Consider the following 60,568-nt stretch of genomic DNA (forward strand, 5'->3'; position numbering starts at 1 on the left):
AACTTTTACATACTAGTTATAGCAGTTTCTACTACGTTATGATGTTTTTTTATAAGCTATTTCAAGTAGCTATTATCATAATTGATAACGCTAAACATTAATTAAAAATATTTTTTATGACATTTCATATTTATCAACTAATTCAACCGTTAATTTTGTCAAATATTATAACTTATATCTGCTAATTTTTCTGCTATTAGTCAACTTATTAACAAGTTCAACCAATAATTATCAAACATTATTTATTACCTATCAACTAATTTATAGAATTTAGAAGTAGAATATCATTAATAATCTAAGGAAAAAAAAAGGTGAAGAAAGAACAAAAGAAAACTGGATAACAAGAGAGATAGAGAATATCATAGTGTGGGATACATTTGTTTATAGAGTACACATAAACCAATTTGACTTGGTGGTATTGTCTCGCCAGTATGACTATAGCTTCACGTGTTTGAGCTTGCGAGGCTGATTTTTTTTCCTTTGGGATAAAGTAAAAAAACTTGAAGAGGAAACAATGGGGAGTGTAGGATTTTACTTCTTGATATTTCTATGTAGTCTAATTCTACAGATCAGTGGCTGTGGAAGCTTGATCCTAACGGAGGTTATTTTGTTCGGGGTGTATAAGTTTCTCACTGGCCAGGAGTTTCACAGTTTTGATGCTATTAGAGATTTAATTTGGCACAAACAGGTTTCCTTGAAGGTTTTTATTTTTGCTTGGAGAGTTCTTCGGAATAGGTTGCTGACGAAGGATAACTTGGTGGCGCGCGACATCATCACTCACGATGCACAATTATGCGTGACTGGTTGTGGAGGCATAGAGACAACTCAACATATGTTCCTATCTTGTCCTAATCTCGCAACTTATTTGGCTCTATTTCGTTTGAGTATTGTGGAATGAGAGAAACAATAGATTATTCAAGAACAAGGAAAGTTTCATACACCAACTGTTAGATAAAATCAAATTACATTCATTTTGGTGGATGAAGGCAACTCACATTAACATTGGTTTAAGCTTTCAAATGTGGTTGTCGAGTCCGTTTGTTTGTCTGAGAATAAGCTAATTTGTTTTTTGTATGCTTTGTTTGTGACTTGTTTGGTTGTAAACTTTTGGTACCTTTTTTGACCCACCTTATGCTAATGAAGACTCTCCTTTGATGTTAATATATTCCATTTTTTATTGTTAAAAAAATATATATACATTGACTTGCCATATGGATCACATGTGTAAACATTTTTATTAGATGAAGAAGAAATTGATGCTCCTTAAAAAATAAAAGTGACAAGTGTACGTTAATTTTTTTCAAGGCTTTTGTTTATATTTGCAATGCTTTTGTTTATTATAGAGATTTACATCATCAATATAGAATACCGAAACTGTTTAAGATAAGTAGTTGAATCTTCTTTAAAAAAACAGATAAGTAGTTGAATCCGACAAACCCAGCCTGAGTATTCCTCCAATTTATTCTAAACTTTTTATCAAAAGAAATACGTGGCATCCAAATTCAAACCCACTCTCTCGTCCCTATTCTAGCGTCGGTTCGTTAAAAATAAAGCAAAAGGCAATTCTTCGGGTACCAGTCCCTCATAATACCCACAAACTTTTTACTCCATCTGTTTCAAAATTAGTGTCGTTTTAGGTGTTTACACACATATTAAGAAATACAATGATTAAATGAAAAAGAATGGTTATTTTACCAAATTATCCTTATTGACTATTAGTTATTTTTAAAAGTAATACTTTGGAAGTAGGGTGCAGAGTATTAATTAGAGGGTATAATTGAAAAGAAAAATTTATTATTGCATTGGAAACTGAAAGTGACATTCATTTTAAAACAATTTTTTTTGCTAAAGCGACACTCATTTTAAAACGGAGGGAGTACAAAATTTAAAAATAATAATAATTTATACTGTATATAAAGAAAATATCATGTTTTGTCTCTTATGGACTTGTTTTTTCTCTTTTCAAAATTACTCTTAATTTTCAATACAAATAACGCATATAACAAATGGATAATAGTAAATTCAAATATTAAAATAAAAGTGTAACAAACACGATATGCGTTTTTTTTTTTTTTTGCTAAGCAGGAGCAAGGATAGACAAGAAGAAACACCGACATCCCAACTAGGTTGGCACCCCGGAAACCTTCATTCTATGCCGCCAAACTCTAAAATTTTATTTTAAAAAAAAAGAAAAAAATATACAAGAAGAGGGGGGATTAAGCCAAAACCCTCAAAGAAAAAATAAACAGAAAAATGCGAGAGCAAACACCAACAAACTAAGGGAATATGTAATTAGGCAAACCACTAAAAACTAACAATGACTTATGTGACAACAATAAAGATTTTAACGCAATTCTTGTATCTGAATTGCTTATACCTCTGTCATTCCAATATAATAAATTCATTGAGCATATGAAGGAGGAGCACCCCTTGCACGAGTTTTGTAATGTGACTTTTCCAAGATTTGTTTTTTCACTATTTGCTTATGTTTCTTGGTTAAGAGTTGTGTAAATCCCTCCACAGTCCTTTGATCATATTCTCGAATTCTTGCCCATAATTCGAAATCATGATGGATGTTCTTGTTACTGTGAACCTCTTGATGCTGACCAAGTGTTGAACTAATATGAACTTGCTGAATATGTTGGTCCTTCGCAATCAGCACCTCCGCATCATCATGGACAGATGTTGTTGCGGTTTGTACTTATGAGTTGTCGATTTGCACCGCTGTTTGGGTAGCTGTCAGCTGGGGCAGTGCTGATGGACTTCTCTCCCTATCCGTAACGATAATATCAGTATCAGAAATATCATGCACATCATCGTGCTCTACAAAAGACGGGTGCAGAACAAGCACCAGTGAAATCTCGTGAGCTTGAGATTCCAATTGCAATTGCTCCACTCCATGAAAATGCATGTCATCGTGCGCTACCTCGGAAACCAATTCCAACACAGTTCTTGATGTATGTTTCTTAGTTGTTGCAGTCTTCTACGCCTTTGTTGATGACACTTGAGCTGAGGCACTTTTCAATAGTAAATCTTGCACGAAATCCATTTCTTTTTGTAACACCGGATCCATCGGATCATCCGGACCAGCCATGATTTTACAAACATCTGGAAAATCTGAGACCAAAGAGAGAACTGATTGCACATCATTATTCGAAAGTAGGGGGCCTGACAATTTCATCAAAAACATTCTGCAATGCCATGTGAAAGCTAGTACCGGACTTCACACCATGGTTCGGGAAAAACTGATGAGTCAATAATTAGTTAGTTTTAGTATAATATTTGGTTTCGTTTTAATTAGATTTAAGTTTATTTTATTTTAATATTATTTCCTTTTTGGGCTATTTTACTTCAATTGCATAATATTATATTTCAGGAATAAATATTTGATGGGTTGAGTCTTGGAGCAAAAGAAAGGAGTCTGGAGCTGATTCGGAGCAAAAATACGAAGATTTGGAGACAAAAATATGTTTCCCCAAAGTCAGAAGCTTGGCACGGCCCGTGCTAAGGTTGGCACGGCCATGCCACCCTCCAGGAGTGCCTTTTGCTGCTTTTGCTTAGGATTTAAGCTACTCTATTTAGTTTTGACCAAAAAGCCCACAGTTGCTTGTGGAACATTCTAGTGATGTAATTGCTTAGATTTTAAGTCAAATGTATCCTATAAATAGAGTAGCTAGCCATCACAAACAAATCATATTTTGTTCTTGGAATAAAAGTTCACCTTTATTTTATTGTTATTTACTTTTATGTTCTTCTTCTTCTTCTTCTTCTCTTCTATGTCTACAATGAACGTGGGTGAGTAGACTCTTCTTGTCTTGGGATTGTTGGATAAGTCTAATGACGTAATCCTAATCAAACCAAACCACAAACCCTAATTTTATATAAATCTACTTTCTAATCTAATTTCATCGTTTTTATAATGAATTAACAATTACCGAACTAAGAAGCGAACACGGAGGGTTTTGTAATTGTTAATTCATCATCTCAAATATCAATTCATAAAGCGAACGCGGAGCTTTGATATTGGAACAAGTGAAATTAGACAAGGGTTTCGAAACATGTGAATAGTCTAGAAAACCTTGAGATACATAAAGTTTCGTTCTTCAAGGATTCTAATAACAATCAACCATGGGAATAAGCTTGATTGTTAAAGGAACACACTCATTGACTTCGAGAGAAGCTTTGATACACCAAAGAGAAACTTGTCTTTAGAAAGTAGATCAAATATAAAGTTAGAGGTTTAGGGTTTGTTTGTGAAGGTTTCGTTGTTATGATGAACCAATAATCCCAAGACTCTTTTATTTTATTATTGTTATTTTCTGTTAATTAAACAAAAATACAACATTCTACCTTTTAAACTTTCAATCTAATCATTGTTAAAAGTTAATTGAATTCATAACTCCCTGTCAGAACGATATCTTTTTATTACTACATCGGTAAACCGTGCACTTGCGGTTTTATCCCATCAAGTTTTTGGCGCCGTTGCCGGGGAGTTATTGCAATTTGATTAATTTTTTTTAACGATTAGACTGCAAAAAAATCTTTTTTTTTTCTTTCTTTCTTTTTCTATTTCTTTTTTTGCTTTTAATTTCTTGGGAAGCATGAAATAATAACGATATGGCTGAGGAACACACTCTCAAAGAGTATGCAATCCCATCTTCGGATGAGTCATATGATGCTATTGTGTACCCAACAGTTGAGGACAATTTTGAAATAGAACCTGCACTTATTTACTTAGTGCAGCAAAATCAATTTTTTGGATCACCCACTGAGGATCCGAATTTTCATATTTCAACTTTTTTAAGACTCAGTGGAACCTTGAATGCAAACCAAGAGGCCGTAAGACTGCACCTCTTTCCTTTTTCCTTAGGGGATAGAGCTAGTGCTTGGTTTCATTCATTGGAAATCGGTTCTATCACTTCATGGCACCAAATGAGGCAAGCTTTTCTTTCCCGATTCTTTCCCCATTCTAAAACTGTTCAATTAAGAAATCAAATCACACAATTCACTCAAAAAGATGGAGAATCTCTTTACGATGCTTGGGAGCGTTTCAAAGAAATGCTTAGACTTTGTCCCCATCATGGTTTAGAGAAATGACTTATTATTCATACTTTTTATAATGATCTTTTGTGTACTACAAAAATTTATGTTGATGCAGCTGCAGGTGGAGCTTTGATGAATAAAACTTACACAGCAGCATATGCTTTGATCGAGGACATGGCACAAAACCACTATCAGTGGACAAGTGAGAGAGCCATCACTGCTTCTTCACCCTCTAAAAAAGAGGCAGGTATGTATGAAATTTCTTCCCTTGATCATCTAGCTGCTAAGGTTGACGCACTCACAAAAAAATTTGATAAAATGAATACTAGTGCTGTCACACCTGCCCCTGTATCACCTCCTTGTGAAGTTTGTGGTGTATTTGGCCATATTGGCATTGATTTCCAACTAGGTAGTGTTGTTAGAAGTCCTGAGCAAGTAAACTATGCTCAATATAATCAAGGGTTTAGAAACGGTCAATTTTTTTTTCAAAACGCTCAAAATCTTTTTGGACAACAAACAACACCACCTAGTTATGCAAACAATCAAAGAGTCTCTCAAAAATCCAACTTGGAACTTTTTTTAGAAAATTATTGTATAAATCAATCCGTGCAGCTCCAAGAGCTTAAAAATCAAACAGAATTTTTGAAGGACTCTCTTGCCAAACTTACATCGAAAGTAGACTCCATAGTTACTCACAGTAAGATGCTAGAGACTCAGACTTGTCAAGTGCCCCAACAGATGGCTACTTCCTCTCAACCCTCCGAAGTCCTTCTAGGCCAAACCAAAACCAACCCCAAAGACCATATAAGTGTTATTACTCTTAGGGATGATAAACAATTAGAGGACCCCGTTGTGAAAGTTAAGAACAATGAAGGAGAGATAGGGAGTGATGAGCCTCAAGGTGAGAAAGCCATAGAAGAGAATGATAAGTCATTTGTTTCAACATCTCATGAGAATAAAATTCCATTAACACAAGGTTTTGTTAAATCTATGATAGATGACCAGTTTAGGAATTTTATTGAAATAATTCAAGACAAATTGCCACCTAAACTTAAGGATCTATGGAGTTTTTCCATACCATGTGTCATAGGATCCGAGACTATTGAAAGAGCCATGTGTGATTTGGGGGAGAATGTTAGTTTGATGCCATTATCCCTTAGTGAGAGATTGGGTATCGGATAGATAAACCACTTTCTAACCGTCAAACTAATGACTCTAAACGAGCGTTTCGTGGGAGGCAACCCATGAGTTTTATTGCTTTTATTTTGTTTGTTTTGTGTTATTTTAATTTGTTTTGCAGGTATTTGTCCAAACATGATTCGAAAAAAAAATAAAAAAATTTTGGAAGCCATAACCAGAAGCTTGGCACGGGCAGTGCCAACCCATCAGCACACAAAAACCAAATTTTTTTCCATCATTCAAACAACACAACCTCTTTCATCTTCAAACTTGTCTCTCTAAACTTCCATAACCTAAACCTTCATAACCTCCCCAAAACTGCACCAAACTCAACAATTTCTAACCCAAATCATTTCCAAACATACACCAACAATCAAAACCAACTTTCATCCACCCCGACCACAAATTCACCAAATTCGTAATCCCTAAAAACCTAACCCAAAAGCCACAATTTCTTCACCAATCTTCATCACTAAACTCAAAAACCTTACTTAAACCCCAACCACATCACTAAACTAACCTTTTCCTTCCAAAACCCTAACCCTCCCCAAGACCGAAATCAAGTCAACTAGTTCAATGGCATCCATGAGGAAGGGAGAAGAAATTGAAGGCTCCGGAAGTGAAACAGGTAAAAAGCAATCAACAGTCCGCAACCATGGCATCCATTTTAAAGATGACAAGCAAAGAAGTATGTATAAATCTATTATCTCTAAACCTATTTATGCTTGTAGATACCCTGATGCTAATGCTATGGATAGACTAGGAAAGAGATAGGAATGATGAGGACTGATGAGTTGTTCATATTTTGGGCTATGCTTTATAACCACCCTGTTAACATTTGCTATTATTTGCTTGATTATCTTGTTTCAATTGCTAAAAAGAAATCGGATCATAAGGGTGATATAATGGTAGGTGGAATCATCGCTTTTATTGCTAGGAAGTTTGGGGTGAGTGTGAATCAAGGGATCAAGAGGATAGAGGGGAACTATTACCTAGACTTATATACTCTCACTACTTTGTCCTTCCTTAGAACCCATGACCCTACTCACAATTACCAATATGAATGGAGAATTATTAGAGCTAAATGTTTGATTACTCTAACTAATCCGGACATAACTAATCCGGAGGTGGTGGAAAATTTGTTTTAAGTTGGTACTAACCCACAGGTACAAGATGATGGTGATGACAGTGGTGATGAAGAGGAGGTACGTGCACAACACCATGAACAAAAAGCCGGTGGAAGCTATAAGGATGAACGGTGGGCATGGATGCAAATCAAGGTTCAAAGAATAATCATGGTTAGTTTGATTTTTTTTTACAAAGATTAGTTTGGTTTGTTATAATTTGAAAGCACAAATATTTGTATCTTTAGTTTTAATCAAAATTTCATAAAAACACACCGTTAATAATTTTCAAACGTTAGTGTAATAAAAAGAGCGGAACACATGAATGTCTTTCTTTTCCCTAGTAGTTGTAGTAGTATTAGTAGTAGTATTAGTAGTAGTAGTAGTAGTAGTAGTAGTAGTAGTAGTAGTAGTAGTAGTAGTAGTAGTAGTAGTAGTAGTAGTAATAATAATAATAATAATAATAATAATAATAATAATAATAATAATAATAATAATAATAATAATAATAATAATAATAATAATAATAATCTATACTATATATAGATAAAATAACATGTTTTGATCTTTTAGGCGGACTTTCTCTTTCCAAAATTACGCTTAACATGCAATACAAATAACTCATATAACAAATAGATAAGAGCAAATTTAAATATTAAAATAAAAGTGTAATAAATAGGATGTGAGTATATATATGTCTAGTTTTTTTTTTTCTCTTTATCTTTTAAAAAGTGTAACAAATTAGATGATTATATCTTTACTTACTTTTTTGTTATCCCAATTATACCCATAAACAATTTTTTCTATAATAAAGATCATTGTTGGTGTCATTAAAAAAAAGAATTTAAATTATATTTTTTTTGTTATTTTATTGGTGACATTGAAATATATAATCATGGTTAGTTTGGTTTGTTATAATTTGAAAGCAACAAACATTTATATTTTTAGTTTTAATCAAAATCAAAATTTCATAAAAAGAGTGGAAAGTCGGACACGTGAGTGTCCGTTTTTGTTTGTAATTTACATGCGAAATTCTATAAAATATTGTTGATAATCTAGACGTGTTAGCGCAATAAAAGGGACAAAAATATTGTTGATCTAGTTTTGTTTTTGAAAATTGCTCTTATCCCATCAAGATTTGCTCACTCTCAACTGAACTTCCTAAAATACTTCCCATGTGACTTAAGTCATGCAAGTATTAAACCCAACGTGACTTAAGTCACACCGAAATACAACCTACGTGACTTAAGTCACGTTCGGTACATCCAACGTCAGTTAAGTCACATGGCATCCCTTTATAGATTAGACATCACCTTATCTCTTCATTCTTCCTCATTTCTCATCTCAACTCTCTAAAAACACTCAAATCATCCAAATTCCTAATTTCTTCAAGTTCAAATCAAACAACACTTCAATAACAATTAAGTTTTCATAATCAAACATCATTAACATTTTATGTCTATATGTTAGATTTTTTCTCTTAAATTAGAAATTGTTTAGTTTAAGGATTTATTTAAATTTTGATTTTTTTGGCAAGAAAAGATACAATGTTATGGTCGGATTTTAAAAATGGCTCCATTATCACGGAAATGGCTGTGACATAAAAGTATACCATTTTTCACCGTTTTGACATGGTCAATAAAGATCAAGGAAACAGACGTAACAAAATGCCGTTACGGTGGCAAATGGTAGAAAACAAATTTATTGTATTAGTTGGTTTTTTTTTTTTTTTTTCAGGATTAAGAATGCAAAATAATTCGAACTCGTCATCAATTGTATTAGTTGGTTTTTTTATGCTCTTGTATCTTTTAAAAATATCAAAACCTAAATTTATTAGCGATTAATTCAATTTTTAGAAGAAACAAATTCATTACAAAATTATGAAAATAATACATTATGATAAATCATTGAGAAATTTAGTCATTAACAAGACTTGTGTGAAGTTGCAATTGATTGACACCGCAAATAAATCCATAATGGGACGGGTTTAAACTGTGTTTTAGTTTCTTTTAATATACTTTTATTTAATTTAAAAGAATTTCGATTGATAAAACAATGGATCCCTATTTCGTTAGAATACAAAGTCGCGTAAAAATTGCAAAGAGAGGATATGAAAATGAAAGGTTAATGGGAAGAAAATCGACAAAAACAAATTTTATACTAATTTACTATAAACCTGATAGTTAGTCCAATTTCTTTAATGGAAAAGAGAATCGACAAAAAGAAATTATATACTAATTTACATCATCATCAATATTGAATACCTAAACTGTTTAAGATAAGTAGTTGAATCTTTTTTTTAAAAAAAGATACGTAGTTGAATCCGACAAACCCAGCCAAAATAGTATTCCTCCAATTTATTTTAAACATTTAATCAAAAGAAATGCGTGGCATCCAAATTCAAGGCTACCTACAAGATGTTGGCCTACACTCCGGTTTGTAAGAAATTAAGCAAAAGTCAATTCGGGTACCTGTCCCTAAGAATACCCACAATTTTTTTTACAAATAATAATAATTTTTTGAAGGGTACAAATAATAATAATAATAATAATAATAATAATAATAATAATAATAATAATAATGATGATGATAATAATGTATCCAATGATGAAAAGAAAATTATAATTGTAACAAACGATGATTATTAACTTTTTATGGTATGTAGTTGAGGAGTCAAACACAACATTGACACTTGAGTTAGTTCTTTAAGAAATATATGACTATTATTTTTTTTTAAAAAAAAAACTATTAATTAGTCTACCAAAATTGACACCGAGGAAAATTAAATTTAAAATCTTAACCTCGGAGAAGCACGCTCCTAGGTCCCAAACCAATATCATCAGATCAATTCAAGTGAGTTCAAAATCTGTCAAGTTATTCATTTTTAGCGGCCAATATATTGGCATGTGTGGCTAAAGCCACACATCCATTCTCTAATTTTATTTTATTTTCATAAAATAGCACAAACAATTGTATCAAAAAACACTTCTCTCTCTTTCTACAAAAAAAAAAAAAACTTCTCTGAAATTGGTTTTGCTCTTGCGGATAGCAACTACAAGTGTTGAACATGATTTTTCAGCTGTGAAAGTTGTGGAGTCAACTATGTAAGAAAATGAGTGATCAATGACTTAATGACTGTTTTATAACTTATATAAAAAGTTCTTTTAAGAGTTAACAATGATGTTATTTTACCTCATTTTTAACAAATGGATATGAGACAATTTTCGTTATAATTGTATTACATCAAACAATGTTATTTGTTATTTTTAATATGGTATACGTTATTGTTTCTTCTTTGAAAATTTAGCCACACATATACTGAAATGTCTAGATCCACCCCATCGATATGTCGAAGTTTTTTTTTTTTTTTTTATATCTACTCATCATCTAATCATAATGTTATGTCATATTTTTATATTTAATTATTCTAAAATAAGTTTAAATTTTAAATTAGGTTTTTTTAAAATGTATGGGTACCTAATAAAATTTCAGTGTACATATTAGTTCTCGTTATAATATTATAATGAGAAAGTCTAAATTGGTCACAAACACAAATAAAATGACTTAGGTATATACACACAGATAAGAAAAATTTAAAGATAAAATAAAAAATGATGTGACTAATATATTTTTCTTTTAATTCTCTCCATTTATGTATGTGTTCCCAAATATTTTTAATTTGAGGTTGTAACTAGGTAAGAATTGCTCTGTTATAACAGTAGTACTTTTGATTATTCAATATTCATTGCACATATGCACACTACTTTTTTTACCATTGAAAATTCCAAACTGTCCGTGATTCCAAATATGTATCAAAACTCAACATGACAACAAATTTGTGACTATAAATATGCTACTATAGTATCACTCTTCTTATTATCCTTTTGACTAGCACGCTTTCTAGTCTCTTCTACATTTTATGGACTTTATAGTTTGCCAATAAAACAAAAAAAAAAAATAACAAAGCCTTCAGTTTCTTATATACTGCTTTTGTTAATTGTTGAAAATGGAAGGAGGAGTCCCTGAAGCTGATGTCTCTGCTTTCAGAGAATGTTTGTCTCTATCATGGAAAAATCCTTATGTTCTTCGTCTTGCTTTCTCTGCTGGAATTGGTGGTTTTCTCTTTGGCTATGATACTGGTAAATAATATAAAAAAATAATTCATATCTATATAACTAGTTTTTTTTTTTTTTAATATAATATCCATATTACTAACTAAAGCTTAAATAACCTATTTCTCTGTTTAACTTTTATTTATTTTAATAAATTCTCTTCTAAACAATAATTTATTTTAATAAATTCTCTTCTAAACAATAAAAAGTGTTAGAGCTGGTGATTAATTAATGATGGGTATTTGGGTATATGCAGGAGTCATATCTGGGGCTCTTTTGTATATAAGAGATGATTTCAAGGCTGTGGATAGACAAACTTGGCTGCAGGTAATGTTCATAAAAAGTTAGTTATATATTTCCTTCGGTCTCATTCATAAAAAAAAAAATTGTTTCAGATTCGTTGAATATTTGATATATATTATAGACCAAATATATTTGGTATTCAATGAGTTTTTTCCCTATTAATGTGATTGGAGTTAGTATCTTTATCCATTTTAGTTGGACACACTATGTTTTTTCTTGTTTCTAGTCATTTTTTTTTTCAACAATTTAACCATTAGCTTTGATGGAATAGTTCGGATATATTATGGTTTAATAAAAGGTTCTAAGTTTGAGTCCAATCATGCTTCCTCCGATACAATATTATCCGAGTCGAGAGATTATTATATGTTACACGCCAAAAATACCTTTATTGCATCTAAAAAATTATTTGACAATACCCCTTTATAACCATTTTACCTTGCCATTGATACCAATAAAAAACTAACACAAGCACCTTGTGATAGTTTTCTCAATTTTAAGTTGTTTCTATAGGAAAACATAACCTGGTCAATTCAGTATATTATATATGGTCATGAAAAGCCAAGAAGAAAAAATATGGAAATAGTTTAACACATTTATCATTCATAATTTTCGTTATACCACTGATGTTTTTTATTACAATTTAAATTTAAATCACATACATAATTCAATAAGTTTGTGCAGATATAGTCCTTTATAAAAAAAGATTGATTAAACTTTTTCATCCACATCTTTGGTTTATAAAATGTTATGTCAAAATCTCAGCATTATTTATAGCACTTGTATAGTACATTAAAGTAAAACATAATGTATTGAAACGTCAAAACCATGAGTACATATATGTTGGCATCAGAAGTCACCTTGAAAATACAGACCAAAAAATAAAATAAAAAATAAAAAGAGTCTCCATGAAAATAATAATTTGTTAGGTTAATAAAATAAATTTAATGATAAATTCTTTTATTGTATTGAGACACAAAAAACTTGTCCCCATAAACTTAACTCAAATGATAAGAACAATGCATAATATATGAAAAATCCGGGGTTCGAATCTAGACACCACCAAAAAGAAACACAAAAAACGTATGATAGTATGCTTTTGTAAGGTTGGTGAATTTTATTCTCACTTACTCAATCAAATAAGGGTGTGGTCCCTTCCCGAACTGTCTAACACCTTGAATTTTTGGCCAATACTTGTGTGGTCATAGATAGTTCTGAATTCAATCCTTATTTCTCAAACCATTTTGCAGATTTTATTTTGTAGTTTTCAATCTCCTTTATATTTTTAATAATTACATAACATCAATTACATTTTTTTTCGTTCTTTTGTTTTTATTATTGAGGGTACAAGAGAAGCTTTAGCCTTCTAAATTCAGAACATCAAAAATCATAACCGTAGACCGTTAGACAATATTTATCCATTTTAAAATTGTTTTTTTTTTTTGGTACAATCCATTTTAAAATTGTTACCAACATAAATTATGTAGTGGCAAAGATGGGTACACAAATGCGACATAACATGAGCAAGAACATAATAACTTTTTTGATATGTTTTATTTTCAAAAGGGAGAAAAAAATATGAAGTTTATGTTACATAACTCACTTCTTCCTCTGCTGATCTTATGCAAAAGAAAAAATATACAAGTTTTGACACTATTTTATTTTATTTTGGTGTTAGTTTTGACACATTTATATTGGAGGAATAGGATTAATAAGGTGAAACAATAATCACTTCTAATTCTTTATTTTCCAATATATATTTTTTTTGGTGTATTTTTCCCTAACACATAATTAAATACAAATATTTATATATATACAAAAATTACACATAAGTCGAAGGCAAGCGAGCAACAAGCTGCGCCGCTAAGCCTTTTTAGATGGTAAAACTAACATGATTAAAATCATTCATGGACACGGAAGACATAATATATTGTTATACATGATCGACAGGATTGCCCCCACTTATAAACAAATTGTCAAATATTTATATAGTGAAATGTGATTACATTTTAAATTCTGAGTTGAACTTATTAATTAAGTGAAAGGTAAATAAGATAAGGTTACATTTGTATGCTAATTTCATTATCACAACAACTATATTATAATGATTACTTAATTGATGTTGATAAATCAGGAAGCCATAGTGAGTACAGCACTTGCTGGAGCAATCATAGGTGCATCAGTTGGTGGATGGATTAACGATCGATTTGGAAGGAAAAAAGCAATAATTCTTGCAGATGCACTCTTTTTCGTTGGCTCAGTTGTTATGGCTGCTGCAATCAATCCAGCTATTCTCATTGTTGGTAGAGTCTTTGTTGGTCTTGGTGTTGGAATGGCTTCAATGGCTTCCCCTTTATACATCTCAGAAGCTTCTCCAACTAGAGTTCGTGGAGCTCTTGTTAGTCTCAATGGATTTCTCATCACTGGTGGACAATTCCTTTCCTATGTTATCAACTTGGCATTCACAAATGTGAGTCTAACTCAACTTTATAAAACCGATATCTATGTCGTCAGTGTCCTGACATATAAACAACATAAATGCTATATTTCATTGATTGTGAGATTCTTAACACACCTTTTACAATGAGAACTGCATATTTGTAGTGTGATTCGTATGGTCCGATTGAGGTGACCTAATAGAAGGTGACCAATTGATAAAAACATTTTCATGACATATTTTCGAATGTGAAACTCTTAGTGATGAGCAAATTCAATCGACGTGAACTTTATCTCGGTTGCATAAACCTTGATATTGCTGATTCTAACAAACTATGTCTCATCATAATAGAAACTATTTAGATCCTTCTAGAAGGAGGTGTGACTCATCATCTTAGGGTGATCCATCAGGCTTAGTGTTAAACATATTTTGGTCATAAGATTCTTTCAACTTTTAATTGCTTTGTCTAAAGTGTTTATTTTTGTACAAACTATAGTTGTGTAACTTGATTGTTTGATATGATTTGTTCAGGCACCAGGAACATGGAGGTGGATGTTAGGCGTTGCAGCAGTACCGGCTTTAACACAAATCGTATTGATGCTTATGCTCCCAGAATCACCTCGTTGGTTGTTCAGAAAGGTTAATTCTCCTAACATCGTCACTTTTTGAAAAGTGTTCATTCATAGCTCTAAATTTCGGTTCATAAATGCAACTGCAGCCGCAATTTAAATATTTTCGAAATTTCTGCACGACATCACAAACACAATTGTGGTCGCATCGGCAGAAATTGTCTGCATTTTGCTGCAATACATACTCTCCTATTTTAAATATATGCTACAAAATGTTATGTTTTGTGTAGTTTTACTTAACTTCCATTTGGCTTATATGTTAAACAAAAAACAGGGAAAAGAAGAAGAAGCTAAAGAAATTTTAAGGAAGATATACCCTCCACAAGATGTTGAAGATGAAATCATTGCACTAAAAGAATCAGTTGAAATGGAAACCAAAGACGATTCATCTTCAAACAAAGTCAGCATAATCAAACTTTTGAAAACCAAAACAGTGAGAAGAGGTTTATATGCAGGAGTGGGACTACAAATCTTCCAACAATTTGTTGGAATCAACACCGTAATGTACTACAGTCCAACCATCGTTCAATTAGCTGGTTTTGCATCAAACAAAACAGCACTTCTTCTGTCGCTTGTCACGGCTGGAATTAATGCATTTGGTTCGATTTTGAGCATATACTTTATCGATAAGACCGGAAGGAAGAAGCTTTTGTTGTTTAGTTTGTCAGGTGTTATCATCTCTCTTGTCGTTTTGACTGTTGTGTTCCATCAAACTACAACCCATTCTCCTATGGTTAGTGAAATTGAAACTTCTAAGTTCAATACTACTTGCCCTGATTATAGAACAGCTTTGGATGCTGCTCAATGGGATTGCATGAAATGTCTAAAGGCTTCTCCTGAATGTGGATTTTGTGCTTCTGCTGGTAATAAGGTAACATTTTTTTTTAATCTTTCCTTTCAAATAGAATACTAAGTGTTTGTCCTCATGACTCGTGAACTTAACTCAGCTGGTAAGGACAATGCATAATATATGCAAGGTCCGAGGTTCAAATCTCGGCCACCACCAAAAAAAAGAATACTAAGTGTTTTTTAACACTCGGCCACCACCAAAAAAAAGAATACTAAGTGTTTTTTAACAAAATTATATAGCAAGTTTCTCAACTAACTATACTTAACAATTCTGTTACTTGCTTCTCAAGTAACCTTACAAAATTAACCATACTATTAGTTAACTAACCACTTATTAACCAGTATTGAATTACTCTAATAAATTTTTGTTCCAATGTCTAATAACAATACTAATTATTGTGCAGCTATTACCTGGGGCATGTCTAATATCCAATGACACAACAGAAGATCAATGTCAAAAAGAGCAAAGTCGACAATGGTACACAAGAGGATGTCCAAGCAAAAATGGTTGGCTAGCACTAATTGGTCTTTCACTATACATCCTATTCTTCTCACCAGGAATGGGAACAGTTCCATGGGTTGTAAACTCTGAAATATATCCATTAAGATACAGAGGAATATGTGGAGGAATAGCATCAACATCAAATTGGATTTCAAATCTCATTGTTGCACAATCTTTTCTATCATTGACTGATGCTATTGGAACTTCATACACATTCATGATATTCATTTTCATCACTGTTGCTGCCATTGTTTTTGTCATTGTTTTTGTGCCAGAAACAAAGGGACTTCCTATTGAAGAGGTTGAGAACATGTTGGAAAGAAGAACCTTGAATTTTAAGTTTTGGCAAAGGAATTCTGACTCTGATCAAGCATTGACTCAAAAGAATGTGTCATTTTGAGTTAATTAGATTATAGTATCAAATGAGTTAGATGTTGCATGCTGGATTAGGATTATAGATTTAGTAGTACTTTATCTTCTCTAAAAATATTTGATTTGGGTTTGCATGTATATGTATATTATTTGATGTAACAAGTTATTATGTGATGGAATAAACCATATAGAACTTGTTATTATTTTCTGCTAATCTTATTATGTGATGGAACCATATGGCCCAATCTTACTTGTGCTTTTGGAATGAGCTTGTTAGAAAAAGTGTGAGGGGTGTTTAAAGAACAAAGAGGGGGTGAGAAAAGCAGCGCCCGTATAGAACTTGCCTCCCCATAAAGCAAGATTGGGCCAAATTGTTTTGGATCAAATGATTGATCTAGTTTTGTTTTTGAAAATTGCTCTTCTCCCATCAAGATTTGCTCACTCTCAACTGAACTTCCTAAAATACTTCCCATGTGACTTAAGTCATGCAGGTATTAAACTCAATGTGACTTAAGTCACACCGAAATACAACCTACGTGACTTAAGTCATGTTCGATACATCCAGCGTTAGTTAAGTCACGTGGCATCCCTTTATAGATCAGACATCACCTTATCTCTTCATTCTTCCTCGTTTCTCATCTCAACTCTCTAAAAACACTCAAATCATCCAAATTCCTAATTTCTTCAAGTTCAAATCAAACAACACTTCAATAACAAATAAGTTTTCATAATCAAACACCATTAACATTTTATGTCTATATGTTAGATTTTTTCTCTTAAATTAGAAATTGTTTAGTTTAAGGGTTTGTTTAAATTTTGATTTTTTTGGCAAGAAAAGATACAATGTTTACATGTTAATGATTTATATTGCTTAATTGTTTAGATATTTGCATGTTTATGTTGTAGTTTTGAGTTTTAGAGTTTATTTATAATTTTCACTCCAAGTGTTTGATGCAATGTTTGAATGAGTTTTTCATTGATTATTTAATTTCTTTTGGTGTAGATCTGAAACAATGGACAATTTGTTCAAGGTTCCGGTCGATGTCACGCTAAAGGATGTGAAGGATCAACTGAATGAGATCAGCCAAGGACTCAACCCTGGAGACACAAGGAGGGTGGAGGACGTTCAATATGCACGTCCCGATTTATTCCAGTCCGACAAGGTAATGCTGACAGACGATGATTGCATGAGTAACATGTGCTCCATATATCGTCAGCACCGCATGTTCCCGAGGATTGAGATGAATGCTACGTTGTTGAGATCATCTGAAGATATTATCAAGAGTTTGATTATGCCACAAGATTATGCTTTATGTAGCATCATTATTATGTAGTGTCTTTATTTTGTTGGAATTTAAGTTTAATACTTGTTAGTTTGGTGAAGATGTTGGTATTGAAGTGTCTTATACTTAGGGTAAAGGTTTGCAAGTCTATTTGAAAACTCAAAAGAATGAAGAGAACACAACATGTATTTTACCAAATCAACTATATAAGTTTTCACATCGAATTCCTTTGTATAAGATGAGTGTGACGAAAGGGAATGCACCTCTAAGTTGTTGTTTTGTGCTTGATCATGCTCCTCTGTCAATTGAAATCTGTCAGTGCAGTAGGATTAAGTTCAAAAGAATGTATTGGAATGCATTCCTGTTCGTCGCTACTCACCTTATACGAGGGAATTCAATGTGAAAACCTATAAAGTTGATTTGCTAGAATACATGTATTGTGTTCTATTCATTATTTTCAGCTTTCAAACAAACTTGCAAATTTTTACACTAAGTATAAGACACTTCAATGCCAATATTTTCAGCAAACTTTCAAGAATTTAATTTAATTTAAACCCAACATCATGATGATACCACATATTTAGGGAGAATGTAATTTAATTTATTCACATTTATTCAACTTTATTTCATACGCAACTCTATTCAAATTTATTTAATACAAAAATGTACCAAAATGCGCATCATGTCCAAAAACATAAAAAAAAAAACATCCAAAAAACCCACGACATTATAAGTCATTACATTTAATCGTCTCCCTCGTCACGTAAGTTGATTGGGTTGTCCTCAATAGTTCTTGGGGCACCTGCTTTTGGTTGCGAACCAAAATAACAGGTCCTTCCGCTCCGTCTCATCTTGTTGAAATTGTACATGGGCACATTCGCCCTGCTTTTTTGTCCGGATCCATCACATTCGATACCGTGCATGTAGCAGTGGTTTTTGCTTTCTTCTTCTCACCCTCCTTTTTAATTGAGTATCACCTTGTTTCTGAGACATATCTACACAATATAAACATCAATGGTCAAACCTATTTTAATCCTAAAATTTCTACCACAAACTCTTAACAATTTCAAACAATTCTTAACAATTTCTACCACAATTCAATCAAATCTACTCTAATCAACAATTTCTACTCTAATCAACATCTAACAATTCAATCAAATCATAAACATCTAAATCAAAAAAAATCTAAATATGTGACAATTTATCTAAAAATTCTAACATTTCAATCAACGAAAAGCCAATGCAATAGGATAATAAACACTTACTTGATTTTGGGATTGTAATTGGCGTGGATTTGCTGAAGATTGGAGAAAATTGCAACAATGGAGATCAAAACTGCAACAATGGAGTTTTGTAAATTCCTATGGTGTTGTTCTGTTTTTATAACAGAACCCAACATGAGTTAACTCACGTTGACTTAAGTCATGTACCGAGCGTGACTTAAGTCACAATGGTAATACATCTACGCGAGTTAACTCATGCAAGAGTATTTTGGGTAGTTCGGTTGGGAGTGAACTAAACTTGAAAAGAGAAGAGCAATTTTTTTTAAGCAAAGGAAAATGAAAAATGATTTTCTCACAATGAAATTTTCTTAAAAACACATCGAAATGACGCAAATACCTCCAACGGTAAAACTTGCGGTAGTTAAGTACCTTCGTGCTTATTTCCCAGCGGTGGTTAAATACTGTTGAAATTTTGGTACCAATGACAGAATCACCTACACTTCTACATACTCTCTCAATTTTCATACTCTCAGAATCTCTGCCAAAATCCCACAACCTCAGTTTCACAAAATTCATCTAAATTTCTTCAACAAAATCACAAGTAAGTAATACAAGTGTTATTAACATACAATATAGTTTGCATAGGTTTTTATTTATTTATTTATTTTTGGATATTTTTAGTTTTAGGGTTCATTGAAATTTTAATATTTTTTTGTAAGAAATGGTTCAATGTTTACATGTAAATGATTTATGTTGATTAAATGTTTAGATGTTTGCATGTTTATGTTGTAGTTTTAGTTTTAGGGTTTATGTATAATTTGCACTCCAAGTGTTCGATGAAATGTTTGAATGAGTTTCTCATTGATTGTTTTTAATTTCTTATGGTGTAGATATAAAGCAATGGATAATTTGTTCAACTCTCGAGTATGCTTTAACGGTGGAAACCCTAATTTGTTCATGGTTCGGGACGATGTCACGTAAAAGATCAATTGGATGAAATCAGCCAACGACTCAACCATGGAGATACAAGGAGGGTGAAATACCTTTGGTATGAACGTCCATCATTCGACTCAGAGGGGAGATTGACATTCAATCGACTGGAATTAACGAACGACTCAGAAGGGAGCACATTCTCGATATTTGATCAGCACAACATGTTTCGACGGTCGAGATGGATGCTATGTTTTCAAGAGTTTGATTCGGCTAGATGAAGATGTTTAGGTAGTATTATTATGTAGTGTGTCTATATTTTTTTGGAATTAAGTTTAATTCATGGTAGTCTGATGAGTGTTGGTATTCAAGTGTCTTATACTTAGTGTAAAGGTTTGCAAGTTTCTTTCAAAACTCACAAGAATGAAGAGAACACAACATGTATTCTACCAAATCAACTATATAGGTTTTCACATCAAATTCTTTCGTATACGATGAGTGTGACGAACATGAATGCATTTCTAAGATTTTGTTTTGTGCTTGATCATCCTCCTCTGTCAATTGAAACTTCTCAGTAGGCAGGGCTCTATGATTAAGTTCAAAATAATATATTGGAATGCATTCATGTTCATCACTACTCATCTTATAGGAAGGAATTCGATGTGAGAACATGTATAGTTGATTTGGTAGAATACATATGTTGTGTTCTCTTCATTCTTTGGAGTTTTGAAAGCGACTTGTAAATTTTTACACTAAGTAAAAGACACTTTAATGCCAACATCTTGAGCAAACAACCATGAATTTTATTTAAATTCAACATCATTATGATAAAACATCCTTATGAATTGAATTGATCTTTCTAAGACGTGCTTACCATTAAGCAAATGAATGTTTTTAAAAGGTATTGAGAATGATTGAATGAATGAATGTGGTAAATGAGAATGATTGAAAAAGACAATTTTCAACAAACAATAGTGTGCCAAATGTCATAGGAAATTGATTTTTTCACATACAAAAGTTCTTAAAAATACATTGAAATAACGCAAATATATATGTATATATTTTGGGGCCCAATTAAAACGTAGATGAAATTAAAGCTAAAGTAATTTTGCGTAATTGTGTATTTTGAAGTTATGATTTTTAAAAATTTAGCAAATGAATGTTTTTTTAAAAATGCAAATTTCTGCCAATAATTGAAGAAAGGCAAAACGCAACGGTAGTTAGCTACCGTCGGTTTTTTCAACGGTAGTTAACTACCGTCGGGGGTATTTGCATCATTTCAATGTGTTTTTAAGAGACTTTGAATGTCAGAAAAGCAATTTTCGAGGAAAATTTAATATATAAAAAGAAAGAACAAACATCTAACAGGACATATAAACCTTACCCAACAACCACAAATCAATCCTAAATGGATAGTACAAGTTGAACAAACGAGGTATATGACAAATCTTCATATGTCTTGCTTTGCCTATATGCATGATTTCTTCATGGATTACAACAAAACACCGTAAAATTGCTATCTTTCGGGAAGAATATAATAACAGACTAAAATATAGAAAACAATACAAATATCCCAAAATCATAAGCAATTGCTCTAATACTCCCCTATTCTGCTTGTAAAACCTACTGAAAATGACTGAAAAACATGCTAAGAATAACGTAATTGTTATAAAAGCGGACATATACGAATTAAACCTGACTTTAGATTATAAAGTGAATAAAAACTTTATTAATGGAATCAAACAAATAAGAATGGGTTCATCGTGGAACCCTAATCCAAGAGGTGTAACTTCTCATGGAAACCGACATCATTACAAAGTGTGTGCAAGGGCTTCTATTTATAGTGCATGATTACTAAAGGAGATCCTCAAAACTCGAATGAAACCAATACAAAAAGTTCCTAAAACCTTTAACAACTTCTCTAATTGACTTCTAATTTGCCTTCAAATGCAATGATATAAACTAAAAACATAGCTAGAAACATCATATGTTATTCCATCATCATAAACACATTTCATTACTTAAATAAATCATTTGTAATTGTGCGAAAACACGCAGGATAGAAATCTCCAGGACAAGCATGTTGACGAGAAAGAACGAAGTAATATTACATGAAAACAAATTGTTAAGGCCGACACCAACAATAAAGTTAAAACATCAATGCCAAAATAAGGAAAAAAAATTCAAGGCATAAGCTTGAGGATCTCCTTTAGTAGCGACTTCATTGTCAAAATCTTCTTTAACTCCTCGCTTAGCTCAGTTGCGAGATCATCCATTGTTTTTAAGGCCAACCTGGCTTCCTTTATATTTTTCTGAATGCTTCCAAGGTCGTCTGATGCTCCTCGAGAGCCTTCTCCAGACTAGGATCTTGTCATGAAGTTCCTTTGGTGATCCGAGATCATTAATATCCTTTTGGAGCATGGAAAGCCAATCAAAAAAAGTCTTGTTATTGGACTTCATCTCCTTGTTGGAATTCTCAATAGAAGCGATGGACTCATATAGCTTCCCCTTCATAGTGATCTTTGAAGACAAGTTTTCCTTAGCCTTCTAAGCTATAGACTTACAAGTCTAGACCTCTGCTTTAAGTTGCTACACCTGTTCTTTGAAGACATTCCTCTCCTCCAAAACAGTTGAATAATTAAGGCCATCTAAGTCCCCGACTGCCAACATCGAGCTACCTGTCAAGATCCACTACAAATGGATCACGAATGATGCCAATAGTTCTCGACGATCTTCGTCAGAAATACTAGACATACACACCAGGTACTCCTGAGCAAAATCCCCCTTGAAGTGTTTTCCACTCTACGGAGTATTTAAAGCAAACATTGGAGGAAGACAATAAGGGACAACTCATTAAAGTTTTGCCTTCGCACACCAGCTTATCATTCCTCGGAAGGTTCTTTTTCTGATTTTCTTCCTGTTACCACTGTCATCAACCTCAGTTGTTAGATTCCTCTTTGCATCCAGACTCTCCTCAAGAGCATCACCGTCGTGTTCATTAATGACCTTGGATGGAAGATCCTACATGTTTGCTTGCTTAGAATCTGAGACCATAGGTTATTCAGAGACCTCTGCCTGCTGGATGAACTTAACATTGGGAGACGAAAAACCTTTTCCCATAGAAATACTTCGAAAACTAATCCTATTGAGATTTCCTATGTTGTTTGCAAAAAGGAAAAACAAAATCGTTGTAAAAGCAAATAAAGACAAGGTAAAGATGAAATTCAAAGAAAAAGGTAAAGACCAACTTTATCTTTTCGTTTGTCTGATCGATGCTCAAGATTAACCGGGTATTAAAGAAATGATCATTAAGAACCATATCAAGAGACAACTCCTTCTTAAAGCCATTGATAAAGGCGTCTAGATTCTCTTTCAACCTTTACTCCTCGATTGTCAGAGCACTCATATTTAAAATGTAAGCATTATGAGGAACGAAGAAATGGTCATGCAACCTGTATTTTGGGAACCAACCTACACAGGAGATAGGTTCCCCATCCTTCATTACCTCATGAAGAAAGGTAAAATCTGTGGCATAGGCCTCTCGTATCATTGGCCTCACCAAGAAATACATATATTTGAAGGGCGTCTTCATAGAGTGTAAAAATACCTCAAAGAGACCAACCCTAGGGGTTTCTTGTACATAACTAAGGAATTCCTCGAAGATGACTTCTTACTCCTCTCAAGATAAATGACCAACTTTCGTTAAACGCAGAAAAAAAATGGAAGAACATAGCGAGTCGGAATTCCATTCACATACTCACACCACAACTGGATCATTTTCACTAGGGCCTAACTCAAAGGGTGAAATTAGGAGGGGCAACCTTCAAATGGTTTAACACCTCCGTCTCCAAATTGGGAAAATAAACTTATTTGCATCTCTTTGAACAAAATATTGAGAATAGGCAAGACACAATTCTCATACCGGATACATATTTGATTGGTGTCACCATGGGGCATCACATCCCAATCATCATGTGGGATTCCCACATCTTGACAGGTGTTCTCAAGCCTAACGATATAACATAAGACAAAACAAATACTCAAAGTTTTAGCATCAACCCAATTGTAATCCTCAGTGGGCGGAGGAGATCTCGGGTTCGCCACCACTCCAAGGTTTATATCAGCTTTATTGCACAAAAGAAAAGGAGGACCATGAGTACGACACCTAGAGGACTCTTGCATCCACCATATCACCACCCTCTTACACAAATATCCCCTAAATTTTATTTTTAAATTCCTATTGGCTTTAAGATATGGAGGATAATTGTCGAGGTTGGTAATCACTACAGACAAGGAAGTTTTCTCAGTACTCCTAAAAGTAAATCACCTGATCACTTCACGAAGGCTAATCAAGGAAATCCATTACCTGACCGAATTATGGTATCGATCTATATCTAACATAGTAAACTTTAAAACTTTTGTGCTTAACTACACTGAAATTGCCTAATCTTCCTACAAAAAAATAGTAAATGAAACAACAAATAACAGAGTGGTAGGGAAAGAAAGGTACCTCTTTGGAAGATATGTGTCGACTAACCCTCACAAATGGGAAAACAAGCACAAAAAAATCTCTAGCAAACACCAACTTAAGATGATCTTGGCTGTCCACTCGACATCCAACCGTCTTCCGTAACCCAGGTGATGACAGGTCATCTTACGTTATTCTTAGCATGTTTTCCAGTTATTTTTAGTAGGATTTAGCAGCAAAAAGGAGGAGTATTAGAAAAATTTCCTATGATTTCGGAACATTTGTAATGTTTTCTATATTTGAGTCTATAATTCTAGTTTTCCCAAAACATAGCAATTTTAGGGGGGTTTTGAAGTAATTCACGAAGAAATCATGCAAATCGGCAAGTCAAAAATAACTGAAGAATTCTAAAGATTCAAGAAACAAGAATCAAGATTCAAGAGGCCTTAGAAGACTTACAAATGGGAGGAATTATGTGCCCAAAGTATCGAGGCAAGTTATATGAAGACAAAGACCTAAAAACGACAAATAATTGGAGATTCTGCCTGGAAGAAAGACACCATGCGCCTAGGGCATGCAAAGGGGTGCACTCTTTTGTTCCCCGTGCATTTTCTATGTGCCAGTGCATGCAAAAACTCGGGGCCCAACTATCTTTTCCTGCTTCCGTTTTAAGTAAAGCCCGCACTTTTAGCCCAAAACCAGGTAGAAACTCTCACTATAAATACTAGCCTTCCTCATTCATAAATTCTCGTTCAGAACTGTGGCAGTTCAAGAGGAAAGCAACTTTGGAGCTTCGGGAGAGTTTCTATCTTCTCCTTGATTTTCTAGTGTATGTTTTTATCTTTAGTAATTTGTCTTTAGTTGCCATGTGTAACTAAATCTTTTTAGGTTAGAGTTCTAAGGTGAATCTCTGTATATTTTTGTTGGATATTTATTTAATTTAATATGTCATTTATTTTATTTATTCTTTTGTTCTCTATTAAGTTTTATTGGGAAGTAGTTTTATTTCTGTGAGAGGTGCAACCCTATATTAGGTACTTAGGTTGTGACAGGGCCTAATATTGCTATCACTAATTGGATGCTTATATCTTGATATTTATATTCCCTTACTGATAACTATCTGTCTAGGAAGTAAGTAGTTATTAATTAGCCAAAGATACTGGAATAATTGTTGACCCTAAAGTAGGTACTCAGTGGATGATGCCCATTGAGCCGTGTGGTGTCTTACCGAACCTAGGAATTAACTGGTTAGTAATTAGGAAAACAAGCACCTAGCTGTCCGATTTAAGCTACAACCTAATAAAACCATTCTCTTGAAACCATTAGTAAGGTAGACATAGATTAGGGCTGCCCGTTTGTAGAACTACTAAGTAAGCGTATAGAGGGTGTGCTATGAGTGTCCTAAGATTTATAGATGGGCAAACCTAAGGGAACCTTGGCCTTCATTGCCTTGGGAAACACCGGAAAGCCAACATAAAGTTTATGTTTCAATTACCTTTGAATTAGCATGACCCCGCACGTAAGGATCATCGTGCGATCAGCAGGTGCAATTAGCCATCAGAGAAAAAGAGCTAAGTAGGTACTTAGTGGATGATGCCCATTAAGTAAGGTGGTGCCTTACCTAATTAGGAACTCCCAACGGCCTCATCACTTGTATAGTCTACCTAAGATAAATAAACGCGACATACTTTTACTTATTATCCGACAACGGATATACAAAGGGGATTCGAGGAATCCTAACCACTACTTACTTTTCTGCAACCAAAACAGGTAAACTTGCTCTGTTGCAAATAGATAAAAATTGCAACTTAACTTTTATACTGTCAACCTACAAAAATAAGTAACGCGAATTGTTTAGATGAAAATGAAAGGGGGCTTAGGGTTATTTATTTATTTATTTATTTTGATATATTATGTTTAAAACAGATTGGTTTGAAACTATTTTATAAACAAAAAATGTTTTTTTTTTTTTTTTTTATATTTTTAATGGGTCACTTGAAGTCCGATGGGCCAGCCCAGATAGACCCATGTAAAATGCATGCCCAAGAGATAACCTAAAAAGATATGATCATTTTATTTATGCTTTTTTTACATGTCGCGCCCTGATAAAGTATAAACCTGTTGGACCAGTTTGGTGGGTGAAGCCCAATTTGACAGCTCAACTACCTATACCAATTTTTTATTTTTTTTAGATAGACGAAATGATCAATAACTATCAAAACTCACACACATAGGTGGAACAACTGGAGTTCGAACCCCTATCACGTCGTCCGACCTAACAATTTTGATATTTTTTGCCAGTTAAACTAAGACTAGTAGACCTATACCATGAATTTCCATAAGACAATAATACAATATATCTAGATCTATAATAAAAAAGTTATTTTATTTTACAAAAATAAAACATACATGGATCCGTAATGTAAATTTTATTTTATTGTTCTTGATTTTCTATTGAAGTTGGCCTCTCATCTTTATCTTATATCTTTTGATAGTGAAGATATTTTCCTTTTGTGCAACGAATATGTATAACCACTTTTCTATGCTGCATATGTCCTTTCCTTTTTATTATTTTTATATGGGTCGTCTAATGCTTAAAATTTCACATTTTAAGGTGAATAAGTGAAGAATATAGGATTTGAATTCGACTGAGCTATGCTTACAGAGATTATGACCTATCTACTATGTAAATATTTCTTTGGTGACTACCCATTAATAAAAAGGAGAGATATTTGAATTTCAAAATAAAACATCCATTAAATTTAATTATTATTAGCTCAAATATCTAGCACATTAAACCACCTTTAACTTACAGCCATGCTATAATTTACTTGAATCACGCTAGTAGATTCGTAAATTAATAAATAATGTAGCATGTCTCTGTTACTTTGTCTTAATTAATTTTATGACATGTTGGATATTTAAGAAAATACACACACACACACATATATAACCCTCACACAACACTAAGAAAACCTCACAATCAATTTTAGTAAAATAATTCTCATATTTTGTTTAAAAATATAATGTGTTTTTCTCCTCTATCCATCTTTTTACTGTATTTTCTTATTGTTCCATTGAATATAAAAGGTGTTGACTTGGACATTGTTCCATTCGAGAAAAACTATGCTCCTCTGTGGGGGAAAGAAAATATACGAATTCTCGAGCAAAGCCGAGAAGTTCAACTCACCTTGGATCAATATTCTGGTAAGACAAGACAAAGATCACAAGTATATATACAATTATATCACTTTGAAAAGTTTTAATAGTGACAAAAGTAGATTGTTCCTATGAAATTGGAGGTTGTCTCTCATAGTAAAAAATATGCCCTTAATAATTTTTTTTCTTCAAAGAACAATTTTTTATTTAATTGAAAATAACATCTGTAAACATAAAAAAGAGTCACCGACATTTTACGTTGTTATTTTTCTTAGCTAGTACAAAGGCAAACAAAAAAGTTTATAATGTTTTATTTTAGAATAATTATATTGTTTGTTGTTTTTTAATAGATTATATAATGTAATTATAATGTTTGTTGTTAGAGCTTTATAATTTTATACAACAAGCATTGGCAAAAAATTATTAGAAGTGCTCTAACAAAAATAAGAAGAAGAAAAAATTATATTGTATATTTATTAAAAATATATTAATTATTTATAAAAAAAAGTAAAGAAGAAAAAACTAGAATCCTCTGAGTTAAACAACCCAATTCCATGGGAAATCTAGCACAAAATACTACCAATAGGCCACACACATCCGGAGTTGATGATATTACCACATCATTAGTATATATTCCTTTTTACTTATATTATATATTAAAAACAATTATTTTGGACCCCCAAATTTTGAAGGCTAGCTTCGTAGAGCTGTTTGCAACCCCCAAGGATGGCCCTGCAAAAATATGAAGATGCTCCCTAAAAAAAATAATAAAGATATATACATAAGATTTGTCTTTAATTTCACTGTTAAGTGTTAATGACGCTAAATTTGACATTATTTCGATATTTCAGTTGTAAGAACTACATACAATCATATGAAAATATTAAATAGTAATTTAAGGTATTATGATTAATTAGATTCAAATAATATTTTTTGTCCTACAGGTTCTGGTTTTCAATCTATACAAAAATTTGGTTCCGGATGGTTTAGCATGAAAATTAAGTTGCCTCAGAAGGATTCTATTGCAGTGATCTCAACCTTCTACGTAATTTTTCTTATATATTTCTATTAGTTCATGATGATATTGTTGCAGATATACACACTTGAGTTATTTTTTCGTCGAATTTTACTTACTTTCCCGTTGAATTCCAGATTACTGTGACTTTGTTTTTTTTTTTGAAGGATGTGACTTTGTTTTCTTAGAAACTAAAGGTTTACTACAATATATTTATATACACACACTATGTTTATTTTAATTCATAGTATTAATTTTCTTTTTAAATTTAAATAATATTTTTATTCCGTTGAATTCCAGATTACTGTGACTTTGTTTTTTTTTTTGAAGGATGTGACTTTGTTTTCTTAGAAACTAAAGGTTTACTACAATATATTTATATACACACACTATGTTTATTTTAATTCATAGTATTAATTTTCTTTTTAAATTTAAATAATATTTTTATTTCTTCTCAATTTTTATTTGTTGCAGTTGAAATCAGATGACGGAGATGAAATTGACTTTGAATTTTTAGGTGGCAATAAAGAAAGACCTCATATATTGCACACAAACATTTTTACTGATGGGAAAGGAGGTAGGGAGCAAGGGATACATCTTTGGTTTGATCCCACTGCAGATTTTCATAATTACACGCTTCTTTGGAACGAAAAACAATTAATGTATGTAACAATATAATCAATATCCTTCTTTATTTTCGTTGTCTGATATTAACTTTTTTGTTTCCTTAGGAAATATATTATTTTATTTGTACGGATAATATTCAGAAAACACAAATCTTGCATTAGAATTTTTTTCGTGTTAATTCTCTTGTTCTCAAGGAAAAAAACATGATTATCTGCAGTTGTTTCACTAAGGAATTAAACTCAATTCGTCCTTTGGTGGAATTCATTAACCTCTTGAGTCCAATAGTTTTGTTTGCATTAAAAATATTTTAGAGCCAAAATAGAACTTACAAAGCTTAGAGGATCATAAGATGGTAACTCAATCCTATTTTAGATTCACTATCGTATATATCACCCTTATTTTCCACATCTTAATTCAATTGTTTTATGTATAAAGCTTAGACAATCAACATTAAGACAACTTTTGTCCCGTTTTCCTTGACTTATCTTACCTTAAAAGAAGAATTTAAATTAAACCATATTTTTCAAAATATTTTAATTAAAAATAAACTTATATTTTATGGATAACAATTTAGATTTAAGGTACTTTTAAAAAAGGAGTCGAAATGACCCTTTCAAATCAAGTTGGCAATGTTATTAGAAAAAAAAAGTTAACGACCACTAATAATTTTATCTATTTTTTCAATTATATAACTCATTCTATCATAAAAAAAATACAATTTTGAAAATAACAATGATTGAATTTATTTATAAAACTTTTATTTTTAATTTTAATTTTAATGTAACTTTTGATGAGTTAAGTCAAATGGAGTCTAGATATAAAATTTACAACTCCTTACAAGTCAATTTATTTATTTACTTTGAAATTTAAGAATAATTTGTTATTGAAATGAAATCTATCAGATTTTTTGTGGATGACACCCCTATCAGAGTGTTCAAGAATACTACAAATAAAGGAGGAAGGTACCCAACACAGGCAATGAAAATTATTGCATCAATATGGAATCACACATGGGCCTCTAATGGAGTTCCTGTGAATTGGAATGATGCACCCTTTGAAGCACATTACCGAGGATTTGGTATCATTGCATGCCAAGCCCTAAGCACCAACACCCAGGAATGTAGATCCCTTAAGTATTGGTGGAATGATGAAAAGTTTTGGGAGTTAGACCCTCATAAAGTACCAGCCTACAAAAATGTGCGACGCAACTATTTAATTTATGATTATTGTGCTAAACAGTCACGAAATCCTGAGTGTCAAAATTTACCTATATACTAAATCTACTTGTGAGAGTATTGTATAGAATAAGTAGCACAAGGAAATTGTTGTATGCCTGCACTATTTTAAACTGTTTACCGTGTATATTTTCTTCAAAAGAATAAATATCAATAATACATGAATTTAATTACTAAATTACAATAACTAAATGGCCAACACAATTTTTATTAAAAGCAATAGTGTAAAAGCACCAAATGACAACTATTGCATCCCAAAAACTATCACCTATTACTTTCCTGCACTTTAAAAAAGTTATTAATAAAAGGAAGAAAAAAAAATGAACAAACTTGGGGTCACTAGACTAAAACCCTAGGTACCACACAAGATTTTAACAATATCTACCTCGGTGAAAATCTTCCTAATTAAAGCTCAAAGAGAGAAAACTTTAGAGAAGAGAAAAAAAGTGCTAAGTAAAACAACAATCAACATCAAATTAGCAATCTATACGTGGGTAATAACATTTGGAAGATTGCCTGACAAAGTGAAATTAAAAACATATGAACCAATATAAGTAATTTATCATCCCAACTAAGAACAAGACTTTAACGAAATGTGAGCCAAACCTTTTTCATAAGCTACTTCAATAACAAGCACAACATCCATAATTAATTTTTAGCATGTAAGGTGTAGGATATACCAATATTAAGGGAAAAGCAACCCAAAAATTTGGCATACTCATTTCTGCAAAAATATCAACACATGAAGCAAGAATTGGAATATCATATGCACCACCATTTATTGCATTTGGGCCAAGGAAGAATAATGAGGATAAATTTTCGTAGAAAAAGCTTTAAGAATAGAAAATTCAGACATGCCGGGGAGGCATCGATATTTAGTAGATTACCACTTAAAGAAACATTAGAAATGATGGTATTGATCAAAGGCCTCCAATGAATAAATCTATTATGAAATCTACAAATATTTGTACAATATTTGATAGCAACAATGATATTTATAATCATATTTTGAATCACCAATTTGCAAAGAGAAGACCAAACTATCATACATCATACAATATAATAAAGCAAACATAGTTCTTTGGAAAGCAAACATAGCCTCTTTATTTTAGTATATAAATAAAGTAGAGAGATACATGTGGAGTACTTTAGATTGATACCATGGTTTTATTCATTCACGTACAAACAAACCATTTCTTTTAATTTTTGACTTTAACCAACTTTGTAACATCCAAAATGGGAATATGCCATTAATATTGCAAAGCTTCTTCGATGAAGTACAATAATCTTCAGCTATCGTGTTTTTTTTTTTTGGGTTATTGGTGCTTTACCCCCTGTAACAAAAGTCATTCCCGGTTTTTTCTCTGTAATTTTTTTATTTATTTTTGATTTACCCCTGTAAAAAAAAATTGTTTTGGAATACCCCCTAATAGGTCATTCAAAATACTATTAACCCTTTTTTTTTTATGTGACCCCCCTGTAATTCAACTTAAATAGTGCTTTACCCCCCTGTAATTCAACTTAAATAGTTCCGACCTATATTATAGAGGGTACAACACTATTAACCCTTTTTATTTTTACTCATTTGTTGGCAATGGTTAGTCAACTTAAATTTTGTGCCATAAACTTGGCAAAGCAAATGAATTGATTTATAGCAATGTATTTTTATGTGAATTCTTGCTTTACGTTGTTATTGTCTAATACTGTTAGATAGTAAGTGTTAAATCATTTTGTATATCAATATTGTCATTGTTCCTATTTTTAGCACATTTTATGCAATGAGTATTGAAATTTATTTTAAATATAGCCTATGGTTAAAAAATCTCTTATTTTAATGTTGTTTTTTTTTTCTACGTGTTTTTAGTATACTCTCAAAATCTTATATCAGTTTTGTAACAGTTCTATATACGAAGTATAAAGTATTTTTTAAATTTAATTCAAAAATAATTTTCCCCGTGCACCGCACGGGTATACACACTAGTATCAGAAGTAGCAAGGATTTTCAAATCAAAACTAAAGTCGAACTATATTCCCATAATTCATTCCAACCATCTCTAGATATTGGAGGCATAAGGACAATTGCAGAAAAATGAAAATATGTTTCTAAATGAGTATCACAAAGGTTACATTTAGAAACATATTGCAGCTTCTATACATCATGTTCTCATATGTTGGGAGTTTATTATGAATAAATGTCCAAGTAATCAAAGACTTAGAATGAGGAATGTCTTTATGCCATTTTTTTTTTTGCCCAAGAAACATCATGATCAGGTGGTCTTTGAAATATGAAATCTTCTTTAAAGGCGAGATTATTTTTCACCAACTTATTTGATCCAAATAAGCTTATAGGGAACCTTGCCTTTTGGGTTAATGACCTTATGAATCAAATTTTCAAAATTAGGAAAGTTTTGTAGGATATAGTTAAAAATATACCCAAACATCATTCCTGAAAAAGTCTTTCATTGTAGCATTAAGATGAATATATTTCTCAGCAAGTAAAGTAAAGGCTCACCAAGCCAATTATGAAACTATAAATGGATAAAACTCCAATCACCAAGCTTTCATCTAAAATTTTCTTGAATAACTGAACTTTTACCTATGGTACCACAATATATTGAAATAATATGATGTAATGTTTACGAATCTCCCTGGATTAGTGACAGACTTCCGCTAAACGCCGAAAAGTGGAAGATCATAGCGAGATTTGAAATGCCATTCTCATACTAATAATAGAATGTGAACACTTTCACCTGAGCAACCTCTAAGGGTGAAACAAAATATCATGCATAGGGAAGGCACACTCCTCACATCAGCTACAGATTTGATTGGTGTCACCATGAGGCATCGCATCCATATCATCAGGTGAGATTCTCAAATCTCAAAAGGCATTCTCAATCTTATCGGTAGAGCAGAAGACGGAACAAGTAGTCAAAACATTAGCATCAACCCAACTGTAATCCTCAATGAGCGGAGGAGATCTTGGGTTCACCACCACTTCAGGGTCCATATCATCTTCATTGCGCAAATTAAAAGGAGAACCATAAGTACGACAATTGGAGGACTCTTGCATCCACGATATCACCCCCTCCAAATTTGATTTCTAAACTCCTATTGTCCTCAAGATATGGAGGATAATTGTTGAGGCTGGTAATCACTACAAATAAGAAACTTTTCTCAATACTCTCAAAGGTAAATCCCCTTAAAACTTCACAATGGATAATAGAGGGAATCCATTCCCAGACCGAATCATGGCCTGGATCCATACCTAATAGGGTAAACTTTGAAACTTATGACGTCAACTATACCGAAATTGCCTAATCTTCCTATCCTAAAATGGTAAACGAAACGACAAACAACAGTGGTATATTGAACAAAAGGTATCTCTTTGGTAGATATGTGTCGGTTGACGCTTAAAAATGGGAGGATAGGTGGAAAAAATCTCCAGGAAACACCACCTCAAGATGATCTTGGCTGACCGCTCGACATCCAACCGTCTTCCGTAACCCACACGTTGGTTTACACGGGAAGGGTTAGAGCCAGCTCGAGTATATAAGTGTGACACCTCTGGCATGCCCAGGTAAGATTTATAATCACACTTTACACACACACACACACACACACACACACTCTCTCTCTCTCTCTCTCTCTCTCTCTCTCTCTCACACATTTAATAACTTCGGCTTCGGAGCGGTGTTTACTTTGCAGATATATTCATCTTACACCTTATAATAAGACTTAACCTTACCAGAGCACCTCCTCTAACGTATTAGTTCACTACATCATGAGAACTGCAGTCACGTCATCTTTAAGCTCTATTATCGAACATGTTATAAATCAAAGAAAATGCATACCACATAAATTAACATCCATCAAATAGACTGATGGGAACGAATCATATATGAGAAGTGTACCAAATCGTTTACCAAGTATTAAAGTGATAAGTAGAGTATCGTATCCACAGAGATTGTCGTTTCATTCAAACAATTCACGTTACTTATTTTTGTAAGTTGATGGTACAAAAGTTAAGGGTAAAAAAGACATGCAATTTTTATCTGTTTGCAACAGAGGAAGTTTACTTGTTTTGGTTGCAGAAAAGTAAGCAGTGGTTAGGATTCTTTGAATCCCCTCTGTATATATGTTGTTGGATAATAAGTAATTTAAATGTCGCGTTTATTTATCTTAGGTAGACTATACAAGTGATGAGGCCGTTGGGACGTTACTAACCTACTTTGGTCTATCCCTTCGATCGCTAACTGCACCTTCTGATCGCACGGTGATCCTTACGTGCGGGGTTTTGCTAATTCAAAGTTAATTGAAACATAAAATTTATATTGGCTTTCCAGTGTTTCCCAAGGCAATGAAGGCCAATGTTCGCTTAAGTCTGCCCGTCTATGAATCTTTGGACACTCATAGCACACTCTACGCTTTCTTAGTAGTTCTATAAAAGGGCAACTCGAATATACGTCTACCTTACTAAGGGTTTCAAGAGAATGGTTCCATTAGGTTATAACTTAGATCGGACAGCTAGTTGCTTGTTTCCCAAATTACTAACTAGTTAATTCATAGGTTCGGTATGGTACCACCTAACTCAAAGGGATTTATCCACTAAGTACCTACATCTAGGGTCAACAATTGTTATGGCATCTTTGGCTAGTTAATAATCACTTACTTTCTAGACAGAAAGTTAGAGTAAAGGGATATAAATATCAAGATATAAGCATCCAGTTAGTGATAACAATATTAGGGCCTGTCACAACCTAAGTACCTAATCTAGGGTTGCACCTCTCACAAAAATAAACTACTTCCTAATAAAACTTAATAGCAAACAAAATAATAAATAAAATAAAATAGATGACATATTAAATTAAATAAATATATCCAACAAAAATATACAGAGGTTCATATGAGAACTCTAACCTAAAAAGATTTAGTTACTCATGGTAACTAAAAACAAATTACTAAAGATAAAAACATACCCTAGAAAATCAAGGAGAAAATAGAAACTCTCTTGAAGCTCCTAAGTTGCCTTTTTATTGAACTACCATAATTCTGAACGAGAAATTCTGAATGAGGAAGGCTGGTATTTATAGTGAGAGTTTCTACCTGGGTTTGGGTTAAAAGTGCAGGCTTTACCCGAAACGAAAGCAGTAAAAGATAGTTGCACCCCGAGTGTTTGCATGCATGGGGTGCATGAGAGTGCACCCCAATGATGCCCTAGGGGCATGGGAAATGCCCTAGGCACATGGTTTAGAAAATCATGCCCTAGGCATTTTTCTCATGCCCTAGGCGCATTATGTCTCTCTTTCGGGCCCAATCTCTGATTTTCCGTCCTTTTTAGGTCTTCATCTTCAAATAACTTTTCTCGGTACTTTTGTGAATAGAATTCCTCCCATTTGTAAATCTTTGAGGCCTCTTGAATCTTTATTCTTGTTTGTTAAATCTTCACAATTCTTCGGATGTTTTTGATTTGCCGATTTGCATGATTTCTTCGTGAATTACTTCAAAACCCCCCCTAAAATTGCTATGTTTTGAGAATACTAGAATTACAGACTCAAATATAAAATACATTACAAAAGTCCCGAAATCATAGTCAATCGTTCTAATACTCCTCCGTTTTGCTGCTAAATCATACTAAAAATAACTGAAAAACAAACTAAGAATAATGTAAGATGATCTGTCATCACAACCTCAAACTTGGACCGTTGCTTGTCCTCAAGTAACGAAAGAAAAACATAATTTATTCTTTACATTTTTTTGTTCTAGGAAAAACATACCTTTCCGGGAGTTGTGCTTAAGAATCATTCATCACATTTATAGAAGAGCAGCAACTAACTTACCACTATACATTCAAGCGGATCTGGCTTGGTGAAAGGAACCTATATTCTCAGCCATACTCTTTTCTATGATACACATATGTATCTCCTAAAGCCAGTAGGGCTGGTCACAGCATTTGCCCACTCAAGTTGTCACATAAATATACCTTACCATAAATTTGAAACAATTCTAAATAGATAGTCAAGTTAAAGTTATTAACACACTAGGAGGACTTTGAGGGTTATAACTTGGCTTAGGTTAATGGTGGATATAATTTTGGAAAGTAGGCTAACAAAAGAACTTGGAGTTAGTTTGCTAACCTAGGGATTCCTAATAAAACATTAATGCATTGTCATCATTCCTTCCTTGATTCGAATAAGACGGGTAAAACAGTATAACTATTTGACTTTTTATTTTGACAAAAAGATACTTTTTTTAAGAGACCATTTTTGACTCTTGATTTTTTTTCTTTCTATTTTTTGTGTGTGTAGATCCATGGTTATCTAATTTTTTTTAAGTTTTTTCTTTTTGTAACAAATGTGTTTTACTGTTACCCCAACCCAAACTTAAGATGTTGTTAATTCCAAACAGCAACCCCAAACTTAGTTTCAAAGCATGTGCAATCATAATAATACCTATCTAACTCCAAGTGAAATCAAACGGGGTTCATGTAAATGCAGGACTGTGACATGATTCGTCACTAATAAAAAAAGAATTTTTTTTCGTTTGGTTGCTCAAAGTGGTTTCACAAAGGATAATAAGAATATAAACAGGGTGGCTTGAAAGGCTCATGGTACCAAATAAAAATTGTCTCGTGTGTACAATAACCTTACTGATCGTCCGTAAAAAACGGCCGCAAATTCAAGCAAAAATAGCATTCATATGGAACACTCATATAATGTATTAGAAATTTTTAAGTATCTAAGAACCTAGAATAGATATGAAAATATTTGGCTCTGAATCTCACCGGTTATGCTATTCGAAAAAGAGTAGGTGATCTTATAAGTACCTTCACTAGCAAGCCCTAAAAATTTACCTTCTGTGGCATAAGAAGGAAGCTGTGCTCTTTGAATGTATGGATAAACTAGCCTTTGCCTTAAATGCTTTAAATGAATACCTAAGACTAAAACAAATTTAAGCATAAAAGGAAAGGTTGTAAATGTAATGTAAAAGAAATAAGTTTCTAATAGATAATACTTGAAAGAAAAGCAATAGAAAAATAAAAAAAATTGTTTAGTCAAGTCATCTCAGCTTAGAAAAAATAAAATGCAGAAAAATAAAAATAATGGGTTGCCCCCCATTCAGCGCTTGTTTAACGTGTGAGTCCCGACGGTCAATAGGTTGCCTGCTATTCAGCGCATGTTTAGCGTCTCGAGCCTGATGGATATGTTTAAGTGTTGAATTCAGACCCTTGAGCAGTTAATTTTTGTCTCCAACTACTTATGTCTGCCATATAGTCCCGCACGTGCACGACTTTCTCATTTGGGACCTTGGTCATCCACCTAGTGTGGTCCTTGACCTCAATATGATTGTCCTTGCAGATGCGGTTTATTTCAAAAGGCCCATACCAAGTCTTATGTATTAGAGTAGGTGGGTAGAAAAGTTCATGAGATTTGATCATAACTATGTCCCTTCTTCTGAAAGTGTTATCGTCTTTGATTTTGACTAGATCCTCATCCATGAAGCTGACTTGTCGGATCTCCTCTTGTGGAACTTTCTTCATGTTTCCAAATGGTCGTCCTCCGGTTGATTTCCTTGTTGTATGTTTAGTTCTCACGATGTTGATCTTCTTCTTTAGTTTGGTTACCTTCAAGAAGTTAATACAACATTATTTTATGACAACAAGTTTTCAATTAGAGAGGTTGATTCAGACCTACTTCTTACGTTGTAAAATTGATTTATAATTATAATTGATTTTAGTTTTTAACGTTGGTTCATCTAGACACATTTGACACTATGTGATGCAGACTCGACCTAAATTAACTATTACTAGTTAATACCTAAGACTCTAACTAATAATAAATGCTAAACCTAATTCTACATGCAAAATTAATTAACTGACTCTAAATAAATAATTAACCTACTTAAGCTAGACGCGATCTAATGTAGATATTATAACAACCGTTATTTTTACTACGACCCCCTAAAATGCAATGCGAAAAATAAAATAAAAACCTAAACTAAGACTAAAAATAAAAATTAAAAATAAAAATAAACGAATGAGGTTAGTTCCTAAATGGGAAAACAAAAAAATATAAAAATAAATATGGTGAGTACAAAATGGAAAGAATAAACTAAATGGAAAACGGAAGAATAAACTATGTTAGAAAATAAACTAAATGAAAACTAGACTCTAAAAACGAAATAAAAAAAAAGACTCAACTAGGACTAAATATTTTTGTTTTTTTTTGTTGGTATTTTTAAATTTTTGAAAACAGAAAAATAAATTGCGGAAAAATAAATGACTGAATAACAAATGACAGAAAAATAAAAATAAAAAATAAGTAATTTAAATTGCTCAGTCGAAAATATCATCAATCCCCAGCAACGGTGCCAAAAACTTGATGGGAACGAATCAGATATAGCAAGTGTACAAAATCTATGAATCCCAAGGCAAAGGTGATTGCTAATGCAAAGGTGATTGAAACATAAACTTTATATTGACTTTCCATTGTTTTCCAAGGCAATGAAGGCCAATGTTCGCTTAGGTCTGCACATCTATGAATCTTAGGACACTCATAGGACACTCTCTCTACGCTTTCTTAGTAGTTCTATAAACGGGAAGCTCTAATATATGTCTACCTTACTAAGGGTTTCAAGAGAATGGCTCCATTAGGTTATAACTTAGATTGGACAGCTAGGTAGTTGTTTCCCAAATTACTAACTAGTTAATTCATAGGTTCGGTATGGCATCACCTGACTCAAAGGGATTTATCCACCAAGTACCTACGTCTAGGGTCAACAATTCTTATGGCATCTTTGGCTAGATAATAATCACTTACTTCCTAGACATATAGTTATCAGTAAAGAGATATAAATATCAAGATATAAGCATCCAATTAATGATAGCAATATTAGGCCCTGTCATAACGTATGTACCTAATCTAGGGTTGCACCTCTCACAAAAATAATCTACTTCCTAATAAAACTTAATTGATTTTTCCTTCTCTCTAAGAAAATGTGTTTTCTCCTTCTTCTCTCTAACCGTCCACACCACCTTCCACCTTCCACAATCCAAAGTTTCCGTACAGATGTAGCACTCCATGGCGGTGGTGCACTAGCCCTTCACGACCGCACCGTCGTTTAACACCGTTTTAGGTTTTTATCTCGTCTGGGTCGTCCAACTGCCGTCGGCACTACCGCGGTGGTATGTTTTTATTTCTGTTTTCAATCCACAAATACCCATCACGGGGCTGATCAAGAAGCTGTCGACGTTTCTCCGTCGCTGCAAGCTTTAGGTACTATCTGAAAACATTAGATCTCGATCTGATGTTTGGGCTCGTTTGGATCTTAAAAACGGTTGGTGTTATTATGTTCTTTGAAGATGTAGGCGACATTGTGTGATGGTGGTTGTTTCTTGCCTTTGATCTGTGATTCCTCCAGATCTGTTGAGATATGCAGTTTTCAAGGCGTTTCGGTTGCTTTCATCACACCAGTGGTTCTATCTATGACGTTTTAAAAGAAAAGACGTTGTTGTTGTCTTTCTGATGGCCATGTCGTACTTCTGTTTGAAAGACTCGTTGCATTGCTTTGCTGATTCGTCTCGACGTTGTTCAGACGTCTCTTGGCCGCAATCAGAGTTTTTTGTGCTCGAAAGGGCGTGATGCTTATTGTGTTTGTTCAGGGGGCAATTGGTCCGTGAATCAGTCCGTGTTGGCGGTCTATCCATACACCTAAAAAAAGATGGGTTTGAATTGGTTCAGATTCTTCTATGCTTTTAAACGATGATCGCAACTTATACATGCCATTTTTTTGCAGTTTGGTTTCGTGCTCCGTGTTGGGTTCGCTGGATTGTGCTGATGTGTATTTGTTGTGAAGCATTTATGTTGTTATACAACTTTTGTTTGTAATACCCTTTTAGGGTTGATTATGTGGTTGTTGGGTCAGGTTTAAGCCCCCACAACTTTTTGTATTTCCGTTTTATTTAATATATTTTCTTTTGCCAAAAAAGCGAACAAAAGAATAAATAAAATAAAATAAACGACATATTAAATTAAATAAATATCCAACAAAAATATACAGAGGTTCATCTTAGAACGCTAACCTAAAAATATTTAGTTACGTATGGTATATAAAAACAAATTACTAAAGATAGAAACATACCCTAGAAAATCAAGGAGAAGATAGAAGTTCTCCCAAAGCTCCAAAGTCGCCATCCTCTTGAACTGCCACAGTTCTGAACGAGAAATTCTGAATGAGGAAGGCTGATATTTATAGTGAGAGTTTCTACCTGGGTTTGGGTTAAAAGTGCAGGCTTTACCCGAAACGGAAGCAGTAAAAAATACTCAACAGAGAAGTTGTAAATGATGATGGTAGTATGTTGGTTTCCATCTCGCTTTGCTCTCTCTCTCTCTCTCTCTCTCTCTCTCTCTCTCTCTCTCTCTCTCTCTCTCTCTCTCTCTCTCTCTCTCTCTCACGCATACACACAAAATCTTTATCTCTGGCAGCCACATGCTCTCTTGCATTAACAAGAAGAATTGAATGTCAAACATATATACAACTACTTGCTGATTGAGAATAAGAGGGGGCTTAGGTTTATTTATTTTTTATTTTGATCCATTTATGTTTAAAACAGGTTAGTTCAAATATATTTTTTAAACAAAAAAAAAGTTTTTTTTTTATATTTTTAATGCGTCCCTTGAAGCCTGATGGGCCAGCCCATGTAAAATGCATGTTTAAGGGCTGACCTAAAAAGTTAGGATCACTTTTTTACAGGTTGATCCATGATAAAATATAAACCCGATGGGTAGGTCTGGTTGGTCAAGCTCAATTTGACAGCTCAACTCATTATACCATGGATTTTTTTATATTATTTTTTAGATAGACGAAATGATAAATAAGCATTGAAACTTACACACACATGTGGAGGGCTGGAGTTTAAACTCCGATCACTTCGTCCTGCATAACAGTTTCAGTAGTTTTACTACTTAATCTAAGACTTATGGACCAATAACATAAATTTCTATAATAGAGTAATATAATATATCCGGATCTATAATAAATTACTACTTTTCTATGATGCATATGTCCTTTCTTTTTTATATCTTTTTTATCCGTAATCTAGTGGTTAAAATTTCACATTTTAAAATGACGTCTAAACGAAAAATACATGGTTTGAATGCTCAGAGAGAGCTCTATAACCTATCTTCTATGTAAATATTTCTTTGATGACTACTCATAAATAAAAAGGAGATATGTTTGAATTTACAATAAAGATCCATTGAATTTAATTATTATTGGGTCAAACATATAGCACATTAGACCACCTTTAATTTAATAATTTACCTCAATCAGACTAATAAATTGATAAATTAATAAATAATGTAACATGTTTCTCTCTTACTTTGTGCTAATTAATTTTCTAACATGTTGGGTAAAACTAATTAGGACAAAGTAAAAGAGAGTCATGTTACATTATTTTCTTAATTTATGAATCTATTGGTCAGACTTCAATACCCAAACATGTTATAAAATTAATTAATTAGGACAAAGTAAGAGATAGACATGTTACATTATTTATTAAATTAATTCGGACAAATTAAGAGAGAGAGACATGTTACATTATTTTATTAATTTATGAATCTATTAGTCTGACTTAAGTAAATTATAGAATGGCTTTAAATTATATATATATATATATATATATATATATATATATATATATATATATATCCCACACACAACACTAAGTAAAGCACACAATCAAGTTTAGTCAAATAATTCTCATATTTTTTTTAAATAATGTATTTGTCTCCTCTATCCATTTTTTTAGTGCATTTTCTTATTGCTCCATTGAACATAAAAGGTGTTGACTTAGACATTGTTCCATTCGAGAAAAACTATGCTCCTCTTTGGGGGAAAGAAAATATACGAATTCTTGACAAAAGCCGAGAAGTTCAACTTACCTTGAATCAATATTCAGGTAAGATGTAGATATATAACTTATATTACTATGAAGAAGATAGTGAAAAAATTGTAAAGATATAAACAAAAAAAATTTCTTTAATATCATTGCTAAGTGTTAGCGACACTAAATATTGACAAATTTCAACTTTTTTAGTGGTAAGAACTACATACATTCATGCGACACTATTAAATAGTATTTTATGGTAATTTGATTGATTAGATTTTAACAATTGTTTTTGTCTCACAGGTTCTGGTTTTCAATCTCTACAAAAATTTGGTTCCGGATGGTTTAGATTGAGAACTAAGTTGCCTCAGAAGGATTCTACTGCAGTGATCTCAACCTTCTATGTACTTTTTCTTATATATTTATATTAGTTAATAATTTTATTATTGCAAATATATACACTGCGTTATTCACTTTATAATTTCATTCATAGTATTAATTTTATCTTTAAATTTAGATAATCTTTTTATTGTTTCTTAATTTTCATTTGCTGCAGTTGAAAGCAGATGCCGGAGATGAAATTGACTTTGAATTTTTAGGTGGCAATAATAAACGACCTCATATATTGCACACAAACATTTTTACTAATGGGAAAGGTGGTAGGGAGCAAAGGATGCGTCTTTGGTTTGATCCTGCTGCAGATTTTCATAATTATACACTTCTTTGGAACGAAAAACAATTAGTGTATGTAACAATATAATCAATATTTTTCTTTATTTTCATTTTCCTTATATTAATTTTTTTTTTTGCTTCCTTTATAGAATATATTATTTTATTTGTAAGGATAATATTCAGAAACCACAAGTCTTGCATTAGAGAAATTTTTTTCTGTGTTAATTATCTGGTTTTTAGGGAAAAGAGTCCCTCTTAATCTTGAGTTCGGTGAGGAGGTAAGTAAAGTAGGACAAAGAATTATTCCACCAAAAAATCGATTTCATATTTTTCTGAAAATTTTGTTCTTTAGTGGAATTACTTAACCACTTGAGCTCAATTGTTTTATTCGCCTTAAAAATATTTTAGAGCCAAATATAGCTTATAAAGCTTAGAGAATCATAAGATGGTACCTAAAACCTATTTCAGATTCATCATCACATCACCCTTACTTTCAACATGTCAACTCAGTATGAAGTTTAGACAATCAACAATTAAACAACATTTTGACCCGTTTTTTCTTGACTTATATTACCTTAAAAGAAGAATTTAGATTAAACCATATTTTTAAAAATATCTTAATTAAAAATAAACTTATATTTTACGGATAACAATTTAGATTTGAGGCACTTTTAAAAAAGGAGTCGAAATGACCTTTTTAAATCAAGTTGGCAGTGTTATTATATAAAAAAAAGAAAGTTAAACACCTTTAAAGAAAGGGCTGTTTGGCTTGCTGTTTTTGAGGGGAGCTGTTGGAACTTGGGTCGTTTCTGTGTTGGCAGACGATCCATACGCCTGTTTGAATGCTTTGAATATTCACTCCGCGTTTTTTTGCAATTTGGTTTCGTGCCCACACGTGGGTTCGCTGGATTGTCCGTGGTAGTGTTTGTTTAGGGCTTTTATTTTTCATGCCACTTTTGTATTGGAATGTTGTATGATTGATTTTTGTGGTTGTATGGGTCAGGTCCTTGCCCCCCCATCTTGTACTTCCTTTTATTTTATTTATCTTATATTTTGACTAAAAAAAAAAATATAAAAAAAAAATAGTTAAACACCTTTAATAATTTTATCTATTTTTTTCAATTATATAACTCATTCCATCATAAAAACAATAAAAGTTAAAAATAACAACAATTACCAAGTAACTTTATTTCTAAAACTTATAGTTTTAGTGTTAATTTTAATGTAACTTTTGACGGTAAAATAAGTTAAGTTAAATGGAGCGTGAATATAAAACTTACAAGTCTTTACAAGTCCATTTTTTTTTTTTTTTTTTTGAAAATTTAAGATTAACTTTGTTATTGAAATGAAATCTCTCAGATTTTTTGTGGATGACACCCCTATTAGAGTGTTCAAGAATACAACAAATAAAGGAGGAATGTACCCAACACAGGCAATGAAGATTATTGCATCAATATGGAATGACACATGGGCCTCTAATGGAGTTCCTGTGAATTGGAAAGATGCGCCCTTTGAAGCACACTATCGAGGATTTGGTATCGATGCATGCCAAGCTCAAAGCACCAACACCCAAGAATGCAGATCCCCTAAGTATTGGTGGAATGGTGAAAAGTTTTGGGGGTTAAACCCTCAGAAAATACAAGCCTACAAAAATGTACGAAGCAAATATTTAATTTATGATTATTGTGCTAAACAGTCACAAAATCCTGAGTGTCAAAATTTACCTATATACTAAACCTACTTGTGAGAGTACTGTCTAGAATAATTAGCACAAGGAAATTGTTGAATACCTGCACTATTTCAAACTCGTTACCGTGTATGTTTTCTTCAAAAGAATAAACAAAAATAAAACATGATTTGATTACTTTAATACATTTACAAAATTGTCTATACTAATCATTGAAGCACTAATCGTTGTGATAAAAATTATAACCGAATATGAAGACTTAGAAATGATATTTGAGTAAATGACTAAATTGCTCCTTGACTTTGTACCAAATTCTCAAATTGGTCCATGACTCTATTAATAACTCAAAATTGTCTGTCTTTGTCAAACGTTTCTCATATTGGTCCCCGACTCTATTAGTTGTTTTGTATTTTGAGTGTTAATGGCTCAATGTTTTTGGATATTATGTAGTGGTTAATGGCATAATGCCTTTTGGATCTTATTTGGTACGTTAATGGCTTAAAATACAAATCTACTAATAGAGTCGGGGACCAATATGAGAAACGTTAGACAAAGACAACGACCATTTTGAGTTATTAATAGAGTCAGGGACCAATTTGAGAATTTGGCACAAAGTCAGGGACCAATTTGGTGATTTACCCAATGATATTTACAGTACTGCAATTATTTTTAAGTAAATATTTATAGTTATTTTTTATATACAGTTTTTTTTTATTGTTTGTATATATGTTATGAATGTGTTATAAATAATTAGAATATCATAAGTCTAAAAAACTACTATAGTGTTTATGATTTTATATTATAGCTTCATTTCTGAAATACATGTGTAAGAAAAAAAAATTGGTCATATTTTATATATTTCTAGGTCGGAATTTCAAATTACTAGATTTATATTCTTTCAAAATCGAAAGATTAAGACCAAAATAAATATATGTTTCTATATAAAGAGATCTTGTATATTTTTTTTTGAGAGATCTTGTATATCACAAATGAGGTTTCTCTCGAATTCGTGAATGCCATTTTTTTAATGTTTTTTCCTGAATAGAAGTGAACCCACTACTGGACTGCCACACAAAACATCACAAACTCAAATCTCATTAATACGAAGGTTGAATGAGGAAATGTTTTGCATACAACATTGGCAGCTTTGAACCACGATCGAAGAGAGCAAAGCAAAAACAGCCACAAGTAATATTGAGTTATTGACCCTTGTTCTTTTCTTCGTCGTATATCTTTCATCTCTCTCTCTCTCTCTCTCTCTCTCTCTCTCTCTCTCTCTCTCTCTCTCTCTCTCTCTCTCTCTCTCTCTCTCTCTCTCTCTCTCTCTACTAATTATATTTTTGTTACAAATGTGTGTTTTTTTTCTTCGAGGAGTGGTGCTATGTGTGGTGATTTTGTTTAAGAGGTGTGTTGATTATCAGAATTTAATACCATTGATTTAATTTTCGGGGGTTTGTATTGTTGGTCACCAAAATTAAATCACATGAAAAAGGGAGAACAATACAATCAGTAATCGCCAAAGTGAAAGTTTAACAAATTTTTGCAGAAATATAATTGGGAAAGGTGTATTGTTAATGTCGATAATCATTTCTTCCACGAAAGGTGATGCAATCGTGGATGACAAGAGTGAAAGTAAACTAAAAAAATTGGTTTTACAGAAAAAATGTGAGATAGAAACATAAATAAAAGAGCACTTGCGTTTATTGAAACAAAAGCTTTGTTTTCTGAATATGAGAAAAAATAGAGAAGAGAGGAGAGAAGAGATTAGAGAGAGCTTTCACAGAAATTATATCTTGTATATCTCTAATGCAAATACACACGACGACCTAATTACTTATAGCCTCTCTTACTTGCTTTGCAAGTTGCTTTTTATACAAGCTAACTTTTAAAACAACTTTATAACCAACTTTCTAACTAACCAAAATACATATAACAAACTGAATTACTATTCTTAGCACTGTTCCTTAATTCATGTTTTTTGAATTCACCACGCCCATCATGCTTTTCAATCATTTAAATGTTTCACTTCAACGACTTTGTCATGGCATCTGTAATCTGAATTTTCTATCTTGCAGTGCTCCAAAACTAACTCTCCTTTAGTGACTTACTTAAGGTTTTCAATATGTTTGGTTTTCCCATGTACTATAGGATGTTTGGCTATGTTAAAGGCAAATTTGTTGTCAACCATGAGTGCCATAATTTCTTCTTCCTTTACTCACAATTTCTACACCAGTTCATCTAACAATGAAACTTGACAAGCAATCATTGTTGCATCAATGTATTCTGACTCATAGGTAGATAGATCTACTAGTGATTCTTCCTAATAACACCAAGAGATTTGTACCTTGCCTAAGAAGAAACAATATCTTGTGTTGTTTTTCATGTCAATCTTAGCTCCACACTAGTCTGCATGTGAGTAGCCAATGATCCTTACATTCTTATCATCCTTATTATTTGGAAACAATACTCCCCAATTGTATATCAATGTTTTTGGTAAACAACGATGGCTGGTTTTGGTTATTACAAGCAGGATCAAACTAGAAATTCTAGGACATGTTGTGCATTTTTTTTTCAAGCGTTCATCGAGTTCATAGGTTGCTTTACAAAGAGGATGAGACCGTATGGCGTCTTTCGACAGAAAAAGAATTTTAAACGCAAAGTAAAGGCATTAAGTTTAAATTGCAGAAACTTAAAGAAAAGATAAAATACAATGCATTAAAAGTAAAGGTGGTTCGACAAATCCTTTACATACGTTCTTTATGACTCTTTTGTCTCGCACCGATACTTCGAGTGTTTTAGAAATCTGTATAGGTGATTTGCGACCCGTTTTCCCTATGGAAAACTACAATTTATACATAGAAAAATAACTGAAAAAAGCATAATCCCACGATCAACACTTCTTCCATGTAGACAATTGAAAAAGAAAAGCAAACATTTCAATTTAGTTGAATGGCCCAATAACAAATATTAGTTTTGGGCCAAACTTTTAGCCCAACCCATATTTAATTAAAGAGTATTACTTTTCCCACCCTATGCCTTTCCTAGCGCGCCCTATTTTTTTTTCCAATTTTGCCCCTGCTCCGGATTACGTACTCCGGAACGTATTGTTAGTATTCTTCAGATGTTTCCGGATTTTAAAATCTGGAATAGTATTTTAGCAGAACTTTTGCAATTTTAAGCTCTACAATTCGTAAAATAAAATTCGTATAAAATAAAAAACAAAAATAAAAGGACACAAACATAAAAACAACTCATTTTATTAATATATGAACAATACATTACAATAATTTTCAAGCTTTTTAAGCTTATTACATAAGATCCTATATCTATTTATAATCTCCTAAGAGCCTAATTCTAATCTCCTAAGAGCCTAACCACTGCTATGTGATAGGACATAGCAGTAGCTTGGCTATTGGTGGAAAACCGGAGGAGGGGGGAAGAAGAAACCAATGCCCCTGAGGGAGGTGGGGGGTGCTTAGACTTACGCCCAGACAGGCGAAGCTAAGAACCACACTGACCCACATGACCCTCAGATGAACCGCCCTTCGTTGCAGCGCGGTTCCATCCTCATTGACTGTTCATACAAACCCTGAAAGTTTTCAACGAGGCCCTTATCTATGAAAGGCCAACGATGGAAAACCATGGTTGTAGAAGGAAGAAGAGGAGGAGAGGGATGGTGTGAGAAATGGCGGGGTTTGGAAGGGTATTTATAGGGAGGGGTGGGTGAAAAATGGTTGGGAAGCCGTAAATGCAGTCAAAAAACGTGGTAAAACACGTTTTTTTGACTTGACCACTGTCAAAAAGGTGTGGTGCAGACCACCGGCCATGACACTGACGCGGTCCGGAAAATACAATCCGGAATTCACCTTTGGTTTCCGGGTTATATTTTCCGGATTAATGCGATTATGGTGTGAACGAGGGAAAAGTTGGCACTTCTTTGTAGAGCTAAGGACATTCTAGAATGTATAATCCGGAATGATTCAGCAGTTTTGAAAGAGAGCCATTAATGTGGGTTTGGACGGTTACAACCACTAACACGTTTTCATTGACTGTATTAATGACCTAGGACTTGTATAAGGCTATAAATAGGCTTCCATCTTCAACAAATACCTCCATTCTTCACTTCACCTCTTTTCTTCAATTTTCTTCAAACATTTTTAGTTTTTTAGGGGTGTCGGTGGTGTCATGGTCATTGTTGACCGTTCCTATGAACCCTGCAATAACATTTCAACTTGTGTGGGGTTCATATAAAGGTCAACAGAGACCCTTGACATCAAAGAAAGACACAAAATATTCATATCGTTTTTGTTCGGATTTAATTTTCCGGAAATCTCTTCACCTCTCTTCTTCAATTTTCTTCAAATGTTTTTAGTTTTTTAGGGGTGTCGGTGGTGTCATGGTCATTGTTGATCGTTCATATGAACCCTGCAATAGCATTTCAGCTTGTGTGGGGTTCATATAACGGTCAACAGAGACCCTTGACATCAAAGAAAGACACAAAAAAGCGCACAACATCTGGTCCGGATTTTATTTTCCGGAAGTAACTAACAATCTGGTTCGGAAAACAGAATCCGGACCAGGGGTATTTTTGGAATTTTTACAGGGCGCGCGAGAAGGCAGTAGGATGGGAAAGGTAAATCCCTTAATTGAATTGTTTGAGATTTGCTCTTTACCCAAATGGTTTTGCCCATTCCCAAAGTAAATGTCCAAAATACCCCTAGGCATGTGTTTACGCTGATTTTTGGTAAACAATCGCTGGTTTAAACAGAGTTACTTGCAAGATCAACCAGTAAATCTTAGGAGCATATTTGTGCTTTTGTTATTTCTGGGAAATCGTAATGTTCTTGAAGATTAAATAAAACAAAGAAAATAAAAGCAATCGAAATCAACCCAGTTGACTTCAATCGAAACTTGTTAAATAAAAACAAAGAAATTGTTCAAAGCGAACAAGTAAAATGCAAAGACATTTAAGAAAAAGAACTTAAATTGCATTGATCGAAAGTAAATTGGTACACAGATTCATACATTGCAACTTGTGACTCATTTCTCGCTTCCATACGGATAGTTTGAGTGTAAGTTTTGTATGATTGAATTGCGACCCTTTTTTCCTATGAGAAACTACTATTTATACAAATAGAAATAACTACCTACATTCGAATTCAAACCTATAACCATATAAAAACTAACAAGTCTTAACCGCCTAATTTGAATTTCGAACGCGCCGTTTGGAGATGTCTGTTGCTTGCCCTTATCTGAAATAACCGTCCTTCGATGGTTTTTTTCATCCGTCGAAGCACGTGCTCCCAGCAAGCCCAACTTCGATAAAACCCTAAAAACAATCCTTCGTTTCTTCGATGATAAGGTCAACTCTCCTTTGACTGCATTTAACACCACATTAAATGATAGCCTTTAAAAATATAGGCTAACAAATTGCCCCCCAGAAATGTCATTGTCGACTCATCTCATTGATAGGGAGATAAGGATGTTTCTGACCCTGATGCTTATGCTTCAGCTTAATCGATGCTTGAAACTTAAATGACGTCATCTTGGTAGAGAAACAATTCAAAAAAGAAAATTTTGGTGTCCCCACTATACTTAGTGGGCCACGTTCCATTGGGAACTACCATTTTTGTAAAAACTGTCAAACACAAGATGTTGACACATGTCTTGATCAAAGGGCTATAAAACATAATGGCTTCACCTTTACCTTTTCACTTTCCAAACTTTCCCTTTCTACTATTCATTCTTCTTCTTCAAAGCAACAACCGGAAAAACCCTTTTTCAAAACTTCATCTTTTCCAGAAAAAACCACCTCATTCCATTCGTCATTCCCAATCATTGAACAATTATACTATGACGAAAGCACAAGGTTCTTCCTCTGGAACTACAAAACGCGATGATCCCATAAATTTCTCCAAGGACTTTTCTATTGGCGCTCCTGTGTTCATAGAGGAACCTGATGTTATACCCTAATTTTGGACCTAAAAATACTTATTCAATTCTTCTTTTCTTGCATTATAAGTCATTTGATATATCTCTGATCAGTTACATCTTTCCTTGCATTTTATTTCAGTGTTATTTGCAAAGTTCATATAAAAAGGTATTTTAGTCATTTCCTGCATTCAACTCATTTTAATCCTTGAAAATTGTTTGAGTCTTTTAAATTGGTTTGTATAAGTCCTTGTTTCAATCTCATGTCAAAACTCATTTCAAAAAATATCAGTTGAGTCATTTTTTTAGTCAGTTTAACCCCTAGGGGCATTTTAGTCATTTCCCATGATAAAATCTCTTTCAATCTTTAAAAATTTGTTTGAGTCTTTTCGAACAGTGTGAATAAGTTTTCATTTCAATTCTATGTCAGAATCCATTTCAAAAATTGCATTTGAAGTCATTTTGAGTCAGTTTTGCCCCTAGGGGCATTTTAGTCTTTTCATGTGTTAAAACTCTGTTTAAATTCTAAAAATTGTCTCTGAGTCTTTTAATTCGCTTGTATGAACTCTTGCTTTAATCCCTTGTTAAAAAATCATTTTAAAATTGCATTTGAGTCGTTTCGAGTCATTTTAGTCCCTAGGGGCGTTTTGGTCATTTCACATAATATTTCTGATTCGTTTTAATCTGCTTTGTTGCTTTTAATCGTCTCGCTTTACGTTAATTTTCAATTTACTTTTTCAATTCAATTTTTGTTTTAATTTTCATTTTGGTCCTCGTGCTTTTGTTATTTGCATTTTAATCCTTTTAAGTTTGTTAGAGTCAAAGTCAAGGTTTGTTACAAGTCAAGTGCCACATGGCATTGTTTCATTGGTCCAAGCTTACCACATCACCTATAAATTCAACTCACCTCACAATTTCTCATTCAACCATTAATTATTTTACACATCCACAAAAATCACAAAGCTTTTTCTCTCAATTTTTCCCTCCCATTTTCTCACTTCTAACTAACTTTCTCATCCCTAACAACCTTCTCTCTCAACTCTAACAACTTTCCACCACCACCAAAACCACCTCTAACCACCTCTAAACACCTTCAACCACCACCTTCAACCTCCATAACCACCATAACAACCACCATAACTTCCCCAAAATTCATCACAAACTCACAAATTCCGCCAATTTTCATCGAATCATAAATCCTCACAAATCGTAAACCTCAACGTATCACTATCACCAACACAAGATTCGAAATCTATCCCCACACCAATTCAGGTTCGGTTCCTCAATCTCCATCCAATTTCAAATTATCGCTACAAACAACCGGTTCCAACACTTTCACGGTGGCGAAATTAAACTCATCAACCGCGAACGGAACAACCGCGAACGGAAATGCAACTGAACCGAATCGAAATCTAAGCTCACAACACACATTCATAACAAGTGAGGAAGTTATTGCAATCCAGCATCAAGGTTGAAGCGAAGAAGAAGCAAGTCGGTACCGCACCAGGAAGAACATCCGAACCAAAACAGAGAAGGAACCGCGAAGATTCATTCGATAACGGTGACGAAACGGAGGTCGACGGTGATGAAAGCAATTTGGAACGGAATCTTGAGCGAAGCTAGAACAAATTGCAGCCGGAGAGTTTGGTACCGAAATCTGAAAAAGAGAGAGGATCCGAACGAAGAACAGAGAGGTATTGTTCCTATTTTCTCATTCTTGATATCGATTTGTTAAGTCCTTTAGAGTTTGAGCTTTAATCTTGAAAGTGTAATTAAGAAGAATGAAGAAAGGGGAAGAAATAAGGAGGGGATTGTGTGGTTGTTTGCCTGGAACGAGAGAAGAAGAGCAAGGTATTGTAGTGTTTTTAACACAGCCAAGCACCCTCATGTTGACCCGTTTTCATCAAACCCATTGACCCGGATCCATTTCACACAAATCCAACCCGTTTTTCACTTTGGTCTGGGCTTGGGCCTTAGTTTTTTGTTGGTTTTATTTTCTGCATATCTTCCTTGCTAAATACACACTGCAAGTTGTGGTTTATACCCTGGCTATGCCTAAAACGTTTTAGAAAATCCCATAAAAATTCTTAGTTCTTTCTTGATAATCTTGCGGTGTTTTTTATGATAATCTTGTACTAAAAAAAAAACTTGAAGAAATAGTATGTTAGTTTCTTGTTTTAATTTTGAAGATTTTATGTTAAAAAAAAAACTTGTGAAATTGCTTGGTTTCGATTCCAATGCTTGACATGTGTTTGTGATCCATGATGTATGGTTTCGTGATAATTTTTTTTTACTGTTTAAATGTGTATGCCACTGCATGTGGATCTTTTCGTGCTTTATTACTTGTTTTACAAGTTTTGTGTGTGAATAAATAATGTGAAATAAGCCTAACTTTTGTCCTAAATGCTTGACATGTTACACTCCTTTAATTCTCCTTGCGAAAACTGATTTGTCACTCTTTGGGAACTTGTTAAGACATGAGGATTATAGGCCTTGTTCAAGCCTTGCATTGTTAATGAATCTTTAGGCCTATTTCGCACTATTTTTGCCATGTTTTGTGATATTTTTCTTGTTTTTGCTATAGTAATGTTTCCTTGCTCTTATTTCTTGATATTATCATGTGCTACTAACCCTTTTGTTTCATGTTTCATAAGCATCTCATTTTGCATCTTCATCTCTTTTCTTGCAATTTAATTTGTACCAAAAATTAGAATGTAATACTTAGGACTTTTTGTAATATTTTACTTCATGCAATTTTTAATTTCTTGCAAGACCATAGAATGTATCTAGGCCAATGATGTAATAAGGACAATGGACTCTAATAATGTACACCGACACAAGCACCGACAAATGCACACACACCACTTTAGGTATATAGCTAGAATATGCATGTTTAGATGTATGTTTAGGATTGTATGTTTAGATGAATGTTTAGGCTTTATACTTAGAAAAATCACTTTCCAAAAAAATGTGAACAACATCATTCAAATCATTTTCAAAATAAACCTTGGGATCCAAAATCCCATTGTATTTTCTCTTTCATTTTCTTAATCAAAATTCAATGAAAATAATCATATTTGACTTCTTTTGCAAATGACTAATCAAACCTCACCTTTTCTTAAATTCTCATGCCTTTAAGGCCTCTCAATCTCCATTCTTCAAATTCCAATTTTCAAACTTAAAATCAACCAACAAAAACAAAAACATTTTTGGAAGAGAACTACGGTGGATTTGATCCCTTAAAAGGGTACGTAGGCAAGGAACAAAATTCCTTCAATTCAAATAAAATAAAAATTCAAACACATTCCTCTCCCTCCAATTATTCACTTAGTAAACTCTTAGGTTTAAATAAACACTTTCAAAATAGCATTTAAAAGTAAAGCGAGCGCGTAGAAATTAAAGACGGTTCCTATAGGATACTATAGTCGTTATGGGTGCCTAACACCTTCCCGTAGCGAAAACAACTCCCGGACCTCGATTCTCAAGGGTTTTGCTTAATTTTTCCCTTCCCAAGAAAAAATAAGATATCACCGGTTTAAAAGGTTCAAACGTAATCAATGTTTGACACCCGAAAACCAAGATAAAACAGCTGGCGACTTCACTGGGGAGATTCGAGAGTTACGCCTAGTCTTTATTTCCGCGCTTGCGCTCTTTTTACTTGTTTCTTTTATTTGCTTTCCTATGTGAATAAATGCTTAATTTCTTGCAAACGTGTGGGGTGAGAATATCAAAAGTCCTGCACCCGGGCTGAGTGAACTTAGGATTTAGGAGGGATATAATCGACAATTCATTCCGGGGGTTGCCTCGTGTTTTGGATTATGCGATCAATCCCACATAGCTGAGGCATTTTGGGGGTGATGTTGTCGGCGCGTGTTGTCGCGTTTAGGCACTTTACTTCTAATTGTTCTATGACGCTATGAACCGTAGATAACCAAACCCATCCATGGCCATTTTTCTAGGATGTAGTGCGGAGGCTAAACCGAGTGTTGTTTCGAGTTTTAGTCGTCACGCGATACTACACTCAAGTTAGACCTTCCTACGGATAATCATGGAGCGAGTGTTGTCTCGTGACACCGTGATATACGTCGGAGAGGTTGCAACTTGGGAACCTTTTTAGAACCCGGTTACTATTTTCCTAAAACCCTAGATTCACCGGACACCGTGTCCACCCATGACTCCTTGACTTTGAACTTCAACCCACCATGTTTTCTCCGAACTTGAACATAATCATGCATTCATGCATACATGCATAAACTTTTTTCCATGCATTTATCGGAGGACTTAGACAAGTCATCTTTTGAACATCACGGATGTGAACACTAAGTGATACAATCTCAACTAAACTTCTAGTTTTGCTCAAGATCTTCAAATAAAACCATGTTTCTCCGTGATGTTCACAACCACTTTAACAAGTCTTCTGACAAAAATAGAGTCTTTTTGCATTTGCATATCATGCATCATATGCATCATTCATCGGTCACAAATGGCTTCTCGTGCTCATTGTCTCCTGGTTCCTCTGCCGCAGTCTGAAAAGTGGCTCGTGCTCGATCCGATGCGGTATGCGGATCTGCTCCCAACTCTACTTGCTAAGGGACATTGTGTCACTAGTCCGGGCAAGCCTCCGCCTACGCCATTGCCTCCCAGGTTCCGACAGGATCTCATATTTGAATTCCATCAGGGCGCTCAAGGCCACGATGTTGAAGGTTGCTATGCTCTGAAGTATATTGTAAAAGACCTGATGGATAGAGGACGGTTGACTTTTGAAAATAGTGTTCCTCATGTTCTTGACAATCCACTTCCAAACCATGCTGCTGTTAACATGATCGAGGCTTTCGAAAGAATTCCTGTTCCTCAAGAGGATCCCGTGTTGGATGTCCGCAATGTTGCTACTCCCTTGGTACCGCTACATGTCAAACTTTGCCAGGCTTCTTTGTTCAATCACAATCATGCTTCTTGTTCAGAATGTCTTCAAAGTCCTATGGGTTGTTGTGTGGTGCGAGATGATATACAAAGCCTGATGGATACCAAGCACTTGATTGCCATTGATGTTTGCGTGATTGTGCCAGTGTTTCATGATTCTCCGTTTGAAAGTGCATCTCAGACAAAGAATGTTGAACCTTAGTGATCAGGTTGCCTGGCCCAGTATCTTATGCCTCTACCAAAGCAATCCCTTACAAGTACAATGCAACCATGATTGAGAACGGAGTGGAAGTGCCTCTGGTATCCCCAGCTACGGTTGATAATGTTGCGGGAGAAATTACGGCTCTGAGAAGCGGAAAAGTCCGTCCACCCTTGTTCCAAAAGAAGGTGGTTACACCTATCGCCACAGCGACTCCACCAGTTGCTCCTCCTAATTGACAAGAGCCCCGGCCCAACAGGCCAATCTATTGACGAGTCTAATCTGGACGAAATTCTGAGGCTTATTAAAAAGAGCGATTATAAGATCGTGGATCAGCTGCTGCAAACTCCATCAAAGATATTCATCTTGTCTCTGCTCTTGAGCTCAGAAGCTCACAGGAAAGTGCTAATGAAAATACTGGAACAGGCCTATGTTGATCATGAAGTCTCTGTGGATCAGTTTGATGGAATAGTGGGTAACATTACTGCTTGCAACAACTTGGGGTTTGGTGACGATGAACTCCCCGAAGCAGGGAAACACCACAACTTGGCCCTGCATATCTCCGTACACTGCAAGTCTGACATGATATCCAATGTGCTGGTGGACACTGGATCGTCTTTAAATGTAATGCCTGAATCCACACTAAGGCAGTTGAGTCATCATGGAATTTCTCTGAGGGGAAGTAGCTATCTGGTTAAGGCTTTCGACGGATCTCGCAAGGATGTTCTTGGGGAAGTGGACTTGCCAATTACCATTGGTCCTGAGACATTTCAAATTACATTCCAGGTCATGGACATCAATGCTTCTTACAGTTGTCTCCTCGGAAGACCGTGGATTCACGACGCTGGAGCAGTAACTTCTACTTTGAATCAAAAGCTCAAGTTCATGAGGAATGGTAAGATTGTCACTGTACATGGTGAAGAAGCATATCTGGTTAGCCAAGTGTCATCTTTCTCTTGTGTTGAAGCAGGGTCCGCTGAAGGGACGTCATTTCAAGGCTTGACTGTTGAGGGTGCCGAACCCCGGAGAGCTGGTACTGCTATGGCTTCATTGAAAGACGCCCAGAAAGCTGTTCGAGAAGGGCAAGCTGCTGGCTGGGGCAAAGTGATTCAGATTTTGGAAAACAAGCGTAAAGAGGGCCTTGGATTCTACCCAACCTCTGGTGTTTCAACAGGAACTTTCTACAGTGCTGGGTTTATCAATGCTATTGCTCAAAATGCTGCTGAAAGTAGTTGCGTGCCAACATTTGTTGTACCAGGAGGCACTGTGAGAAATTGGGAGGCCATTGATGTTCCTTTAGTCATGCATGCTTCCATGTAATGTGTCTTGTTGCTCATGTTTTTCTTTGTTTTCAAAATAACAATCCTTTCGCTCTGCCCAAGGTGAAAGTGATATCATTGTAAGGGCATGTTTGTTTCGGCATTGCCGTTATCAATAAAAGTTGTCGTCTTTCTCACGACTCTTTGTTTTTTACTTTTTAGTGCCTTTTTCTTGGAAATAATGGTAATGCCAGAAAAAACCAAAACATCTGTATTTTCTTATTAATTTCAAAACTCTTCATAGAAAACATTTTTCTAAAATCATCCCAATCATATTATGCAGATTGAACCATAATAAACCCGTTGAACACAGTGACCCTATGGTTCCTCCAAATTTTGAATTCCCTGTATATGAAGCTGAAGATGAGGGTGATGATGATGAAGAGATACCGTGTGAGATCACTCGACTGCTTGAGCAAGAAAGAAGAGCCATTCAGCCTCACCAGGAAGAGATTGAGCTTATCAACCTGGGTACTGAAGAGAACAGGCGAGAGATCAAGATCGGTGCTGCACTTGAGCCAGAAGTGAAAAAGAAGATCACTCAGCTTCTCCATGATTATCCAGATGTCTTTGCATGGTCCTATGAAGATATGCCGGGTCTAGATCCCAAGATTGTGGAACATCGGATACCGACAAGACCTGAATGTCCTCCTGTCAAGCAGAAATTGAGAAGGTCTCGGCCAGACATGGCCCTTAAGATCAAGGCTGAGGTGCAAAAGCAAATTGATGCGGGTTTCCTCATGACAGCTGAATATCCCGAGTGGATTGCCAACATTGTACCAGTACCAAAGAAAGATGGGAAAGTTCGAATGTGTGTTGATTACAGAGATCTGAATAAAGCCAGTCCAAAGGATAACTTCCCATTGCCTCATATTGATGTGCTTGTTGATAGTACTGCTCAATCCAAAGTGTTCTCCTTCATGGATGGTTTCTCTGGCTGCAACCAGATACGGATGTCACCTGAAGATAGAGAAAAGACGTCCTTCATCACGCCGTGGGGAACGTTCTGTTATAAAGTGATGCCGTTTGGCTTGATAAATGCCGGTGCTACCTATCAAAGAGGTATGACAACTCTGTTTCATGATATGATCCACAAAGAGATTGAAGTATATGTTGATGATATGATTGTGAAGTCAAGTGATGAAGAGCAGCATGTTGTGTATTTAAAAAAGATGTTTGAAAGACTAAGAAAGTACAAGCTGCGATTGAATCCTAACAAGTGCACATTTGGTGTAAGATCTGGAAAGTTGCTAGGCTTCATTGTCAGCCAAAGAGGCATTGAAGTTGATCCTGACAAAGTCCGAGCCATCAGAGAGATGCCGGCCCCTCAAACTGAGAAGCAAGTCAGAGGTTTCCTCGGACGTCTGAATTACATTTCAAGATTTATATCTCACATGACCACTACTTGTGGACCAATTTTTAAATTGCTCAGAAAAAATCAGCCTGTTGTATGGAATGATGAATGTCAGGAAGCTTTTGATAGCATTAAAGAATACCTGTTAGAGCCACCTATCCTTGTCCCACCAGTGGAAGGAAGGCCTTTGATTATGTATCTATCAGTGTTAGACGATTCAGTGGGTTGTGTTCTCGGTCAGCAAGATGAGACTGGTAAGAAAGAGCATGCTATCTACTATCTGAGCAAGAAGTTCACCGACTGTGAGACTCGGTACACAATGCTTGAAAAGACTTGTTGTGCTTTAGCTTGGGCTGCAAACGCCTGCGTCATTATATGGTGAATCATACAACTTGGTTGATATCCCGAATGGATCCAATCAAGTACATCTTTGAAAAGCCTGCTGTTACTGGAAAGATTGCACGTTGGCAAATGTTGTTGTCTGAATATGATATTGTGTACAAAGCTCAGAAAGCAATCAAAGGAAGTGTCCTTGCTGAGCATCTTGCTCATCAGCCTCTTGATGATTACCAGCCAATTAAGTTTGATTTCCCTGATGAAGAGATTATGTATCTGAAAGCAAAGGACTGTGAAGAGCCACTGATCAATGAAGGGCCGGATCCCAATAGCAAGTGGGGATTGGTGTTTGATGGTGCTGTTAATACTTATGGTAAAGGAATTGGGGCCATCATTGTAACTCCGCAGGGGCACCACATTCCTTTCACTGCTCGAATAACTTTTGAATGCGCAAACAACATAGCTGAATATGAAGCATGCATCTTGGGCATCGAAGAAGCCCTTGACCTGAGAATCAAACACCTTGACATCTATGGAGATTCTGCGCTTGTTATTAATCAGATAAAGGGTGAATGGGAGACTCATCATGAGAAGCTGATCCCATACCGTGACTATGCAAGACGTCTGTTGACATACTTTACCAAGGTCGAGCTGCACCATATCCCTCGGGACGAAAACCAGATGGCTGATGCTCTTGCCACCTTGTCTTCCATGTTTCGTGTCAATCACTGGAACGATGTGCCCGTAATCAAAGTACAGCGTCTTGATAGACCCGCTCATGTGTTTACTATTGAAAATGTGCCAGATCAAGCTGATGAAGATGTGAATGATAAAAAGCCTTGGTATTACAACATCAAACAATTCTTGCAGAATCGTGAATATCCACCTGGTGCTTCCAACAGGGATAAAAAGACCTTGAGACGATGGGCTAGTAAATTCCTTCTGGACGGAGAAATCCTATACAAGAGGAACTATGACATGGTCTTGTTGAGATGTGTTGACAAACAAGAAGCTGAGAAATTGATGCATGATGTACATGCCGGTACTTTTGGGACCCATGCTTCGGGTCATACCATGTCAAGGAAACTGTTAAGAGCCGGCTATTACTGGATAACCATGGAGCGTGACTGCCACAAACATGCTAAAAGATGCCGCAAGTGTCAAATCTATGCTGACAAGATTCATGTGCCTCCACATGCTCTCAATGTTATCTCTTCCCCATGGCCTTTCTCTATGTGGGGCATTGACGTGATCGGAAGAATTGAACCAAAAGCTTCCAATGGACATCGTTTCATTCTAGTGGCAATTGATTATTTCACCAAGTGGGTTGAAGCTGCTTCCTATGCAAATGTGACCAAGCAAGTGGTTGTCAAGTTTATCAAGAATAACATCATCTGTCGATATGGTGTTCCCAACAAGATCATCACTGACAATGGTTCCAATCTGAACAATAGCATGATGCAAGCTTTATGTGAAGAATTCAAAATTGAACATCACAACTCTTCTCCTTATAGACCTCAGATGAATGGTGCAGTTGAGGCCGCTAACAAGAACATCAAGAAGATTGTTCAGAAGATGGTCACTACTTACAAAGACTGGCATGAAATGCTACCATTTGCCTTGCATGGTTACCGTACTACGGTGCGCAGTTCAACTGGGGCAACCCCTTTCTCTTTGGTATATGGCATGGAAGCAGTTCTCCCTCTGGAAGTGGAGATTCCATCTCTTCGAGTGATCATGGAAGCAAAATTAACCGAGGCTGAATGGTGTCAAAGTCGG

General features: G+C 34.2%; 4 protein-coding genes and 1 non-coding gene across 5 annotated transcripts; 4 read left to right on the forward strand and 1 right to left on the reverse strand.

Moving 5' to 3' along the window:
- Window positions 1-4,980: 4,980 nt before the first annotated feature.
- LOC146946466 (small nucleolar RNA R71) lies at window positions 4,981-5,087 on the reverse strand. The gene has a single exon (XR_015029457.1). It is a non-coding gene; the product is annotated as a small nucleolar RNA R71 (small nucleolar RNA).
- Window positions 5,088-11,221: 6,134 nt separating this feature from the next.
- On the forward strand, window positions 11,222-16,750 carry LOC146946467 (putative inositol transporter 2). The gene is made up of 6 exons (XM_085744539.1): window positions 11,222-11,485; window positions 11,715-11,785; window positions 13,893-14,228; window positions 14,727-14,834; window positions 15,099-15,695; window positions 16,078-16,750. Exons 1-6 carry the CDS (start codon window positions 11,353-11,355, stop codon window positions 16,573-16,575), a joined length of 1,743 nt encoding a protein of 580 aa, XP_085600665.1. The 5' UTR covers window positions 11,222-11,352; the 3' UTR covers window positions 16,576-16,750.
- Window positions 16,751-17,560: 810 nt separating this feature from the next.
- On the forward strand, window positions 17,561-17,881 carry LOC146946468 (uncharacterized). Its single transcript, XM_085748224.1, has one exon. It carries the CDS (start codon window positions 17,561-17,563, stop codon window positions 17,879-17,881), a length of 321 nt encoding a protein of 106 aa, XP_085604350.1.
- A 9,596-nt stretch (window positions 17,882-27,477) lies between these two features.
- LOC146946469 (xyloglucan endotransglucosylase/hydrolase protein 2-like) lies at window positions 27,478-30,530 on the forward strand. The gene is made up of 4 exons (XM_085748901.1): window positions 27,478-27,658; window positions 28,555-28,655; window positions 29,100-29,287; window positions 30,155-30,530. Exons 1-4 carry the CDS (start codon window positions 27,478-27,480, stop codon window positions 30,528-30,530), a joined length of 846 nt encoding a protein of 281 aa, XP_085605027.1.
- Window positions 30,531-42,262: 11,732 nt separating this feature from the next.
- LOC146946470 (xyloglucan endotransglucosylase/hydrolase protein 2-like) lies at window positions 42,263-44,855 on the forward strand. Its single transcript, XM_085744540.1, has 4 exons — window positions 42,263-42,443; window positions 42,675-42,775; window positions 42,928-43,115; window positions 44,403-44,855. Exons 1-4 carry the CDS (start codon window positions 42,263-42,265, stop codon window positions 44,776-44,778), a joined length of 846 nt encoding a protein of 281 aa, XP_085600666.1. The 3' UTR covers window positions 44,779-44,855.
- Window positions 44,856-60,568: the final 15,713 nt, after the last annotated feature.

The sequence above is a fragment of the Medicago sativa genome, chromosome 2 (assembly GCF_051527215.1).
Source record: "Medicago sativa cultivar Bolivia chromosome 2, Bolivia_mono, whole genome shotgun sequence".
Lineage (NCBI taxonomy): Eukaryota > Viridiplantae > Streptophyta > Magnoliopsida > Fabales > Fabaceae > Medicago > Medicago sativa.

Coding starts and splice junctions, on each gene's coding strand:
- LOC146946467 (XM_085744539.1), top strand. CDS start 11,353: ATGGAAGGAGGAGTCCCTGAAGCTGATGTCTCTGCTTTCAGAGAATGT. Junction 11,486..11,714: donor TCTCTTTGGCTATGATACTG/GTAAATAATATA, acceptor GGGTATATGCAG/GAGTCATATCTGGGGCTCTT. Junction 14,835..15,098: donor CTCGTTGGTTGTTCAGAAAG/GTTAATTCTCCT, acceptor AACAAAAAACAG/GGAAAAGAAGAAGAAGCTAA.
- LOC146946469 (XM_085748901.1), top strand. CDS start 27,478: ATGTGTTTTTCTCCTCTATCCATCTTTTTACTGTATTTTCTTATTGTT. Junction 28,656..29,099: donor CAGTGATCTCAACCTTCTAC/GTAATTTTTCTT, acceptor TATTTGTTGCAG/TTGAAATCAGATGACGGAGA. Junction 29,288..30,154: donor TGGAACGAAAAACAATTAAT/GTATGTAACAAT, acceptor GAAATCTATCAG/ATTTTTTGTGGATGACACCC.
- LOC146946470 (XM_085744540.1), top strand. CDS start 42,263: ATGTATTTGTCTCCTCTATCCATTTTTTTAGTGCATTTTCTTATTGCT. Junction 42,776..42,927: donor CAGTGATCTCAACCTTCTAT/GTACTTTTTCTT, acceptor CATTTGCTGCAG/TTGAAAGCAGATGCCGGAGA. Junction 43,116..44,402: donor TGGAACGAAAAACAATTAGT/GTATGTAACAAT, acceptor GAAATCTCTCAG/ATTTTTTGTGGATGACACCC.
- LOC146946468 (XM_085748224.1), top strand. CDS start 17,561: ATGGACAATTTGTTCAAGGTTCCGGTCGATGTCACGCTAAAGGATGTG.